This window comes from Lactuca serriola, chromosome 5 (genome assembly GCF_051521515.1).
Source record: "Lactuca serriola cultivar US96UC23 chromosome 5, Lser_US96UC23_V15, whole genome shotgun sequence".
Classification (NCBI taxonomy): domain Eukaryota; kingdom Viridiplantae; phylum Streptophyta; class Magnoliopsida; order Asterales; family Asteraceae; genus Lactuca; species Lactuca serriola.
Genome location: NC_136412.1, coordinates 275,028,862 through 275,100,950, shown reverse-complemented (window position 1 = coordinate 275,100,950; position 72,089 = coordinate 275,028,862). Strand labels below are relative to the sequence as shown.

Here is a 72,089-nt window from a genome sequence, read left to right as displayed (position 1 = left end):
GTTATATACACTAATTATATACATATATGTGTCATTATATGCTTATTAGGATCCGTTTTTGCTCAAGACTTCACTTGGCATACTTAGCATCCTATATCGATCTTTCATTCGAATCACTCACTACAGGTGATTTCATACCCCTAACTTATCTTTTAAATGATTTTAAATGCTTTTAGGGGGGGATACAAGTAGAAAACCATATATTTGTATAATCAATCACATGTGATTTATAACTATTAAAACAAGAGATTGCTTATACTTCAAAACTGTGTTATCAAACAAACTATTTCAAATCATTTTATAAATGGACATCAAGTCATCAATAACCATTCAAATGGTTAAAACTCTTTTATATGCTAAACTCTTTTAAAATTATATATTTTCAAAATCATGTCTATATAGATATAGTTATATAAATAAGGTTGAAAGGGCTTAGGACTGATAACTCACTTTATTTCCTGTTCCTTGTTTCGTTGTGGACTTAGGGTATCGATTGTTTGTCTGAGTGTCGTTTGAATCTTAGTTATATATTATGTATATGTATGTAGATGTAAAAGTTCTTCCAATCAGTTCAAGAACTTTGGGTAGCAAAGGTGTACAAACATGATCAGTAATTCAAAAAACAATACAAGTAAACTATAATAGGTATAATTTAGAGGATTACTACTCACTATTTCTAGAACAATGAAACATACAAGAGTCGGTTCATAAATGAGTCAGTTCAAACATACTATAACGAGAAACAGAAAGAACATACTATAACGAGAAACAGAAAGAAACATACTATACACTAGAACAGAGAGAAACATACTATACACTAGAACAGAGAGAACATATTATACAAATACAAGAACACTATAAGATTAATGTGAGCCACTACTTCATTGCATGGCAATATACTGTTGTGTCACGTTTTGTAACCAGAGTCTCCTGAAGGGAGAGCGTGAATTTGTGTATAGATCTATACGAGATTGGCCATCCTACACCTTGTTGCTAGCTACAGTGGGACCTGCAGGTCTACGGGTGACGAATGTCATACCATTTCGATGTCTTTGATCGTCGTGTTCTACTAGTCAATCAAGTATGGTTATAATCTCATCATATTTTACCTTAATTAAACAATTGGTTTAAGGTAGTTAGTACTTTGGTAGTTACTATATACAATACTACAATACATCTTCATTTTCCCATTACATTCATATAGTGATCTTCTCACATAAACGGTAATGTAAACTATTTTCTGGTAATGATAGTCATAGTTAGGAAAAACACTCACTTTTACAAAAGAACAAACATACATAATAGTCGGGTCTTGGTAGAAGACTACATTTCATTATAAGTAGAAAATATAGGATTTTCTAGGAGATACAAACATTTACATCAAACACTTACAAACATTTACATCAAACACTTATAAACACTTTCATCAAACTTATACAAACATTGACACTAAAATACTTATGAACTCACCAGCTTAAATGTTGATCTACTCTTTCAAAATAACTTGTATTCTCAAGTCACCAGTAGACAGGTACCGATGACTAGGTTTTGAGAAGACGGAGCATGTTCAAGACTTGTCTTTTATTTTGATTCATATTTTGGTGTCTTTCAAACTATACATAGAAAACACTTGTATTAAATTCTATTATTAATGCACTGGATGATGTTGTTGCTTGTTTACTATTGTGCATTGTTATGATACTATAGATGACGTCCTTCACCCCCAAACATTTCCGCCATTCTGGTTTGGGGTTGTGACAGGAGTCCAATACACCTTCAGAGATGAGATTCTTTCGCAACTCAGGAACATGTCTCACATCCAACAAAGTTCTAACCACTCCATCATGCATTTTGATTCTTACAAAACCGAGCCCAACTGTTTTGCAGGAATGGTTATTTCCCATTACCACGGTTCCACCATCTATAATTAGTAAACCACTTCCTATTTGGGAACATATGGTACGATCAACCTGAATCAATAATCCATTTACCAGAGATTTCTTCATCAAAAGTGAAAAAGTAACAATCATTATTGCTTTCATCTCCCGAGGCATAACTAGTTTCTTGCTTCTCTTGTGCATTTCCTTTGTAGTCGTTCTTTTCTTTGTTCCATCCTAATCTCTTGTTCTGACAGTTTGCTTTGAAGTGTCCAAGCTCGCCACACTTAAAACACCACCTTTCTGCAAGAGGTCTAGATTTAGATCTAGACTTTCCTCCCTTTCCTTTTCCTTTCTCATTACTTATACCTCTTGCAGACAATCCTTGTGCCTTGTCTTTGTTACCACTAGCAGCAGCCATGTCACCGGTTGTAATCCTTCGTAGATCATCCTCTAGAATTGACGTTATAGTCTCATCTATTGTAAGACTGTCACCCACAAGCATCAATGTTTGTACAAGAAGTAATAAAAGTGCTTGATCCTCATCTTCCACCTTCACATCAATGTCTTTTAAATATGATATACATCTATCAAATTTACTAGATGTGTTCCCGGATTGATGAACCTTCATCCATTTTGCAAGTAAACAATTTGGACTTCAAATTTATCCTGTTTGTTAGAGTTTTTGTCATGAAATTGCCTCTAACTTTTCCCACACCGCAGCTGCCGATTCCTCATTACCAACCAAGAAAGCAACATCCCTTTCAAGGCATAAAATGATCGATGCTCGTGCTTCAAGATCTAATTCCTCCCAATCCTCATCAGACATATCTTTGTGCTTCTTTGTCTTACCCTCCAAATCCTTGTGTAACTTCTGTGAGATTAATAGATTTTTCTTTTGCATCCTACTATAAGAAAATTATTCTTCCCATTGAACTTCTCTAATTCATACTTCCTAACTTTAATCGTTCCACTCGTAGATGCCATTTACCCGCTTGTTTCAGAATTTGCCTCTCTCAGGACTTTTATAGAACACCTTGTGTACAGAACACAAACTACCACCTAAGTACCTTAAATATGAGCTCTACCACCCAGATTTGATATTAAGCTCTGATACCAATTGTTACTTCAGTGAAACAATGCAGAAAAAATAGAATCCAAATGCAGAAAAATAAAACCGTGACAGCAGTTAACCTTTCTGTTTGTATTCCTCTTTTGCCCTTAGACCCAAGAACAAGAAATGACAATAACCAACATAAAGAAAAGTAAATAGAGAAATGAAGAACAACATATTTAACATGGTTTAGCAATAACCTGCTTACATCCACCAGAAAAGAGAAAGCCTTTTATTATGTTAAGAAGTAATTTACCTCACTTTTATCCCCTGTTTCAAGACATACGTTCTACTCTCTTTACAGTTGAAATTATCATATAAGCAAACATACATGGGCCTACAAACATTTTGGGCTATTAACCCAAAGCGGTTGGGGTGACCCAACTCAACTCAAGTTGAGTTCTTGGGTTGACCACTTACAGTAAGAGCTTAACTTATATATTCAATGGAAACACAACTAGTTGTTCTTTCACAGTTGCAGTGTAATTTAGTTGAGCTTTAAAAAATTTGTTGGTACAGTAAATTGCAATTGGCTTTATTCACATGTTTTCCTAAAACAACTCATGCCTTATATTCACTTGAATCACAAATTATATCAAAGGGTAAAGAATAATCATGTGAATGTTATATAGAGACCTCGATGATTATTTACATTCAAAATCCAAACATAAAGGACTAAATAGCCTTCCTCAAATTTAATTTTAGTATTTGTTATGATGAAGTTACAAGAAATGGTGCTAAAATCTTTAATGAACCTCACTAAAGGCCAATATGTTCGAAAACAACATATGACCACATACAATACATTTTTTTATAATAGATTGACTATTCTCTCACCATAAGACATGTAAACCAACAAGACATAGACCAGTTAGGGTTTTGTATTATTATCAAATGAGAAGTACAAGATATGATGAAAGGAAAATACATAATATATAGACTAGCTAATTAGGGTTTTCTAGCTAATGGGCCAATATAAAACCCAATACAAAATAAAGCCTAAAATCTAATTAAGATAACACCCCCTCAAACTCACAATGTAACAACAATAAACATCGAGAGTTTTTCACATAGAAAATGAAATTGAGGAGTAGTCAAAGGCTTCGTAAGAATATTAGCAATCTGCAAGGTGGAAGAAACATAAGGAAGGGAGATAGTTCCCTTCTAGAGATGATGTTGTGTGAAATGACAATCAATCTCAATGTGTTTTTTGCGCTCATGAAACACTGAATTCTTGGCAATCATTATCACACTCTCGTTGTCACAATACAAAGGGGTAGGCTGAGAGATGTGAACACCCATATCTGCAAGAAGCCATATCAACCAAACAATCTCACAAGTGGCGATAGATATGGCTCGATACTCAGATTATGTAGAAGAACGAGAGACAACATCTTGTTTCTTGCTCTTCCATGATATCAATGAATCTCCATAAAAAACACAATACCCAGTAGTGGACTTACGATCATAAACATCATTATCCCAATTAGCATCACTATAGGCACACAGCTTAAAAAGAGGATGTAGATGGAAACATAAGGGTGCGAAACTGAGTACTACATAGATATCACAAAATACGAAGAACAGCTCCCCAATGAACAATAGAAGGGGCAGTGACGAACTGGCTAACCACATGAACTTCATGAGAAATATTCGGTCTAGTGATAGTTAGGTAAATCAAACTCCATACAATTGTACGATAAAGGCTTGGATCTGATATGGAGGTACCATCGGTTGGAGAATACTTTGCATTACTCTCTTTAGGCATATCAACTGTACGATTATCCGTGAGTCGTGCACATTCAAAAAAGTCTGAAATATAATTCGTTTGAGATAAAAGATAACTCTTTGGAGACTAAGCAACTTCAATCCCCAAGAAGTAATGTAGCAAACCCAATTTTCATATCAAAACGGTGATCCAAATCATGCTCTAAAGACTCTATACCGGCATGATCATCCCCTATAATAATCATGTCATCAACATATAAGGAAAGAATAATCTAACCTATACTCGTACATCAAACTAATAGATTTGAGCCATGGTCACTTGGCTTAAAACCAAGCGAAGTCATCACCGTAGAAAATTTCTCAAAACCAAGACCGAGGGGGTTGTTTGAGGCCATGTAGTGCCTTTAGAAGTCGACAAACTCCATCTGGTTGAGAGTAATACCAGGGGAGGATACATGTATACTTCCTTATGAAGATCACCATTCAAGAAAACATTCTTGACATCCATCTGATTAATCTTCCATTGGCAAAAGGATGAAACTGCAATCATGGTGCAAACTATCGTCATTTTTGCAACAGGAGCAAAAGTCTCCTCATAATCCATACCATAATTGTGTGAGTACCCTTTCGCAACATGTATGGATTTATAACACATAACGGATCCATCAGACTTTGTTTTGATTTTATATACCCAACGACAACCAATTGTGTGCTTTCCGGGCAGAAGCAGAACCAGATCCCACGTATGATTTTGATAAAGCGCTGTAAGTTCCTCAAGCATAGCGGTCTGTCAAAGAGGATTAAAAACAACCACTTTATAGGATGTTGGCTCAAAGAGACGATGTACATTATGGTAAGGACTCGATGGTGGGGGATCCTGATGATCTGCATGCATAGGATCAATGATAGGTGGTGGATCATCAATGTAAATGCTAAACGGATCAATAGTACGAAGCTCCTTTCAGGTTTCATCCTGTGACTGAACAAGAATGCTATAGAACAAAATGTGCTCCAAAAAAGTGACATTATGAGAGACATATAATTTCTGATTTAATGCATCATAACGTCGATAACCTTTTTGACTAATACTGTATCCCATAAATATACAAAGGGTTGATTTTGAAGATACCTTATCTCTCTCTACATGAGGCTTCAAGACAGAACATGTACACCCAAAAACTCGTAATACGGGATAATTTTGAAGTTGTCCAAACAACATTTCATAAGGAGACTTCCTCGAAGTGTGCACAATATGAATACAATTAATAATGTAATTGGTAGTATGAACAACTTCTCCCTAAAATATATTGGGAACTTGAGTAGAAAGTAGCAAGGATCTTGCAACTTTTGGGAGATGCATGTGTTTTCTTTATGCAACACCATTCTGCTGAGGGGTGTCTGTACAAGATGACTGATGTATAGTTCCATCAGATGCCAATAACTGTTTAAAATCATTGGATGTAAATTCCCCTCTTAAATCACACTGAAAACATTTTATGACATCATAGTTTTTGTTGGATTGGGTGTCTAAGCCTATAATTATAATTGGTATAAACTTGAATTGATGGTAGTACAATCATTTTGGGTAGCCCTCAAACTTGGCAATTGAATATGATAACTTTTAGAGAGAGAGAGACTAATTTATTAATTTATTATATGGTTAATAATTTAATTAGAATTCAAAATAAATAATTTGTTGATATATTATGAGAATAATATATTAATTGAAAATAGTATTATTTAATTAATCATTAATCAGAAATTAATCGGAATTAATTTTGGGATTAATTTGATTAATTAAAAGTGCGGGGTCTGTTTGTGTGACAACCCAAGTTGTTCCGTTACATTTCCCCGTTACCGTTAACGGAATATTCCAGTTTATAAAGTTCCGTTAATTAAAGGTCGTCAAATTTAATAAACATTCCATTTGTTTACATTTAATAGGCCGTTAAGTCGTGATAAAAAGGTATAAAAACACACATCACACATTTCCATGTATTTGGAAAGTGTTAAGTTTTATTATTACGACCCCTAAATCGGGTGCGACCAAAAGCCCCGTTTAACGGCAGTATCGGGTAAAATTCCACTGAGCCCCGACTCGGAACCCTATATCAGGGTGATTGGAGTCCATTGGAGACTTTTTACACTCTCTCTCTATACTCTCTCTCTCTAGACTCGTTTTCGCCCCGAAACCGCAACCAAACGCTTCCAAATTGTAAGTCCTCTTACCCTAGCTTAATCTAAACATATTGATTTGTGTTTATAGCTAAAAATCCGGACTTAGAAGCTGTTAGAATGGAGTTTACGGCCTAAGCCCCTCCTTAGGCCGTAAACCCCTTAAACAAGGCCAAAACAACCCAAACTTGTCTATAATGGCTTGGAAATAAATAGAGGAATTAGCCTAGGAGTGTTTGCACATTTAAAACAATCATTTTGGGTCATAAAAGAGAGTTTACGGCCCAAGCACTTGCTTAGGCCGTAAACACCTCTAAACCTTGTCTAAATGTCCCAAATACACTCCAAAATCACCCTAGGGCTTAACACATAAATTGGGGGTTTATCCTCTTGGGTTTAGATCACTTAAACATAAATAATGAGGGTGTAAAATGGAGTTTACGCCCCAGGCTCTTGCCAAGGCCGTAAACACCTCACTAACATGCAAAAGTGCCCCTAACACACTCCTAAAACACCCTTAGACTTCATACATAATTTAGGGACTTAGTATTTGGGGTTTGGACCAATTAAACAAAACAAAATGATGGGTCAAAAGGAGTTTACGGACCAGGCATGTACCAGGGCCGTAAACACCCTTAAACATGCCCAAAACATTAATTTTGTCCCCCAAATGGCCTTAGACTATTACCAAAATGCTTAGGAAATTACCCTCTACCACTTAAGCCTTTAAAAACACCAAAAGAAGGTATGCATAGGAGCTTACGGCCCTAATCTCCCTTGCTTATGGCCGTAAACTCCTCAAAGGGGCCATTCCATGCCTTAAACCCATTTACACAATTGATATTTGAGCCTAGCATAAATCTACAATGGATATGAGACACTTTAGCACACTAGATACCCTCACCATGAGTTTACGGCCGTAAACTCATGGTGAGTAGTCCCTGGGCCGTAAACTAAGTGTTAAAGGTTTACTCTCGGAGAGTAAACTCCATTCCTAGGTCATACATACCCTTAAACGCTACCCGGGACACCCAAACACTTAACCAAAGTGTTTTCCGCTCCTGTGAGCGCGTATATCTGTTTAATTAGTATTAAATATACTAATTGTATGTGAACATATGTTATCATATGTTAAATAGGTCATTGTGTGTGTTCAAGTCCTTGCGTGACACCGAACGCCCAAACGGCACCTTCGTCGGACCTACTTACACCAGGTGAGTTCATACCCCTGAATGAACCTTTTAAATGTTCTTACGTGTTTTATAGGGGGGGAATACAAGTTAAACATGCCAGTTATCATATCAATCACATGTGATTGATAACCCGCATGCACAAGATTTTACCACTATACACTGTTTTACCGAGTAGGACACTATAATGGTTTTCTAAAAAGGTTTTCATTGTTTCAAAACTCTTACTTATACAGTTTTGTCTAAATTCATTCTAAACTGATTTATGAAAGATTTCCAAAGGTTTTCAAACACGTTTTTACAAAAGAATACAAATTGTGATTTTCTCCGAATATAAAGGTTTTTCATTAAAGTTTCTCTTTCACGACGTATACTTTTACTTATTAGATACTGCTACTTCGCTTATACTTATTTTATACTCCTACTTAGTAACGCTTTCACTTATACTTGTAGTCGCTTATACCGATAGACACTCTTACTTCACTTATTGTCGTCTCTACTCCGTGATACGCTTATACTTGATCGACACTCCTACTTCACTTGCGACCGTTTCTACTTCACTTGTTCGACACTCTTACTTCACTTGCGACCGCTCCTACTTCACTTATTAGACACTCCTACTTCACAAGAATCACTTCTACTTGATACACACTCAACGTAGTTAGATGTATGTCTGTGCTTGTATCGATGCATATAAATAATGATTGAAGGACTTAGGAAGGCTTGTCCGCCCTATTTCCTTTTCTTCGTTGAGATGTGGTCTGGTGGGATCGGATGTCCATCCGAAGGTCGTTTGATTCATTAATTATATATTATGTACACAAGCATAGACATATGGGTTTACTTCAATCAGTTCAGTTAAGAGTCTCTACCTCTAGTCTACACTTACATTAGAAACCCACTATTGGGAAGTCTCTACCTCTAGTTCAGCACTTACACACTACCCACTAATTGGAAGTCTCTACCCACTATTTGGGATGCATCTTCAGGACACGACCTTCTCCGTCGTCTAGTTGGTAACCAGAGTCTCCTGTAGGGAGAGCGGACATTGTGTGTATAGATCTATACGTGATTGACAACCCTGCACCCAGACTGCTAGCTACAGTCCCGGCCTACCAAGCCAACGGGTGACAAATGTCACATTTTAGACGCTTGTAGGGCGTCTGGTACTCTAGTCAGTATGGTTACGAGTATCCCGGGTTACCTTATAATTCATTGGCTTTAAGGTAACGGTATTTCGCCAACAATTTACACTGTATGCTGGTAATTCATTTTCATAGTCACACTGTTTTGACCTTACAAGACGTATCTTTCATTTGATACTGTCTGGGGTCTGTCTCCTCTGTTTTGACCTTACAAGACGTATCTCTCATTTGATACTGTATGGGGTCTGTATCACTGTATTCACAGTATCCACTGTATTCACTGTATTCACTGTTTTAGACCTTGCTAGCCGTATCTTTCATTTGATATCGTCTGCGGTCTGTATTCACTGTTTTAGACCTTGCTAGACGTATCTTTTATTTGATATTGCCTGCGGTCTGTATTCACTGTTTTGGACCTTACCAGTTGTACCTTTCATTTGGTACCTTCTGGGGTCTGTGTCTCTATTTGTTAGACTGAACCAGGCGTGTCGTTCGTTCGATACTCTCCTGGAGTCTATGATTCCTTGCCTTAGTCAGCAGTCCTCACTGCTGAGGCATATGTTATTCCCTGATGTGATTTGCTTTCCTCGATAATCAAATTCAGTATTTTGATAATGATAGAAATTTAGGGAAAATAACTTTTTACCACATAACACTGACCAGTCTTGGTAGAAGACTGCTTTTATTAAAGAAAATATAGGATTTTCTGGAAAGAACTCTAATACACAGTAAACACTTAAACTACTACTTTTATTAAAGTTTTTTGAATGAAAACGTCACTAAATGCTTATGAACTCACCAGCATTTGTAAAATGCTGATACTCGCTTTTCAAATAACTTGTATTCTCAGGTTAGCATTAGACAGGTACATCCCGGAGCTGTTGATGAAGATAGCTTAGTACCGCGCAGTATTTATTCTATTACTTGTATTACTTTGATGTATTAATGTAACCATGTAAAACTATTACTATTAATGCAATGTTTTGTTGTACTTTGATTACTATAATGCATGTGTTGTGATACTTGACATGACGTCATCCACCCCAGAACGTTTCCGCCGTTCCGGTTTTGGGGTGTGACAGTTTGGTTGTTTATTGAAAGTTGAGGAAAGGATCCCATGGACCTCATTGGATGAGGTGACGAAAATTATTTGTTCAAGCCATAGGAATTCTGTCCAAGCCCCTTGAAAGAGGGGAATGGGCTGTTTGGTCACCAAACAAAAGGATTAGGGTTTCCTCCTTAAACCCTTGCTCTAGCACCAAGCTACTTCAACTATAAAAAGACCCTTAGCCTTAGAATTTCAGCCATGACATTCCTTTAGAGGCTTAGGGCCGAAATTCCACTCTTCTCCTCTCTCTCTCTCTCTCTCTCTCTCACACACACACACACACTCTTTATCCCTCTTCAAGATCCTTGGTTTCTAGGGTTTAGGTACGAAACATTAGAAGCGCGACACTTGTGGCTCTTGCTTCCAAGAGCCTTTCAAAAAGGAATTCAATATTGTTTGCTATAACAATATTTGAGGTTAGTTTTTCTTATCTTACAAATTAGTTTGTTCGTAGAAAAGTTTTGTAGATTAGCCATTGATAGTATGTTGCTATATTTGAAAAACATAGTTCCAATTAGGTTACATGTGCCCTAATCAATTGAAGTGTTTGATTGTTTTCCTTAAGGCGTTGTAGTTGTAACCCCAATAACCCATTAGTTATATTAGAGCATAGAGTTTTCTTTCATGTATTTGCACATTGGTTAATCAAAAATAAACCTGGTTTTGCATTTGTCGTAGCTCACGATGTGAGCTCAGTCATATCCGATTCTGTTTGCTGAAATCAGGTCTCACGACGTGAGTGTGGTCCAAATCCGAAAATCTGGATATTTTCTGCTTAATATGCTTTTGTTTGATATTTACTTGCTATACTTATCCTTGAAATTCAATTTTGGTGTATCTATGATGATAAAATAAAATCCTAAAAGTTAGGAGATAATTATTTGACTTGATTAATTATTTTGTGTTTAATATGATTGATTTTTTTAACATTTAAATAATAAATCTAAATATTAATTGAACTTAATAATTAATGTCAAATAATATTTGGTATTTTGAAAACTTTAAAATACATCCTTATGGTTCTTATTATTAATTTAATTAAGCAATTAATTAAAATACAATTAATAAATCCATAAAATGGTTTAAACTGAATTAAATTAAAAGCTTAATTTATTAAAAGATTAAACCCTTGCTACTTTAAAATGTCTTAAAATACACCTATACTATGTATATAATTAAAAGTTTATATATATATATATATATATATATATATATATATATATATATATAAGAAAAGTCAGTCAAATCATTAATTGAAATTGAATCCTATTCCAACCCATTGTTTAATTTGACTCCAAGACTCCAAGTAATCTCATAAGAATGAAGCAAATAAGTTGAAATTTTACCAATTTGTTTAGGTTGAAATCGAAATTGCTATGTTTTTATCTTGAATTGTTGAAATTGTTATGTTTTCTATTGATGTTATAGACTTATTGCTTGATTTGGTGAAATAAAAATGCCATGTCTCAATATTATTGTCTTTATTGACTTATCTTGAATGGTTGAAATTGATATGTTTCTAATGATGTTATTGAGCAATTTGGTATGCTTTTATTGAAGGTATTGGATGATTTGGTGAAATTAGTAGTTATTTAGTTTATATTAAATTGTATGTTACCCTTGGTGGTTTTCTTACAAAAAGACCAAGGCCTACTCCTAATAGATTTCATTTTGAGAATGAGATCTTCAACACGGTGGTGGACATGCAACCTATAAAATATCAGGATCGATTTAGTGAAACAACCACCCAACTACTAGAATACATGGGTGCTTTGAGCCCTTGTGATTCATTTGCACAATTTTGACAAATCAAAGTTGTTGAACTTGGGTAAATTGGGTAAGTTGCATAATTTTGACAAATCAAAGTTGTTGACATATTTTATGTGACAACCGTCAATTTTGGTCAAGCAAAGTGAACAAAAATCAACCAGGTCAACTCAACTCGTATTAGTATTTTAGGAGAAATATGACATTCCTTAATGTTATTAATATATTATTGGCAAGTCAAAATTCAAAGTATCTCTCTTTTTACCAATTATTGAATATAAACCCTAATTGGGGTTAGTAATGTAAAAATTCGATAATTCAATTATATATTATTTTGGTATAAATAATATTCATAACACAATCTAGTTGAGTTCATAAACTTTATATTATGTGACAAATTCATAACAAAGGTTAGGTATTCAGATTTTTGGTGAATTTATCACCGAATGCAACAGATTCTATACCCGACTTAAACACACAAACTTTAACAAAAATAATTAGGAATCATACTAACTTTCGTGTAATGTGTTATTATTTTTGAAGATAATGACTTTTATAATAATTTGAATTTAGATGATTCAAATTATGTAATTATACATCAATTTTACCACACTTTTTATAAAAAATCACTTACTCTTATAAAAATTACCCATTCTTTTTATAAAAATAACTAAGGAAACCACCTTTGTTTTATATGATTATTACACTTTTATAAAGTATTATTATAAAATTGAAAGAGACACACTTGAATATTTAATTCAAGAAAACACACCCTACTATCTCCCCCTCATACTCATCCCACCCCACCCTCCCTCCCTCTCTTCCCTTTATTTTCGGCCGAAACCCTCCCTCCCTCATCCCAACTTCTTCATATGTTCGTCTCTTTCCTCAAGAACAAGATCACTCTCTCGAGATTAATTTCCATAAGTTGGTTCTTGATTTTTTGGTAAGTTTTTCCTTACTAATCTAGTGATTATATATATATATATATATATATATATATATATATATATATATATATATATATATATATACTAGTTTTGTTACAATTACACGCATTAATATGTGTTAATATCCATATGATCTTTCAATCTTCAAGTGTTCTTAGCTTGAAATCTTTCATCTTCGCCTCTTTATCCACCAAGAAACACACTCAAGATGAGTTTATACCCATCATTTTCATCTTTATCCAAGTTTTAGGGGAGAATACAAGTAAACTTGTATAATTGTACAAGTTGTTATACATGCTTACTTTCATGTTGTATAAAAATATTATCTACATGAAATAATGTTATTACCTAGTATTATGAACATTTATGTGTGGCATGTTGTTTAAAATACAAATCTATGAAAAATGAGTAGAAACATGTTATATGTTCTTAAGAAAAAGTCATAAAAACATAACTATAAAAACTAGAGTTTTTATGAACAAAATATGACTTTTCTAGCAAAAATGGTTATAACCAAGTTAATAGACCATTTTTATGGGATATAAATCAAAATATGTTATTTTGGACATAGGTTATGTAACTAATTATAAATACCAAAGATTTGGTTTTACAAAAAGAAAACCTAAAAATCTATCATTTTATGTAAAAATTGGAATTTTCTAACAAAAATGGTCGTAACCAGGTTATGATACCATTTTCTTGAGATTTGACCTAAAATATGTTGTTTAAAACATATAAGGTTAGTTTGACCTAAACTTCACAAAAATGTAAAAATAATTTTTACAAAGTTTATAATTCAGTATTTACCATTTGGTGACGTAAAAATGTCAAAAACTAGAAAACTAACTTTATCTTACTAATAGTTCATATACTTGTGTTAGATGTATGATATATATATATATATATATATATATATATATATATATATATATATATATATATATATAAAGGTACAACGAAATATTTATAATAAACTATAATATGTATAGTTTATGGGTCATTAAATACTATTATAACATTTTGGGACAAGACGAACAATTATATAAAAGCATATAATTGTTATACACTATATTAATACTATGGAAAAATGATATTTACACATACAAGGGTTTTCAACACACAAACATAAATTTGTTGAAACAAGTATGTGAGACAAAGTCTTCACCGTACCTACCAGAATACACACGAAAGTCCTGAATTATAACCAGAATTTTGATAAGAGAGTGTGATACTTGTGTATAGATCTATACGGGACTGACAATTTCGCACCTAAGATGCTAGCTACAGCTAGACCGGCAGGTCTAGGGTGACAAATATCTAACTTTCCAACGCCTGAAGAACGTCGCAGCAGGCCACCTTCTTTTTAACATGGTTGTAATAACTCACTTGAGAAATCAACGATACATTTAGTTTACGGGGTGACATGCGTTCAAATGGTTTTATATAAGAATAAAACTATGTAATACTATTTTATGTATATAAATACTTATACATTTTTGGTCTTAGGGTTTTTAAGACTAAAACTCATTTTTAAGAAAATATTGGATTTTTTTGGAACAAACACTATCATTTTACAAGGAAAGAATTACATATTTATAATGGTTGTGTTTGCTTTGATCACTATTGTATATTATGTTTTGATACTGTTCATGAAGTCATCCACCCCCAGATGTTTCCGCCATCCTGGTTTGGGGGTGTGGCATTTTATCACTCTTGTATCAAAGATGAGCATTTTACTAGTTTGAAAGGAATTTCCGACATTTCTCGTTTGATGGTTAGTACGAGGAAACATCGGTCGTATCCTTTGGTTTATAAGCTTTTAAAATTGACTTTGATATTACACATAGCGACCACAAGTGTAGAATGATGTTTTTCGAAGATGAAGCTCTTGAAGACCGGCTTGCACAAGAAAATTGGCGATGACTTTTTGAATGACGCGTTGCTATGCTATTTTGAGACCGAAACACTTGTGAAAGTTGAGAATGAAAAAATAATGAAGTAGTTTCAGAATATGTCGGCATGAAGAGGACATATTTAAATTGTAATAGATCGTTGTTATGTTTTTAACTTTTTATGTAATGGATCGTGTTTTTATTAGACGTAATGAATTATTTTTTGGTTTTTATTATGTTTGTCCGGAAAAAAAATGTTCAGCAACACCTACCATCAATTCATGTGTCTGCCCCTATAGTCATGTATTAGGAATGTTTCATATTTCCAGCTTTTAGAGTTTGTTTAGGACTATTTGTAAGACTATTATATTTAACCCATTAGATGTCATATTTTATTCATTCCAACATCGTCTTTTCTCTCTTTTCTCCTTAGAGATCTAACAACAATGTAACCTTTTAATAAGAGTGTCGTTTTCATAGTGGTTTTTCTTGATTTGGGGTTTCCACTTTATATCGTGGGGTTTGCATGGTTGTTTAATTGAGTTTTCTCACATTAATAGTTGATCTATTTTATAACATTATTCATGATCGTAACAAACAACCAATGATCGATTATATTATTTTTATTCCAATGTTACTTTAACTGAAGACTCAACATCTTTTTGTGTCAAACTTTTTATCATAGTAAAATACCATGCTATTTGTAGATATACAGTGGCATACACCATTCCAAAGAGTTCCTTATTATGTTGATACTGATGGGTTTTAGTCATAAGACATCCTATGTGCTCATACAAACCCTAATGCTTGGATCTAGGTTTCTCTATTATATATGCAAGTTATCCAAGACTATAAACCCTAATTCTAGCATATGGAAATCGATATTAACATATAATTAGGTTTAAGATGTTACCTTGATTGTTATGTAGTAATAACAATCCCAATTCCTCCTTGAATTGACTTTGGAAGGCTTAGAGTCACAAGTGTCACTCATCTAATGGCTCACAAACACCATAAGCAAGAGGATGAAGAGGAGAGAGGATGGAGGATGCCAAAACCGTGTGAAAACCCTAGCAAGAAGCTTAGCCACGTTTTTGGTCCTTAAGGGATCTATATATAGTGAGGCAATTAGGGTTATCAAACATGGAAACCCTAATTTGGTTGCTTAAGCCCTAAGCAACCCATGGAGCCCTTTCCATAAGGCCTTGGACGATTTCATATGGGCTTCCCCCATAGAATTCGTCCACCTTATGATATAAGGCAATCCATGGCCCAAATTGCAATTATCTTATAATTACAATTCCAGTCCCTTAAGTTTAATTAATATCTTTTAGTCACAAAACTAATTACCAATTAATTATTGACTAATATTAATTAAACAATATGATTTCTCCTTTAATATATTATTCTCATAATATATTAATAAATCATATTTAATCCTTTCTCTCCATAATTCATCCTATCAAGTTGCTTTGGTGAAGGCAACCCAAAAGGACCATGCACCATCGGGTCAAGTACATACCAAAATAGTTATGGACTTAGACACTAATCCAACAGTCTCCTACTTGGATAAGTCTAATAACTATTCTGCGTATGACTTCAGATCCTGATCTGCAATCGTAGCTTTCCAAAGCCGCTGTCAACTCTGATCATATCAGATACGCGTGTCCTTAGATAAGGGATCATATATTCCTCCATTCTAGATATCATATGAGATACGATTTCAAATCATTCTCTTTGTACTATTTCTCGATTCCTAATTTATGACGACTGACTAATTGAACAAATCAAATTAGCCCTAGCCCGACCGAGCATTTACATTTGTTATCACAAAATCATCGAGGGGCCCAAAGATATCGCTTTTATCCTACCTTGGATAAAAGGAACGGATAAACTTTGATACAATGCTTGCTTGCACTTACTCACCGAATCACACACAACAATATGTTTTATAACACTAAGTTACTAGTGTGTTTACATATTATCAATGTGTAACTGATTTTCAAGATACAACTCACACATCTCGGTTTCAAGAATATAAGATGTTATCGTCTCACTAATCACTCGTGATACAATTCATGGAGCGATCCAAGTGAGCGTGGGTTTAATCCAATACTCAAATCATATTCATAAGCACTCATGAACGTTGCAGCAAACATTTGCTTATGTCTAATACTCTTTTAGATATTCCACACACCAATTCACGACAATCTTCATTCATACCTACTTCCAACATATGAACGACTGTGGCCCGTTCGAATAATTCGATTATTCTTAATAATTCAATTATTCTGGAAGTCAAAACATGCAAAGTGAAACACAAGAATAATACTAATCCCATATGGCCTCAAACATTTGATTATAAATAAAACTCCTTTTATTTATCACCATACCGATTACTCATTATTTGTCGTTTCGGGTAATCAACTTCTTACTTGAATTATTACACTTGTCCCATGCTCCTAGCATTGACACAATGTTTACCTATGGTTCTTACTTTTGTGAAATAGACAAATTGAACACATTTTCAATCATTCTCATTTCACAACTCCAAATCCTTTTTCATAAGTGAAGGAATATCAAATTCTTACTACTTATAAAATATGTTAGATTCTAACATTCTATGCAACGATCCTTTCGTAATGTCATTGCACCAAAGTCACAAAGACTACTGCCAATGATATTACAAAGTCCTCTAACGGAGATTGTTACAAGACAATTCCTTAGATATGATGTCTCTCACTCAAAGTACATTCCTTTGAACATCCTTTTGAATAGAAGTTTCTAATCTAGTCATAGATTTCTCAATATTCAATTCCCAATATGGACACACTTCCATATGTTCCATATGACAACTCATTCTTAATAGAATATTTTCTATTCATAATAGAGTTGATATGGTCCATCCAATATGGAAACATTTCCATATTTTCTAATACTATACTTCCAACTACTCACAAGCAACCAATCCTCGTCGAACTTTGGATTGTCCTTTGATAGTTGTTTAATTATTTTAGTCAAAACCAATTCTAGTCCCTTTTCCCTCTAAATGCGCTCGACATTTGGAAAATTTTAGAATGGTCAAACATTAAAGCATTTGCAATCGATCCTATAGCCGAAGCGTATGGGACACGACACATAATGTTTTATTTGCTATGTTCTCAAAATTCGAAGTGTGAAGAGGAACGCCGTAATCATAATCGAAATTTTAAGAACACACTATGTACTCTTGACTAAATTTATTAACATTTCTCAACCTAATCCTTTAGATTTGAGATGAAGCATAATATTCTCTCCCTTAATTATAGCAAAACAACTTTACAACCCTTACAACTTTGCAAGGTATAACTCTTGTTTTCTATAATTAATATTGCCAACTTGCAATACGTGCCTTAATAATCATACAATCATAACATTTATGCTCTCACTATCATGATGATTATCATAAAACATAACACTTATGTTCCCACTAGCTTCGACATGTATTCATAAACATCTTAACTTCCAGAAAGACAATACCTATTGAATTTCTTAAGTCCATGTTTCTAATACTTAGTGCTTTGATAATCTTTTATCAAGGCTTCTTGAACTTATACACCTTTGCCTTAGATAGTTCATATGTATGTCTAAACAATTAAGACTAATTGCCAAACCTCACAATTCAAATCATGGAAAGGGATACCGTAACCATAATCGAATTTTGAGAATGCAATTTTACAATCACTATCTTCTTAAAATCTTTCTTAGTGAAAGCATTTCCTCACAATCATTTTCATGAAGGAGGAAATCTTATGACACTTAGATTTGAGCGGTGTATGTGTTCCTATCCATGTGAATTTGTTAAAACCAAAGTTTACGAAAAATTCAAACTCATATGGACCGAACTTTCTTAATCTTGATTTCTTGCCTTATGGTAGAACAGCTGCCCACCACGTCTTCCAAGTAGTTAAGCGGCTCACCTTTTCTTATCAATGTACTTTCCATTGATCAAGGTCCTTGCCTTTTAATGCATTCAAATGAGAACTCATAGGACTCAACTGCATAATTAACTCGATTCGATTGGCATAGAAACAAAATAATGTCAACACAATAGGTTGTAAACCTCAACTCGTGTGCTAGTGATGATCGATAAGGTTTATTTGATTTGTTCTTGAAACCTTTCAAGACCATTAAGACTCCCACTGACTCCTTGACATATAAGATTCTCTTGTCAATAAACATTTCTTGACAAACAAATATTCAAGAGTTAGTGTAGTTTTTATCAAAACACTTCATAAATTGGTCCTAGTTGGTCTTTGTCTTATCCAAGACATCACAACTTTCCACATTTGATGATTGTTATAAACCTTCTTAACACTTATCACTCAATGTCACAATCTTAACTTTAAGACTTGTTTTGGAACGAAGTATGATTGACTTCTTGATTTAACCATTTCTCCAATCCTTGATTCCTCTTCTTAAACATACAATTGTACTAAGACTCACTTAGAGGATCAATTGAGATATGATTCTTAATCATTAAGTCCTATCATAAAGCAAAAGAGCTACTCTCCCTTCTTCTTAGAATGGAGAAACTTTTATCTTTCTGCCTACTTGATTCTTCTTATTCGTTTTGCTATCGATTTAAACCTTTTCAATCAATTCATAATTACACTTAATCTTGTAAGTATAATCATATTTACTAAACCTTTAGTAAATCATGATGAATATCATTGTTACTCTTATGGTGGACTTGATCAACACGCAACTTTGTGTGCTCGATATCCTAGTCCTTCACTTGACACTTTGTCAATGAATTAGTCTAATTTCCAAATATGAGATTTCTTATTCATCGTGCAACCAAGTTGCATGATTCCAAGTTTCTGTCCAATTGAAACTTGGGCGATGAGAAACTCTCCATATTCGGTAAACTCTCGACTTTCCATAAATAACATAATAAGAACCAAATCTATTATTGCTAATAATAGAAACATTCAAACATCAATTTTTTTCATATACGCCATTGCAAGGATAAATAAATAATATAAAAATCAAAATTTATTTTATTGCGGAAAAATTTGTCCTTACAATGCAATTCATTGAAAAACTATGCTAATACATATTTCTAATTCTATTCAATTCTAACTCTAAGTAGTAGCTCAGGAATCTAATCTTCAAGTAATGCGATCGAAATCCATTTCTTCACGGTTAGATTCTGCTCACTACTTCCCTTAAGCTTCCTTTCTTTTCTTCGATCCTACAAAACATCAATTTTAATCTTATCACATTATGTATTAAGAATCTAGAATAGGAGCTTAAAAGAGTTAGCCAATGGATTTTACCTAAAGCAGAGCCATACGTTTTGACTCTCCCATCTCTTAGGTAAATGGGGCAGCTTCGTCTCCAATGCCCTTTCTCTTGGCAATAAAAGCAAATTGACTCTTTTGGAACATGACATGGAACTACTTCAGACATTGCCTTTCTCTTATGATAAAACTTTTCTATCATAGCATGTCTTTCGTTGCCATTGTATATATCCATAGAGGTCTTGAAGGCAGATTCACCAATCAACTTTGCTTTTCTATTGTGCCAAACCATTGCTGATTCAGCAGCAACAAGCATATAGGTGAGATCTATAAGGTTCACGTCGTAGTTCATCATATAGTACTCTCTTACGAACTCACTATATGAGTTAGGAAGTGACTGAAGAACCCAATCAACAGCCATTTCCTCGCAGACAACGGATCCCAACATTCTTAACCTATCAATGTGTGACTTCATCCCTAGGACGTGTGCACACACCGACTTTCCTTCTTTATGTTTACTTGCCAAAAGGGCTTGAGTGATCTTGAAATTTTCAAGCCTTTGAACTTGTGGGTTAGGGAGAATAGTTGGAGGAGGAGAAGGAAGAAGTGAAGTATGATTTCATGTTCCTCGATCGAATCGTGGAATATCATCTTCATGTGGAATGCTTGTTCCACGAAATTTGAGAAGACCATAGTTGTCGAACTCTGACATCTACAAAACGGGAGAAAACAAATTCAAGTTAGTTGATTGATTGAGTCCTTAGTAAATCACCCAAATGAGATACTAAGGCTAGGACCCAACACAATATTCTACAACCTAGAAAAGGGATGCCGTAATCTAGTTGCAGAATATTTGAAGGTAAGTGAATGACGATTCACTAATTTCCACCATGAAAAACGAAAAAGAAATTTAAGTTTTAAATCTATGAAAACTCCTAGATCCTTTGAGATTCATTGAACATTTCAATGGCATGTTTAAATCTCGATATGCCCCTCTTGTTTGTGACTGGGATGCCGAGGATCACAAAGCGGGTGTGAATAACCATGCAAACTTACATGGTGCCCTCACATGTAACAGTCACCTATTCGATGTGCCGGTAAACCACACACGCTCCACCGAACTATGAAAAACATTGAGTCACCCTTTGCTACCTTTGCTTAGAACCATTTAGTGTGCCGGTAAACCACACACGCTCCACTAACGTCTTCGCAAGGGCACAAAGTGTAATTTCATGGAATTGCATCAATTCACTTTTGCCTAAGTAACTAAGATTGGGAATTTGAAAAACATTTAGTTACTTTTGTACTTCATTATACTTATAATGGAAGGTTTCGTCCTATCCTACCCGTTCGGCTAACGACCCTCCACTAGTCAAGAGTGCGGTGGGTAAGAGTGGATACCCATTCAATCGCCATTTTATAGGCAATTTCCTTAAACACCCCTTATAGACCAGCTTCGTGAATGAGGCCTACTAACGGTAAGACTGACTTTTACTCATACATATATATAATGTTAGACTTTTAATGTTATATATAGTATAGGGTGTATTTTACACTTTTAAAATACTAGGTGGTTAAATTTAACAGTTATACTTTTAATTCAATTAAATTGTAAACCAAAACTTTTATGGATTTATTAAATCTCTTTTAATTATACACCTTAATTAATTAATAAAACCATAAGGGTGTGATTTGAACTTTTCAAAACAATACTAGGGTTTTAGAATTTAACATTCCTAATTAAACTTTTAATCAACTTTTAAATTCCAAAACTTAAGGGCAAGTTTTGAAACATTTCAAAACATTAGGGTTTAGAATTTAAATATGCATCAAAATTAAACTATTAATTCAAAATTTAAATTCCAAAACTTGAGGGCAAGTTTTGAAACCTTTTCAAAACAATAGGGTTTTAACTATTTAAATTTCAAAACAACACAACTTTTGGGTTCAAATTTAAACTATAAAACCTAAAGGGAAAAATATGAAACTTTTCATAACAACAAGGATCAAATAACAAATAATTTTAATTAACATTTAATCACATAATTATCCATATTTGATTTATTAATTGATTTCTTGCAAAACAATTTACCAATTTAATCAAAATAATTAATCAATTATCACATAAGGAAACAATTATCTTATTAATTGATAAATATCTTCAATTAGATCAAGAATATAGTCAAATATATCATAAAATTGGATTAATATTGATCTAATGTGATAAGGTAACTATCCATAAGCAAAAACAGCAAGAAATCGCGAAATACCCTCCATCTGACGAGCCGACTCGCCGAGTCAAGCCTAGACTCGTCGAGTCACATGGACTCGGCGAGTTCAGCTATGGACTCGGTGAGTCCAGCCTCCAGAACACCAAAAATCAAAATTTTCAGATATACAATGCATCAACACAATTGAAACCAGGCTAGGCTCTGATACCACTGATGGGTTTTAGTCATAAGACATCCTATGTGCTCATACAAACCATAATGCTTGGATCTAGGTTTCTCTATTGTATATGCAAGTTATCCAAGACTATAAACCCTAATTCTAGCATATGGAAATCGATATTAACATATAATTAGGTTTAAGATGTTACCTTGATTGTTATGTAGTAATAACAATCCCAATTCCTCCTTGAATTGACTTTGGAATGCTTAGAGTCACAAGTGTCACTCCTCTAATGGCTCACAAACACCATAAGCAAGAGGGTGAAGAGGAGAGAGGATGGAGGCTGCCAAAACCGTGTGAAAAGCCTAGCAAGAAGCTTAGCCACGTTTTTGGTCCTTAAGGGATCTATATATAGTGAGACAATTAGGGTTATCAAACATGAAAACCCTAATTTAGTTGCTTAAGCCCTAAGCAACCCATGGAGCCCTTTCCATAAGGCTTTGGACGATTTCATATGGGCTTCCCCCATAGAATTCGTCCACCTTATGATATAAGGCAATCCATGGCCCAAATTGCAATTATCTTATAATTACAATTCCAATCCCTTAAGTTTAATTAATATCTTTTAGTCACAAAACTAATTACCAATTAATTATTGACTAATATTAATTAAACAATATGATTTCTCCTTTAATATATTATTCTCATAATATATTAATAAATCATATTTAATCCTTTCTCTCCATAATTCATCCTATCAAGTTGCTTTGGTGAAGGCAACCCAAAAGGACCATGCACCATCGGGTCAAGTACATACCAAAATAGTTATGGACTTAGACACTAATCCAACAGATACATCCAACCAATTATTCTAGAAGCTAGCTATTTAGTTAGGTGTTTTTGCTTTTTCGAAACAAAAATTTATAAAGTGTGTAGACCATATCTGTAACCCTCTGTAACGAAAGAGGTGGACCAAACGGATGCAGTCAGTAATAAAAAACATGTTTGTTTTTCAACATATGCAAACTACTGCAGTAAACTGAAATTTAAATAAACTAATTTTATAAACTAAAAATAGTTCTGTTATACCGAAATTTTAATAATTCTATTCTTAAAACATTGAAAGAATACTAAAAAGAACATGTAAAAAATATGAAGTTTCTAAAAAAATGTAATATAAGAAATCTGTTTTATTCTAGAAAAAAACTAATTTTGAAAAATATAAAAAAAATAATAAAAATAATAAAATTAAGAAATATTACAAACGATGTCTACAAAGTTTGTAAAAAAATTACATGTTAAAATAGATGCAACCGAAACTGAAAATAATATTAACAAAAACGGTAAAAAAAAATAAAAAAAAATCAAACTGTTTTTTTTTAAGTTATATATAATTGTGGAAACTATAAAATGAAATTGTGTCAAATCCGTAAATCAAAGTTAAAAAAAATCAAGGTTTTAAAAAAAATTATACCAAAATTCGGACAAAAAAACTTGGAAAAAAATTGAAAGTTAAAGAGATAAGTGAAGTGTTGCGCCGCGCTAAACACGCATGGATGTTTTGTAGTCTGAAACTTTTCAAAAAACAAACTTTTGCGAAAGAGTAAGTGTTGTGTCATATAACAAAAAATAATTTGAAAAGTTTTTTAAAAAAAAAACAAAAAACACCTAGACGTAAGACTTAGATGTTGTTGACTCTTTTTGATTTAGTGGAGTTAACATTCTTACCTCCAGACACTTTTTCTTATGGTCATTCATCCTCACACTCAAACAAGAAAAATGTCTGATTTGGAAGTTGTTGGAAAAATGTCCACAATGCTAGCAAGAATCAAACTCATTAGAAGTAAAAAAGAAAAAGTAAAACTAATGAGATGTGTGGATGTGTTTTGGTACTAATGATATTGATTTATAAACATTTTAGATCTTTAAACTAACACACTTGTAGGTTATTTATAGTTAACTAAAAAGTCTCACACTATTATGATTGAAAATATAACAAAATTACGAATTTACCCGTTACTTATTGTAAGATTAAAAAGGATTTCACTATAACTTTATAAAAAGACTAGTTTATAATCTGTGGGAATTATTGTTATAAAATTAATTAAACTTTTATAGTAAAAAATTCAAAATTATTAATCATTTTTTATATAAAATATTAATTAAACGATATTTTTTAATTATATAAAATTATAATCGTTAATTTAAATAAATATGTGACTTTATAATTTGTATTAATTTTATTTTATTTTTTATTGTAATGTTATTAATTTAATGTAAATAAGGTGAAAAATGTAAAATTTGAAATGGAGAATAATAGGTTCATAAGAGCATCTCCAACCCACTCCTATTTTTCATTGTTTCCTCTATTTTCTTCCCCTATTCATCTCCAACTCTATCCCATTTATTCCCCTATTTTAGGAAAATGAAAAGTATAACACCATATTTGGTGTTATACTATTTGATGTTATACTATTCATTTCCTCCAAAATGAGATGAACTTTGAGTTGTCGATTTTAGTCCCTGTTTTTTATATTTATACACTTCTAGTTTATTTTCATCTACTAATTATGATTTAAATGTAATATTTAATACTTATAATATTGTGTTATATATCAAATTATATTAATTAATTATAAATATAAAGTTTGTTTTTTGTTTATCAAATTCGTATTAAAATTTAAATACACATTGAATTTTTAAAACACAATAACTATTTTACAAAAGCTTATAATTAAGTGTTATAAATATAATCTTATTTATTTAATATTATTGTAATGAAAAAAATATAGATTATATATTTGTTAAAACCAAGTTAATAAAAAATGTATGTTTGACAATTTATATAAGTTAGAAAAACGGAATATATTTTTTGGGGTAAAAATTGGATAAAAATAGAATAGGGTTGGAGATGAAACACTATTTACCTCATTTTTATTCCATTTTTTTGTGAAAAAATGAGAGTGGTTTGGAGATGGTCTAAGTGACATGACATTAATTAATAAGCATGATAGAATGACACGTGACAAAAGAAAAATCAACTTATTCTTTTATTAGAATAGCGAGATTGTCTTCCATTTGCCCTTTAGTAATTTTAACCATTAGTTCCCTTAAACCTAAATATAATCACTATAACTTATGCCTAGATTGAGTGTTTTAAAATTGTATATCACTTTTTAAAATCGAAAAGAATACAAAAAACTTAAATGAAAGTGATAGAAGGGAAAAGAAGAGACGAAGAGGGGGAGAAGGGTTTGAATTAGTTTGTGAGGGAGTTCACCACTTTATCCCACATCGCATCCTTAGAGAAAACAAATAACTTTGGAGTGCTTATATAAACCAATCAACTTGTAAGCTGAAAGGCATGCAACCATGTGGTGAGCACAAAGCGAACTATTTTTTCGCCTTTTACTAAAGAATACCGTGTGTTCGCCATTTATAGTGGCATACGCTTATTTTTGGAGAGTCCCTTTTGATTAAAGGGCTCCAACCAATGTTATTAGTTCAAAATTTTCAGTATATCTAACATATATTTTGCATAAGTTGGTTCTTTTTTACATCGAAAATCATCAAAAATCTTCCTATCTAATAAATAAATAGTGTTAACATGCTTTTGTCATGTGTCAAACAGTTAACTCAATATTACGCCACATGTCATTGTTTTGCTTTTCCAATATTAATTTCATAACCAAAATTACCAAATACTAATTACCAATTTACCAAACTCATCGATTTCAAATCCTAAAAATTTGCACATTTTACTTAAATTAATAGTCTGTAATCCATAAAATCTGGTTTTTAAATTTTAAATTTCAATAACATCATCTGTAAATAAGGAATACAATAAATTTGTCCAACTAAAAATCAGGTATCAAAACCTTAATTATCGGTTAACGCTAATATCTCCTGATTTAATAATTTTCTGGACGATTGGCAAATGAAAAGTATACAAATATATACTTTCATATGATAAGAAAGCCTTCACAGTTTTGTCATTTGTCTTATTCCTATTTCTTATTCCTAATTCTATTCCATATTCTGCTACTAAACAAGTTCAACACAACAAATATTCCATCTGTTTCTTCATGTTTCCTGTTTCTTACTGTTTGTTTCTTCACATCTTCAAATCTACCACCGCTGGAAACACGAAGACAATAGAAAACAATGACACATTAGTCCTTATAATAATCTTCCAATTTCGGTTTGCTTTCTCATATTCTATCACACGAAATCACATTGAAAAACAACAAATGAACCTATTATTTCTTATTATTTTCTTATGTTGATTACTTTTTATATGTTGATAACAACAATGTAGTTTTGTAGAATTCTAAAAGTATAATGTTCAAATAAGAAATATATTAAACTGTGTTGTTGTCAGTAGACTAAATTCATGAGTTTCCATCCTCCTTTTTTTATTTTTTGAATCGATAATCATGGATTTGTCTCACTAACTTATTTTTAAGTATTCATCACATGTGTTTCTTGACTAAATGACCATTTTACCCTTTTTATTTTTTCCAATATAATTTGATTTTTTTTCTAATAACAAAAATCACTTTCTGTTTGAGTTGTTCTTGGAAAATAAGTTATATAGTTTATTTTGGTTCCCAGTTGATTTTCATCCGAACTCACATTTGGCACCAACTGATGGTAGCCATTGCAATGGCCTTTCATTTTCAAATCAATTTTTTCATGAATTCAAAAACATGAGGGTAAAATAGGATTCAAAGGTATGAGGATTTATATAAAACTTTGTTCTTCAAAGGACAAAGAAAATTTTCTATAATTTATTATAAAGTATTATCTAAAACTAAATAAGTACAACATTCTTTTGTGTAAATTTAGTCAAGAAAACACAAAATCCCACAAAACCCACTAAATAATAATAATCAAAGACACGAAATTCATCATAGCTTGACAAAGTAGGATCTATTTGAACCGAAATACGAAACTTAAAACGTAAGGAAACATAATCTTAACAGAGGAGAAAATAAGAAAAGTTTAATGTACTCGAACCAAGCGGAAACTTTGAAATGTCAAAATAAAATTAGATACCGGGAATTATAAAATTTTAGAAGATATGAGAGATAAATTTGGGATTTAATTTTGCACCACAATAAAAGGTTAATACTAACATATTAACTCTTCAACCCCAAACCATTTCCGTCTTCTCCAAAAATATAAAGTTAATTTGTTACCTGTTAAAATTGCAGCTTCATACGATCTTCATAGTTGAATATATCTCCAAAGTTCCTCCTTTCATTTTTAATTGGAAATCACAGCAAATCGCACCTCTTGCTGTGCACCGATTTTCTTTCGAACATTTTCAAGGAGTTCGATCTTTTTGGTGTTATTTTTCATTTTATCTTTTAAGAAATCATATGAACAATCCTGGTTAGGGATGAGCATTAGAACCGACGGAACCGGAACCGGAACCGGACCGGAACCGAAATCGGAATTGGTAATAAGGTCGGTTACAGGTTCTTCATTTTTATGAAAACCGGTCCCGGTTCTAAAAACCGGAACTGGTTTAACATTTTTCCGTTTTTTAAAATGAACTCACTCATATGAAGTCGGAATTATTTGATTTTTTTCTAACATGTAATTTGGAGTTTGTAATTCATTTTTGACTATACAAACATATGTTTTTGTTAGATATTGAATCGGATACATGCCCCGAAAGAAAGAATATCGACGCTGTGTTTTTTCTATTTCAATTTTTTTTTGTTTTTTTGAATATATCCCATTTTTTTAAATGAGCATAACTCATTCATATGACGTTGGAATTACTTAATTTTTTTTCTAGCATATAATTTGGTGTTTGTAGTTCATTTTAGACTATAAAAACACTTAATTTGGTTAGATATTGAATCAGTTATAGACCCCGGAAGACATCATATCAATGCTACGTATTTTCTGTTTCAGCATTTTTTTGGAATCTGTGCGGCTTTTAAAATTAGCATAACTCACTCATATGAAGTCGGAATTATTTGATTCTTTTTTCATCGTGTAATTTAGTGTTTGTACTTTAATTTAGAATGTAAAAAGTCTTAATTTTGTTAAGTATTGAATCATTTACAAGCTCCGGAAGATAGCATATTATTTATAATATTTCAACTGGTTCTAATTTGAAAAATAACCGAAAAACCGGGACCGGAACTGGAACCGGCGCTAGATCCGGCGGTCCGGTTCCCGGTTCTTATAATATAAGAAAATCAGTTCCGGTTCCGAACCGGTCCGGTTCTAAAGCTCATCTCTAATCCTGGTATAACCCCACTTATTCATGCCTAATTTAAAGTTATAATATAGCCCCTTTACTTTTAAATAATACAATCTTTGTATTTTGTTTTTAATTTTTTTCCTAATAGGTTTTTGGAACTGTATAATTCCTTTTTTATCTTCAAATTATTTTTTTTAGCTTGAATCATAGATATGTTTATAACTTTTAGTTAGTTAACCCAGATTAATATTATAAAAACTAATTTACAAAAACTATATGATTCATCTTCAAGTTTTTTACAATCCTAATTACACTATAAATTGTTTTGCTTAATTTTCCATTTTCTATTTATAATATAAATACATAAAGGAATGAAATGGACAATTGAATGAATCAAAACATTACCATTTATACAAAAAATGTATACAGATTTTGTTTATAAAGAAGTTTTAGAAATTTAGAAATTGTTTGTAAAATATTAGTTCTCATAACATAACATGTTTTATTATTATTGTTAATAAGACTTTGTTAATTTTTCTTATATAATTCCTTATTTTTTTTATAATATATATGTTTATTTTAAAAAAAAAAAATTCTTAATTTCTGATTAATATATCATTTTCATTTTTTAACCATGGTTCCCACGGGTTATAAACTAATGTCTTATAAGAAAATGGATCTTGAAACTCTAACCAGCTATATAGGCCTTAACGGAACATGATTTATTTATTAGTGTATCTGGAACTCAAAAACAACTAGTTTTTTTTGATAAATTAGGTCACTATGGATCGGAAATGATCATCAAACTTTCGCAATTTACATAAGGGGTTAGCTAAAAAGACACCTCATTTTACCATATAGACACCTTAATTAATTTTTTCAAATACTGTAAACTTGTGTGACAAAGCACGGAGGGGAGGTTCATCTGATGGAGTTTGTCAAGTCAAAATAGAGAAGTTGAATATGAAATCAAAGATAGTTTCATTAACTAGAATAAACAAATGAGAGAAGACTCAAACGATTGATGCCTTCCTGCCCAAGCTAACAATTCTGAGAATGAAAAATGTTCCAGAATGATCCCCACACACTCCGACATCAGCCTATATAAAATATTATCCCCAAGTGCACAATAACAAACTCAATGTCCCTTCACCTTATTTCTCCAGTGGTAAACCATCCACGCAGTGGGCTTGGGCTGATCAACTGTGGGCTGGACATTTAGATTCATGGACTGTTCTTTATCAGAATCTAAATTCGGCTTGGTGTTTTGTTTGTAACTCGATCAAAGCCTCCAACATGGAAAAAAGGTGAAAAAAGAAACTCTTTATGTATAGGAATCATGGCAACAAATTTTGGAAAGAGAAACTATTCATTTATAGGAATCACTGCAACAAATTTAGAAACTTGGAGGCAATTTGGGATCAAATGCAACATCTAAAGCTGCACTCATTATTAAGGTGGCAATTACAGATTTTTCAAAAAAAAACATATTCATTCTTGTTGTTGATTGCATATATGTAAAAGCTATAAGCGAGTCACGACTTTTGTTTGTTTATTAGAAGTAAAAAGTAAAACTCATGAGATGTTTGGATGTGTTTTGGCACTAATGATATTGATTTATAAAAGTTTTAGATATTTGAACTAATACACACCAATTCACGTTATTTATAATCAAATAAAATATTTCACACTATTATGAGTAAAAATAAAACAAAAATACAAATTTACCAGTCACTAGGTGTAATATTAAAAAGAATTTCACTATAATTTTATAAGAATATTGTCTTCCATTTGCCATTTAGTAATTTTAACCATTACTTCCCTAAATAATCATACTTTATGCCTACATGGAATATTTTAAAATTGTATATTTTGTTTGAATTATTTAGTATCTTGTAATCACTTCTTAAAATCCAAAAAAAAATTACAAAACAATTAAATCAAAGTAGTAGAGTGGAAAAGAAAAAGACAAAGAGAGAGGAAGAAAGGTTTGGATTTATTGGGGAGCTTATCCCACATCGCCTTCTCAGAGAAAACAAATGGTTTTGGAGTGATTACATAAACCAATCAACTTGTAACTTCAAAGTCACAAAGCCATGTGGTGAGCACAAAGCGAACTATTCTTTCGCCTTTTACTAAAGAATACCGTATCCTCGTCATTTATAGTGGCATATGTCTATTTTTGGAGAGTCTCTTTTGGCTCCAACCAAATTTTGAAGTTCTAAGTTGTTAGTATATTTAATTGCTCATTTTGTGATAAAGTATTTTTTTGAGTGCCTACAACTTAATCTACTATTGGAATTCATGTTCTAATGAAAAAAAATAATGGTTTCATTTAAAAGCAATCATATCTAACAAATGGTTAATTCTTAACGGGTTAATGACATAGAAAGACAACGTAGTTTAGGGTCTGTATACATTAAGGTAACGATGTTTTTTTTCGTACACATTTGTCAATTGAACTTGTAGGACATGTACATATTAAGGTAATATGATAGATGATCTTAGGTTTTGTTGATTTGGCATATTACGTTGCATTATGTCGTATTACGTGGAATTAAATGAAATTACTTGGCATTTTTTACACATTATATGAATGGTAATTTGAATTAGGGATCATAAACAAAAAAACCCACCGCTTTCGTTCCTTCGTTCCCCTCTCTCTTCGTTCTCAATGTCGAACCTTTGTAATTGAAATCCCTTTCTGTTTCTTCGACTGTAATGACGAAGGCATCATCCCTGATCGTAGATGTACACTATAATGGTGTATTTGCCCCAACCCCCTTGTATATTTCGACCCAGACATCGCATCTGTACGATATGTTGACTTCAATACTATGGTATTTTCAGATTTCATTACATTCCTTGAAAAGCTCACATAGAAGATCAACTGCAAGGATGTTTACTACTGTCTTCCACATGAAAGGTTGAGTGAAGGGTTAGGAGTAATTCAGAATGAAGGAGATTAGAGAGAGTTCCTAGAGGTTGGGAATGGAAGCCAAGAAAAAAGAATTAATGTATTGATCAGTACAATGAACCCATTTTTGATTGGATCGAAGAGGAGAATCCTAATGAATATGATTCGGTTGTAGAGGATGAAGACGAAGTTGATGATTCTACATTTTCGGACGCTATTTTACCTGACCATAAAGAGGATGAGGTGGTGTCAAGTAGGAAACCACTTGATGATTCATTTCTTAATGCCCTTTGTCCTAACAAGAAATCAAAAGATGGTTCCGACACAGATGCAACAGACGAAGAAGTTGATGTGAAACCAATGTATCTTGTCCATGATCCAAACCAAAATTGGAAGAAGATGGTTCCTATACTAGGTATGAAGTTTTCTGACCACGATGAGCTTAAATGTTTACTAAGTAATTATGTTGTGAGACATGGATATAATATATGGTATGAAAAAAGTGATAATAACAGGTTGGATGAAGGATGAACATTCTTTTCAAATTAAGTCACTGAAAGATGATCACAATTGCTCCAGGTCATTCAAACATGGAGCAATTGTGAGTTATAGGTGGATCGGGAAGCATTTTGTTAATGAAATATTACAAAGACCAATAATGAGCTTAAGGAAAATGAAAGCTAAAATTTCCAAAAAATTTAATATTATTGTTAGTTTGTGGCAGTGTAGGAATGCAAAAAGGTTTGCATTGAGTAAGATTGAAGGTACTTTGGTTGAGCATTATGAAAGGTTGTGGGATTATGGTGAGGAGATTATGAGGTCTAACCCAGGGTTTACAGTAAGAATGGATGTGGACATCATGCATGACTCAACTACATATTTTTCAAAGTACTATGTCTGCTTCAAAGGTGTCAGGGATGGTTGGATAGAGGGATGTAGAAAGGTGATTTGTGTAAATGGCTGCTTCCTGAAAGGCTTGTGTAAGGGTGAGCTTCTTGCAGCAGTGGGTAGAGATGCGAATAACAACATCTACCCTATCGCGTTGGATGTGGTAAATGTTTTGAATAAAGTTAATTGGAAGTGGTTTCTTGACATTCTCATGGATGACATTGGAGGGGGAAATGGTAATGGACTTACCATCATTTCAGATGGACATAAGGTATTAGATTGCTTTCTTTTTGCTTTTTGTTTTTTACTTTTAATTTGTTTAACATTAAGTTTTACATTCACCAACATGTTTTAATTTTGACAGGGATTGTTAGAAGCTGTGAAAGAAAGGATTCCAGAAGTTGAGCATAGGCAATGTGCTAGGCACATCTATGCTAATTTTAAGAAGAAGTTTGATGGTGAACATTATAGGAAATTGTTTTGGGCTGCTGTAAATAGTACCATTGTACCAAAGTTTGAAGAAGCTATGGATGGAATTAAGAAATTAGACCCCAATGCCTATGATCATCTTATTGACAGGGAACCAAAATCTTGGTCAAAGGCTTTCTTTGTAGAAGGGAGGAATTGTGATGCTATGGAAAATGGTGTCTCGGAAAGTTTTAATAATGCAATCAGGGATGCTAGAAGAAAGTCGATCATCACAATATTGGAAGAAATAAGGATTTGGGCCATGGAAAGGATTTATAATCAAAGGATCATGGGTGAAGAGTGGGATTTGGATATTTTCCCAACAGTTAGAAAGGAGTTATGTGACAACTGGAAAATTTCATGTTAAGCAAGGTTTGAAATGTGTTTATGTATAAGTACAACCACAATGTATCCTTGTTGCAATAAAACTTTGAAAGCCAAAAGGGCATTGTTTGTATAAGTATATATATATATATATATATATATATATATATATATATATATATATATACATACTTTGAAAATCATATTCGTAATAAACACTTAAAAGTGAAGCCAGGTCAAATAGTTAGGATTTGATGCATGATTTATGCAATGCCTTTGATATTTCGGATTTGGGGACCCAAGAATATGAGATTTCAGTTATACTAGGCCAAGATCATATGCTTAGGCTGAAATCACCCTTAGGCCGAAAACACCCAAGATCCAAACCACTAGGACCAAAAACACCATTTGTGGAGGGATTAGGACCGAAATCACGTGGGGTATAAGGTGATTTCGGTCATGCCTTGGCCGAAATCACCAATTTGATCTTTCCTAAGGTGATTTCGGTGGGAATATAGAGATAAGAAGTTGACTTTATGACTTGATGCTTTACCCTTTACCCATGCAAAACAATACCCAACATATATCAACGCAATTAACCAACGGTTAACCAAGCAAATATCCCATCAACTTCTACTCCTTATCTTTGGATGAGATCACCTCCACAAACCCCACCATTTCCCGTTTACTTCCTAATACTTCATATTATCTCAAGAACTAAGCCGAAATAATCTTCCAAGTTCAAATCCTCCAAGCTTGTTCTTAGAATTTGGTAAGTGTTTCTTCAAAAGCTAGTGTATTTATACACTTTCATGTTAGTTTCATAATATTTACACATATTATTATGTGTTAAAACTCTTAGGATAATATCACCTTCAAAGAGTTCATCAACCACATTCAAGTGTTTAGGCCTAGAAATCTTCACACCATATCTTCAAAACAACTCACAAATCCACTCAAGGTGAGTTCATACCCCCATATTTTTGAGTTTTTCATGTTTTAGGGGGGGGGGGAATACAAGTCAAAAAAAATTTTATCATACAAATATTTGCATGTTTCATCTTTATGTTAAAGTATAAGCCATTATTTGCATAAGATGTGATTATTACTAACTTTTGTACAAATATTTGTGATATATTAGTTTTCAAATGCAAAACTAACAAAAACAAAACATGATCTATGTTATAAAAATCATGAAAAAAAATTATGATTTGTAAAACTATAAGGTTTTTGGAAGCTTTTTACCAAAATATAGTTTTTCTAACAAAAAGGAGTACATTCTAGTTATTTCACTATTTTGTGGGTTACAACCCAAAAATATGAAGTTTGGCCTTACATTTTGAAACTAAACAAGATGATTACTATGTATTTATATAAATGATTATACAAATGTTCTTGACAGACAAACATAATAAACTATAATTCGTATAGTTTGGGAGTCACAAAACTACACTATCATTTCAGAAGAAACATATAATTATTTAAAGGTATAATTATTCCATTTACAAGAAAAAGGAGTTTTCAGTTCACGTAAATTGATTGATACTAGTTGTGAGACATTTGGCTTCACCGTACCCACCAGAGTACACATACTAAGACCTGCATTATAATCAAAGTCTCTTGTAGGGAGAGCGTGACACGTGTGTATATATCTATACGGGATTGACAGCCCCGCACCTCAGCTGTTAGCTACAGTTAGACCGACCAGTCGAGCATGACAAATGTCGTAATAGTTCCGACGTCCGAAGCACGTCGTTCATGCAACTAGTCGCATTAGCATGGTTATAATAACTCACATAGGGTATCGACAACACATTTGATTTACGGGCTAACATACATTCAAGTAGTTTTATATAAAGATAAAACTTCATAACTCCATTTCTCAGTACAGTTTTACTTACATTTTTAGTCTTGGGATCTAAGACTTACAGCTCAGTTATAAAGAAAATATCGGATTTTCTAGAAGTATACAGTATCATTTTACTCAAAACAGTTACAAATTTGTCTCATACAAAACACTTATGAACTCACCAACTTAATTATTGACATTTTTCAAATTCACTTGTATTCTCATAAAATTAGTAAACAGGTAACCACAAGAGTTTTTGGTAGATGAGACGTCGTCGCATCACGTTATTTACTTTTGTCATATGCATTTGATCTCATGTAAACAATGTTTTTTTAGTATAATGTAAACTTATTAAATATTCAATACAATGGTTGTAATGCTTTGATCGCTACTATTTGAATGTTATGATACTATACATGAAAGTCATCCACCCCCACATGTTTCCGTCGTTCTGGTTTGGAGGTGTGACAAGTTAAAAGATAATAATATAACTCAAAGGTGAGTAAGATTTGTTTTAAATTTACATTAGCTAATGATTGATTTGATTTGGAGTGTTAACTTGCTTTTTTTTTTACATATTTTGGGGAGTTTATCCAAGTGGCTATCAACAATTTGAAGTAAGATTTGGTAATGATGCATTTGTTGTGGATATAATCAGAAGGGTATGTGAATGTAGGAGTTGGCAGTTTAGAGGTATCCCATGCTTGCATGGCTTGGCTGCAATTGCATACTTGAATCATAATGCAGATTCGTATGTGGCACCTTGTTTTAGCAAACAAAGTTTCCTTTCAAGCTACACTTACAATGTCCACCCTTTAAATGGTAGTCCAATGCGGCTGAAAACAACTTATCAGAAGCCTTTACCTCCAAAAAAAAAAGACTACCAGGCAGACCAAAGGTTAAACAAACAAAGGATAAGTCATAATTATAAGGTACTGGTAAAAAGAGGCATACAATATCGCGTGCAAAAGGGTTGCAAAAGTGTAGTACTTACAGTGGCATTATACACAAGAAATCAAGTTGTCCACGAAAAGGTAAAAATGAATTTATTTAGTGTAGTTCTATGTAATTGGAAACTAATATTAGTTTGTTTTCTCAGGAAGGGGAAGTACAAGTGGAAGTGGAAGTGGACATGTACCCATACAAGAACCTATACAAGAACGTGTACAAGAACGTGTACAAGAACTTGTTCAAGCTCCTGTTCAAGCTTCAGAGCTTCAAGAATTGGAAAGATGCATGTGCAAAAGAGGAAATTTTCAGAACATATAACCGAGATTGGTCTAAGAAAGAAAGTTGTCCCCAAAGGAGGGATTGGTTGTAGTCAAAACATGCCGGTAACTTTAGAATGATGTGCTTGTTTACTACTAGTATCTTTTGTCTGACACAAACTTTTCATCTTTTGCATGGAATTAGTAACAAACCTTAAGTCTTTTGTAATGTAACTATGCTACCTTACTACTATAATGATGTAATGTTACTATGATACTAGTAAGGGGTATTTTGGTCATAACCTGCTGCAAGGTTATGTTGATTAATGTGTTAAGGGTATTTTGTAGTGGAACTGTTTCTATTAATGTGCATCCTACTTTGTAAATATTTTGGAAAAATTAATGAAATAAACGTGTTAAGGGTAAGTCAGTAAACTAAATCAATAAACTTCAAAAAGTTAATCATTATTATTAGTTAAGGGTATTTTGTAGTGCAACTATTTCTATTAATGTGCATCCTACTCTGTTTCTATGAAATTTGTTTTACCAAAACTGCAAATCCAAGGGTAAATTTGTCAAAACAAATTCTATTTTATCATCCTACTTTGATTCTAATTTATCATCCTACTTTGATTCTACTTTAGCATCTTACTTTGAAATCCAAGGGTAAATTGGTCAAAACAAATTTGTTTTACCAAAACTAAAACCTGTTTCATATCAAAATAATATAACAAATCAGATCTCATTCATATCAAAATAAGTGTTACAAAGTACAATACATCTTAATACAACTTCAAAAGATTAGAAATACCATTTCACAATCTAAAAGATTACAACCAACACAACCTTAGCATTAATCTACTTCTTGATGATTACAATTACTACTTCAAAAGATTAAATAAACACATCACAATGAAAACAACCAACAAACACTTAACAGTAAATTGTTTATTCTTTACTTCTTCCAACTCTTTTCTAAGGCTCAAAATGTCACGTTGCAGAACTTCAAGTGTTTCATCAGGTTCTACCCATTCCCAAAAACCACACCTTTCTTCTGCTTTCTACATAAAATACAGGATCAAGGAGTGAAATAACCAATACAACAACAAATATGAACCAAAATCTAAAAATCGAAAAAATGGCATACCCGGCATATCATAAACTTTCTTCCAGGATTGTTTTCCGTCCTTGATGTGCGGATTCGAGATGGAAGGCCACAGTAGCAAGGAGTGAATCCATGACTTAGAGGTGAGGGAGAGAATGTTGAAGAAGCCGTCAACATTCTAGGGCACCAATCTTTTTCTAAGGTAAAAATCATAAAAATGTATCGTTTGGTTTAAATAAAGGATGAGCAGAGGGTGATATGTCACGTAATATGTCAAATCAGCAGAAACCTAAGATCATCAGTCATATTACCTTAATGTGTACAGGTCAAACAAGTTCAATTAGAAAGTGTGTACGAAAAAAACATAGTTACCTTAATGTGTACAAACCCTAAACTACGTTACTTTTCTATGTCATTAACCCATTCTTAACAAGTATTAGGGAAGGAGCTAATGTTGTACTTTGATTAAAGTCCAAAATCTTGCCTGTTTGCTTTTGCTTTTTGGTGTCAAAGTTGAAATTAACATTAAAGTGTCAAATATTATTTAGACCGTTGGAAAGTGAGATGAATAAATTTAATGAAATGTTTCTAATTATCCGTTTTATCCTTATAAATTGGTGAATATTTAGAATTTGTAAGTGTAACTATCTATTTAAAGTATATTGCAATAGGAGCTCAAAATCAAAAAAAAAGCCCAACCAATGTTTTTATTTTTTTTTCACACCTCCATATGGATTGTCGGAAACAAACAAACCCAACATTATTCAGGATTTATAAGAAGATAGGAGAATTAAATTCGATTAAAGTGAACTATTATTTTGAATTTATCTTTGGTCAGGATTATCTTTTACCAACCGTCTTATTTAAAGTCGAATATCTAAGCTTATTGTGAATATCCAATATTCTCTTTAATAATACATGGGGGAAAGGTCTTGAAGAAGAATATTCGGTAGGGAGTTCATCCAACATCTTCTTCTTAGATAAAGCAGAAAACCTTGAAGTGACTACATAAACCAAGCAACTAGGAAGAAAAATTCAATTGTATAATACCTTGTTTTGCCTTAAGACTAAATTAGCTAAGTATTAGTGTATTTGGAACATAAAAATACTTCTTTGTACTTGAACTTGATTACTAGAGTTTAAATCAGTGATTCAAACCTTTTTAATTTATAAAACGGAACTGGACATCTTACAAATGACTATCAAGTCGTTTATTCATGTTAAAAAAAGTTAGGGATCATGTGCTTATTATTAGCAGTGAAGGTTGAAAACCAAAAGCATGCATTAACATTAAGATTCACTGTGCAAAACCCATTGAATCATTTAGACTTATTTGGCAAATGAAATGAATGAACGTTTGCAATAATACTTTAGACTTATTTGGCAAAAGAAATGAATGAACATTTGCAATAATACGTACTACCGATATAGATTGTAAAACTACTTTTTATTTATTTTATGTATCTTTTCCCATATAACTATCTAACTAAGTTACAATACAAAATTAATAAGAGGTTTTCACCTATTCTTTGAAGTCTAGGTGAGTATTTTATTTGTAACGCGATCAAAACCTCAAAGAGTCAAAGTTGATAGTTAATCATATGTTCATACATGTCATTGATCTCGTAATAATACAACATAAACTAGTCATAAAGAAAGTGATAGGCAAAAAAGAAATGACTCAAACTCAAATCAATATTTGTACTAATTAATAGATAACAATAGAAAATGGTGCATCATCTCATGAGACTATGAGAACACACTCTGGATGGAATTCAGCTATAACATGTAAGTAATATAAAGTATATCATATCATAAACACAAAATGGCTAGAAAAATAAGTCATCATAGGTGATAAGTTGGCCAATAAATTAGTTGGTTAAACTAACAAAACCCAATTAATAAACTTATTACATAAATCAAGAGTCCTATATTCATAGTTCATAATACCGGTTTATCATTGAGAATAAGTTTTTCACTAATAACCAGGTACGTGTTAGTGATTTTAGTGTCACCAGGACATTTTGTGTAATTAGAACTTACATGTGAGCTAAGGAGCTTCGTAATTTATACTCTAATACATGTTTGGGTATGTGTGGAGAGCACATATGTATAAGTTCAAATTAGAAGCCGGTTCGACGGCAACTCGGGGGTCCGGGGGTAGCGCTCATTTGGCGGGGTCTAGGGACAACGCCCCTAGCGTGGTCCAAGGGGTAGAGCCCCTGGCTGGGGCCCCGCTGCCAGGTCGGTTTTGGAAACCATTGATTTCTTTATTAATTTCGGAATCCCTTGACTTGTTTCTAAAGGATCCCATGACGACCAACCCTAAAACAAAACCCTACATATCGTTTTCTATATAAATGATTATTTTTTAGGCAACGTTTGGTGCATGGGACTAGAATGGACAGAACATAACAAGATTCTTTCGGACGGCGTTTGACATGGATGGAACAAGAACAAAAGTAGTTGTTGACCAAGTCAAATATGACAATTTTATTAGATTTTAGTCCCACCAAAAAAGGTGGAACAAAGTGGAACAAGAACAATTTGACACAAAATATCCTTAAATATTTTTCTTCTCTTCCTCGTTTATTATTCTACCATCGCCTTTTATTTATGTTCATCTCTTACATTTTTAATTGTTTCTTCAAATAGACTTCAAATTGCAGAAGAGAATAATTCATTAATAGCAGCGAATACAACATCAATTTCTTTGATGCTTCCTATGTTTTTTTTATACTTCATTATTTTAATCTTATTTCTTATTTGTGATTATAGATTATTATATTTGACGTCCCATTTTAATATATATTCATTTTTCCTTTATAAGATTAATGATGTATAGCTATTCCCCATAGCAACCGCTAGAGGGAATTCCAATATGCTACAAAGGTGTGTGTAAAATGTTATATATAATAATATTACTAGAACGTCACTTACAAGTATTATATCCGAAAGCAAATTGGAAATGGTTTATAATTTTTTTTGATAGATACAAGGATAATTTAGTAATTTTACAATCTTGTTCCATCGATTCATAGTCTTACCAAACACTATATAGATAGATCATTTTAGTCAAGTCAAGTCCAGTCCTGTCATGTTCAGTTTAATCCCGAAACCAAACACTACCTTAAGGAGAAAATAACACCTATTAGCTCTTGTTTTTCTTCATATGAACTCAAAATTCTCTATCAATTTGACTTATGTTTTTTGTGCCTAGATTTGTAAGGGTCCCCTTGGGATTATCCTAGACCGAATTCCTTATAATCTGGGCATAATGTAGAAATATCAGTTCAGAAAGTGTTTACACGATCCAAAAGGGTATCCAAATCTCCACTATAAACCTTACCAAACTTTCTAACAGTGCATGCATAGTTAAATCTATAATTTAATACATATACACAGGGGTGGACGCAAGAATACATACTAGGTGTTATCGAGGTTGAAGTAGGTGTTGCCGATGCAAGAAAATAGGTACAAAAATAGAAATGTTTTCCACGACGTACAGAAAAAGTAGGTGTTGTCGCCCATGCATATACAAGTTTCAAAGATGTTGAACTTATACTGTGTGTGTGTGTGTGTATATATATATATATATATATATATATATATATATATATATATATATATATAATGAAATCTTTAAGGTGTTGTTTGTTTTTTCAGAGACGAAATTTTGCGATCTACGGACCACATCTGTAGTAGAAGAGGTGGACCAAATGCTTGCAGTCTGCAAAAAAAAAATTGTTTGTTTTTTAAAGTCTGCAGACCGCTAAAAATAATTGATTTTTTAAAACTTAAAAGACTTTGAAAAAAAGATTAATAAACAAATTATAATAATTTACATACAATGTACAAAATCTAACAATTTCTGTTGCATTATCCGGGTCATGGGCGGAGATGTCATACCCCAATCTGTTGGGGTGAGTTTGGACATCGGGTCATGGGTCAGACCTAGGTGGTTCTGCATACTACAAAGATAATCTAGTAGATCAGGCAACGATTGCAGACCACTCAGAGTCGGAAGAAGTGTAACACCCAAAGTTTTGAAGGCCAAGAAAGGAAAGAAAACCTTAATTTTAAGGGGCGACTCGGCGAGTCCAAGGAGGAACTCGGCGAGTCCGAGCGGGATCCAGGTCGAGGAGTAAGTGACCGACTCGGCGAGTCGGCCAAGGTGACTCGGCGAGTCTGGTCTGTGCGTGGAAAACCCTAAATTCGGGACTTGGAGCCTATATAAACGTCTTAATCTTCTTCCTAGGGTTCCTTACTGCCTCTTTAGCCCTGGATACCAAACCCTAGCCGTCATATCCTTTGATTGAGCCATTTGTTGCCTTGGAAGGTGCATTAAAGCTTGGAGAAGGAAGAAGGAACTTGGAGGAGCAAGAAGGGACTATAGATCTGGGATTGTGAGTTCATTTTGAGCATTTGGAGGTAATAAATTAGTTCCTGGACCCTTTTTGCACCTAGATCTATGTGTGGTTGTTGGGGCTTTTTAGCCATAATGTTATTATTTTGAGTTAGAAGCCAGATCTGAAGTTGCTACTTCAGATCTAAGCATATTATGGTCTTGAGAAGCATAAAGTAGCAGCCCTTGAGTTGATTATGGAGCCTCTTTGCCTTAAACCCTAGTTTGTGGTGTATTTTGCCTAGATCTCCTTCTCTATACGTAAAGTTTGCAACTTTACGTGAGGAATAGGCTTGGGAAGGGTAGATCTACAGTTTGGAGTCCCTGCATGACTCAAAAGTCCTCTGCATGTACGAAGGACCGGATGGACTCGGCGAGTCCTTTGAGTGGACTCGGCGAGTAGCTTGAAGATGAGGAGGAACTCGACGAGTGGGATGAACAGCTCGTCGAGTCGGATGAAGTTGGGCATGAACTCGACGAGTTGGAAGAAAAACTCGGCGAGTTGGATGAAGATTGTCTTGGACTCGGCGAGTCTGTTCTTGGACTCGGCGAGTCAGGTCGTGAAACCCCAAACCCTTCGAGTTGAGACTCAAATCAGTGAGTCGAATGGAGACTCGGTGAGTTGGACAGGTCAGGACTCGGTAATCGGTAGACTCGGCGAGTCATGGACTGACTCGGCGAGTCGAGTCGCGAATAGAAGGACTCTGAACATATGAACTCGGCGAGTCAATAGGGTGACTCGGCGAGTAGGGTTGACCTGGGAGGTTGACTTTGACCAGGACTTTGACTTTGGCAAGAGTGACTTAGTTGACCTTTGAAGGTCAGTTAGACTAAGTGTTATGTTGATATTGGTAGCTCGGGGAGCTAGTGGAGCAGCAGTTCGGAGTCAGTGGTCAAGTAGCGGTCAAAGGGATTAGCAGCAACAGTTTAGCAGTATCAGGTGAGTTTCCCTTTGTATGAGTGGGTCTACAGCCACAATGCCGGCCCATGTAGTTATGAGTAGAAGACCCGGGGGTTAGCCCTAGGCACAGTATGCTAGTATGATATTCAGAACAAGGTCCAATGATAGCGGGTGGGTGCCCGAGGAATGGTTTATGTGATAGTTATACTTGCTGTCTGCGTGATACTTGTATGTGCCTGGTAGGGTGGTGAGTGTGGGCGAGGTCCCGTACCTCACCAATAGCAGAGTGTGGATGGCGTTCCACATCTCATTAGCAACAGATCAGGGGCGAGGCCCAAGATAGGGAAAGAGTGAGGGAGGGCTGGGCCCGTATCTCACTATCAGTAGGAGCATGGACGAGGCTCCCTGGCTCATCAGTAGAGTTCGGTTGTTAGGACCGGAGGGTAGTCTGACACCCCAGATACGTCTGACAGTATGTGATGTTATGTTTATGTGCTAGCATGATATGATGTTATGTGATAGTGGTAGTAGGGGTGAAATAATCCCCACTTACCGGTCGACAGGACCGAAGGGGTAGGCCAGCACCCAGATATGCTAGGCAATATATGGCTTATGTGTTTATGCTATGCTTTTATGTGGTAGTGTTAGGGGGTGAAATAGTCACAGGTTACCGGTTGAAAGATACCGAAGGGGAGGCCAGCACCCATATATGCTAGGCAGTATCCGGTCGAGAGGACCGAAGGGGAGCCAGCACCCAGATATGCTAGGCAGTATCCGGTCGAGAGGACCGAAGGGGAGCCAGCACCCAGATATGCTAGGTAGTATCCGGTCGAGAGGACCGAAGGGGAGGCTAGCACCCAGATATGCTAGGCAGTATCCGGTCGAGAGGACCGAAGGGGTAGGTCGGGCACCAAGATATGCCTGACAGTGTATGTATGTTATATGATTGTATGGTATTATGGGGGAACTCACTAAGCTTCGTGCTTACGGTTTTCAGTTTTGGTTTCAGGTACTTCCGGTAGCGGATATGGAGCTCGGGATGATCGCATGGCACACACCATAGATTTGCCAGCCTGGGAATGTTTACTCTGATAATGAACATGTGTTTTGAAAACTTATACTCAGATTATGTTTTGGAATGATGTCTTTGCTTAAAGTAATGTTTTATTAAAAGAAATTTTTGGTCTTAAATTTTGGGTCGTTACAAGAAGAGTTATGCCGACCGACGCTGATCCGAGTTGGAATTTCATGTCGGTGATATGGTGTTGCTGAAGGTCTCACCCTGGAAGGGTGTGACCCGCTTCGGGAAGAGGGGAAAGTTGGGTCCCTGATATATCGAGCCATTCCAGATTATTTCTAGGGTAGGCAAGGTTGCTTACAGGTTGGACCTCCCGGAAGTGCTCATTTAGATCCATAGCACTTTCCACATATCATAGCTACGGAAGTGCGTGTTGGACGAGGTCACGATTGTGTCGCTAGATGACATTCAGGTTGATGAGTGGCTGAACTACATAGAGAGACCCGTGGCTATATTGGATAGAAAGGTGAAGGGTTTGAGAAGTAAGGAAGTACCTTTGGTGAAAGTATGATGGCAACATCGAAGGGGTTCCAAGTGGACTTGGGAGCCAGGGGCAAAGATGTGGGAGCATTATCCAAAGTTATTTGCCGCAACAGACTTCGAGGACGAAGTCAAGGTCGAGTGGGGGAGAGTTGTAACATCCTGGAATTTGTAGGCATTTTCGAATCCTCCCTTTTATTATTATCCTCGTCATTTGTAGTCCTTGGGGATGGAAGGGTGGAGCCATGAGATGCCCTAATGGCTAAAGTTGCAAATTTGGATCAGGAGGAGTACATAAAGCATACATAAGGGTACGCTAGGCGTACACTTGTGTACGTTGGGCGTACTCACGTCATGAGAAAACCCTAATATTTAGGGTTTGGGTGGTATATAAGTATCCTTATGAGCTCATAACCCTCTACCATTTCAGCCTCCATAGTTTTGAGCTGTTTTCCCCAAACCCTAACCTCTCATTTGAGTGTATGAGCTAAAAGTGTGGGTTTTGAGTGGTTGAAGAATAAGAAGTTGCATCAAGCTGTTGGAGAAGTGAGGCAAGCTTGAAGATCTGAGATTATCTTGTCCATTAGAAGCTTCGGGAGGTAAAAAGCTTATACCTTTATGTTTATATGATGTAGATCTTGCCTTGATAGCTTTATGACACCCTTCTTGTCCTAAAAAGTCCCAATATTGAGCATGTTATTGTAACATCCCGACTCCCATGTATAAATTTTAAAGCTTTATATTCATATTACTGAAGGAACTCGACAGGTTAGAGACCCCAACTCGTTGTGTCGAATCTGATTAGCCCGCATGGTTTATGGTATCTACTCGACGAGTTGGAGGACCCCAACTTGACTAGTAGAGGCTGTATATGAAAACCCTACTTTTTAGGGTTTACACCCTATTTAAAGGACCTTAAGCCCTTTCCTCTAGCCTCCTTACCACCTTTTGACGCCCAAAAGCAACCATGATCGATCTAAACCCTATTCTTGAGTGTGTGAGAGGCTAAAGTGTGTTTTTGGTGCATTTGTTGATGAAGTTTGAAGATTAAGAAGCTTGGAACGAGGGGAAGTTTGTAGATCTGGTATCTACATTGTGTTGGCATCCAGTAGAAGGTAAAAAGTCTTTACCTTGGCTTTCCATTTCTTAGATCTCTTATTTTGTTGGAATATGGGCATTTTGGTGCAAAATGGAGTCACTTTCAAATTTGAGCTTGTCACAAGGGCATGGTTTCAGATCTGGACTCCTATAGGCCCTTATGGACATAAAGCCTCAAGCTTTATGAAGCTTTGGACCTCCTCCATGTCCAAAACCTTAATCTAAGGCTAGTTATGAGTGTTTTAGCCTCATGGAGCCTTTCATGCATGTAAAGTTTGCAACTTACGTGATAACAACACCCTAGGATTCTAGATTTACAATTTGGAGCGTTGGTTTCACTTGAAAGCATCTGAATGAGAAATGGACTGAAGGAACTCGACGAGTTGCATAGTCAACTCAACGAGTTGAATGAGGGTTTCCCGCTTTCTGGATTCTGCATGAACTCAACGAGTTAGAGAGGTAACTTGACGAGTTGGTTAGGGTTTTCCCGACATTCTGGATACTGCATGGACTCGACGAGTTGTCTGGAAACGCGGCGAGTCGACTAGGGTTTTCATGACTTCTTGAGTTCTGAAGGAACTCGACGAGTCAGTAAGCTACAATCAACGAGTTGGGTCAACATTGACTGTTGACGTTGGCTGTTGACTTTGACTTTAACCAAGGGTTGACCACTTTGACTTCTAGGGGTATTTTAGTAATTTGGAAATTTATGGAAGTGTATCATTGGTGGATGTAGGTGTTTGTTTGGAGCTGTATTTGGGGAGTTTTACATTATCATCCCGAGCTACTTGTGAGGTGAGTTGTCCTCACTATACTAACGGGGTCGAAGGCACCAATGCCGATCCTTCTTTTTGGATTGTTATCCTGGTTATTTCTTGATGATATGCTTAGTGACCTGGTAGGTCGGTATCCTGGTATATAGGATGATGCTATGTTAGTGATCGGTTAGGTCGGTATCCTGGTATAGAGGATGATGCTATGATTAGTGATTTGGTAGATCGCCTTGGCTATCTGTACATGCTAACCAACGTATGATATTTATGTGCACATGAGTGTTTGATTGGGAGTTGGATTAAGGCGGTCATGATTTGTGCTTGTGTTAACATACTCAGGGTGGATCGGATAGATTGTAGACCCGGTTAGGGCATACTAGTCAGACCGAAGGCCCTACGAGCGGTCTGGATAGGCTGAAGGCCCTGAGAGGCGGTCCAGACATGCCGATAGCTCGGAAAGCGGTCCAGATAAACTGATGGCCCTGCGAGGCGGTCTAGTCAGGCTGATGGCTCATTATGCATGTTTGTTTTTATGATATTGATATGGTTTGTATGGCATTGGTATTTTGGGGGAGGGGGAACTTACTAAGCTTCGGGCTTACAATTGTTGATTTTGTTTCAGGTACTACTGATGATCGCGGGATGGAAGAGGCGTGATCGTGCACCTCCTTATGTTTTATGATTTGATTATGGGATACTCTGACATGAAACCATTTTGAAAACAAATTTGTAATAATTATCGGTTTTTGAATGATTTAAAAAGTTTTTAAATTGGCATGATTTTTATGGGTGTTACAAGTTGGTATCAGAGCCTTGGTTTGAGTGAATAGGAGGAACACTCGTGTGAATCCAATCTCAAACCAAGGAAAAGATTTTCAAAATGATTTTCAAATGGTTTTCAAATACTAAAGGAGCATGCAGAGTGTACGATCAGTGGGAGCCAGTAAGTATACCCCAAAATACCATACGGGTATTTGATATTATGATATGTTAGAACAACATGCTTGTTCTAGGCTAGGGATCTTCAGGAATTGCATGATAGAATTGTTTGATTATATGATGCCTGATAGCCTAGGGTTTTCCTTATATGAAATTGACATCATTAATGTAGTTGCTTAGTGTATGCATCATAGTTGTACATAATTAGGATCTTATAGCCTGAGAATGTTTGGTTTGACCTTATTTCTTGTGCTTGTTTGATGAAGGACTTAGGGTAGGATCAGATATAATAATATCTATAGGGTCCAACGTTATGTATGACTAGCATACACGAGTGTTGCGGGGTTGGTGGAAGTTTCATGGGTGAGTTGTGCGGGGTCAGTCAGCCAGTTATGAGATATTTAGCCTTCCTCTAGGAGTGAGGATTGAGCGCACGCCATGCTTACGTATATTGCTAGGGCGTTGTGATGACACTTGAAACAAATATGGGTAGGTGTGGAAGGTAGTATGGGCCCGTACTACTGAAAGCACAGGACCCACACACTTGGAAAGGAAGTCACAACCCCTAGGGTTTTGTTGGGAGTTGGTTCCCGGATTATTATATGGAATGTCTAATATCTTCCTGGTATATTTTCAGCATGGTGGTTACCAGACTATTTATAACTGGATCCAGATCAGGATCAGGAGATGGAGGTTAGGAAGGACCAACAGTGCTCGAGTTCATTGGTCAGATGAGGTCGGATGAGTTCGACGCAAGGATTCGAGAGATCCTGTATGATGAGGTTGCTACTCTGTTTCGGGCACAGTTGACGGAGATGTTTGGGTCTATCAAGACTGCTATGGTGGAGTACTTTGTGGCTCTTGTTGAGACAACTGTCGTTGCAGCCTCTGCAGCGGTAGCTGTCTCTGGTGGTGGGACCAGTCGGGCTTTCCAGTACCGGGACTTCGATAACATGAAGCCCTCGACTTTTGATGGGATTCATGACCCAATTGTAGCTATGAGGTGGCTGTCTGACGTGGAGGGATGTTTCTTCACTTGACCATGTCCTACTAACCAGAAGGTCAAATATGCCTTGAACCTGCTGAGGTTCGGGGCAAAGGACTGGTGGAGGTTGATGACAGGGTCGTATACAGATGATCAGAGAACTGCAGTTACTTGGGAACAGTTTAGGGATATGTTTCGCGCTCACTACATTCTGCGGGTCGAGCGGGAGCGGTTAGCTCAAGAGTTCTTGGAGTTAAGACAGGATGTTGAGATGGTGACAGAGATCAACCTTATGTTCACCGAGAGGGCGATATTTTTCCCAGAGTTTGCTTCCGGTCAGGCTCATATGACACGTTATCTGAGCATACTCAAGACTGACATCTGTTAGTTTGTTGCTACCTAGCGTTGCGATACACTGCTGGAGTTAAATGAGGCCGCTATGCGGTGTGAGCTGGAAATCGAGTTACAATTACAAGAGCAGAGGCAGGCCTCGGTGTAGTTACAGCCGACGCCAAAGCGATCTAAGATTGTTGATTCTAGGTCGGGAGGCTAGCATGGCCGCACTTGTGGCAAGTGCGGGAAGGGTCACTTTAGGGTTTGTAGATCTAGTAGTGTGTGTCGCAAATGCGGCTAGGAGGGGCAATTTGTGATGGATTGCCGCAAGCCAGCCCCGGTTCAGGATATGAGGATATGCTACCCCTGCCATCAGGTTGGTCATGTGAAGACCAACTGTCCACAGCTCGCTGCCAGGCCGACGTAGGCTCCAGCGCCGGCTATGTTGGGTTTTGAGCATTCTAACACTCCTAAGTGTACATGCAACCCTAAATACCTTGGATCTATGTTTTCTCTATTATACATGCAAATATGAAATTTCCAAGGTATTCATCCTAACTAGCATAATAACATTGATTCATATGAATATATCAAGTTAGAATTATGTACCTCTTTGATGTAGAATGTCTTCATGAAGCTTGAGTGCCTAGTGCCCCAAGTAGGACACCTCAAATGGTTCACACAACATCATATGCACTTGGAAAGACTTGAGAGAATATACACACTTCATGTAAATCGGCTAGCCCTTTCTCTCACACATTGTGGCCGATTTTCTCCAAGAATAAGATCATTATATAGTTCGGGTTACACCATGTAAACCCTAATTGTCATGGCCTTTCATTTCCATGATCCATGGATACAAATACACCATGGAGCATCCATGGAGCATATTATGGGTTTTAGCCCAACTTGACAATCCATGGAGCATTAGCCCACTATATAAGTATGGATGATTACACAATCAACCCATATATTTAATTAGTCTTCTTTTGAACACTTAATTAATACAAGATTAACTCTTGATCAATACTAATTAAATAATCTTATTAATATATTAGAACTTATAATATATTAACCAACCTTAAGTGTTATTTCTCTCATTATAGTCTATCCAAATGCATGATGCCATGCAACCAAAATGGACCATGTCGGGTCGGGTCAAGTCTTATCAATTACAGTTATGGACTTAGACATTAATCCAATAGGCTACACTGAGGATTACTGACGGGAGTCAGAGTAGAGCAGGGCTCCCGAGGGCTCAGGGACGCACCTTCTAGCTTACAGCTGAGGAGTCCAGGGCAGCACCAGATGTGGTTACTGGTATGTTTCTATCCTTTATCTTACTGATTATATTTGTTTTATGCTTATATTTTTTGTACCTTGTTAGGTACATTCTTAGTGAACTCCTTACCTTCTTTGGTATTATTTGACTCCGGGGCGAGTCGGTCTTTTGTCTCTCAGTCGTTCAGGAGGGAGTTCGACTTGCCTGTAGGAGAGCTAGAGTGTCCGTTGCGAGTCTCCATCGCCAACGAACATGGTATTTCTGCTTCTTCAGTCTATCGGGGTCATGTTTTGGAGATCTTTGGGGTATCTTTCCCGATAGACTTGATTCTGATTCCCATGGGGGATGTATGTGTGATTGTGGGTACGGACTGACTTAGTCGCTTCCGTGCCACGATCGACTACGAGGGTTAGCGGGTGATAGTTAGAACCCCAAGTAGGGGAGAACTAATTATCTACGGCGAGGGCACCAGATTGGGATCAAGTTTTTGCTCAGTTGCCAGGGCTCGGCAGTACATTCAACACGGGTGTGCGGGTTATTTAGCGTATGTGGTAGATACATGGGTCACGGATCAGGTTTTGGTTTCAGATGTTCCGTTTTTCAGAGAGTCCGCTGATGTGTTTCCGGAGGAGTTGCCTGGAGTGCCTCCAGAGAGGCAGGTCGAGTTTAGGATCGACCTTGTGCCAGGTGTGACCCTTATCGCCAAGGCGTCGTACCGAATGGCACCACCAGAGATGCAGGAGCTGTCGACATAGCTACATGAACTAATGGGCAAGCAATTCATTAATCCAAGTAGTTCTCCATGGGAAGCGCTGATTCTCTTCATTAGGGAAAAGGATGGTTCACACCGGATGTGCATTGACTACCGCGAGTTGAACAAGTTGACGGTGAAGAACTGTTATCCACTCCTGAGGATAAATGATTTTTTCGATCAGTTGTAGGGAGCATCTTGATTCTCCAAGATAGACCTGAGGTCCGGGTACCATCAGGTCAGGGTTAGGGAGGAGGACGTGGAGAAGATCACGTTCTGGACTCGTTATGGACATTACGAGTTCTTGGTGATACCATTTGGGCTCACTAACACGCCTGCAATGTTTATGGACCTGATGAATTGGGTCTGCAGACCGATGCTTGATCGCTTGGTCACCGTGTTTATAGATGATATATTAGTGTACTCTAAGACCAGGGAGCAACACGAGGAGCACCTTCGGGAGCTATTGGGAGTCTTAAGACGAGAACGACTTTATGCCAAGTTCTCGAAATGTGCGTTTTGGTTGCAAGAGGTTCAGTTCCTTGGACGTTTCGTTAACCAGGACGGCATTTTGGTCTACCCGGCCAAAATCGAGACGGTGTTGCAGTGGGAGGTTCTGAAATATCCCACACCTATCAGGAGTTTTCTGGGTTTGGCAGGGTATTACCGGATATTTATTCATAATTTCTCTAAAATTGTAGTACCCCTCACTCTTCTGACGAGGAAGGGGGTAGATTTCTGGTGGGGCCCTAAGTAGCAGACAATGTTTAAGACCCTTCGGAAGCGACTGTGCAAGCCTCCAGTCTTGACCCTCTCGGAGGGAGTGGAGGATTTTGTGGTTTTCTGTGATGCATCCATCACTGGACTGGGAGCGGTCCTCATGCAAAGAGAATGAGTGATAGCCTATGCTTCATGGCAGTTGAAGCCGCATGAGATGAGATATCCCACGCATGATCTTGAGTTGGGATCAGTGGTGTTCGCCCTCAAGATCTGGAGGCATTACCTCTACAGGGTCTGATGTACCCTCTATACGGACCACAAGAGCTTGAGACACATTATGGATCAGCCGAACTTGAATATAAGCAACGCAGGTGGCTGAACGTGGTTAGGGATTATGACTGCAAGAACCTTTACCATCCGGGTAAAACGAACATGGTGGCGGATGACCTGAGCCACAAGACAATTGGATCTTCTGTTCGGATATCATGTACGAGGATTACCGTGGACTCTCCACTCGTGGGATTGATTAGAGAGGCTCAAGCCAAGGGGTGCGAGAGGAAAATTAGAAGTTTGGGAGGATCAGGGGCGAGATCGCCAGATTCGTTCAGGATAGTTGTGGATTGTTGACCCGTTGTGGTCGGGTGTGGGTTTCGATGGCTGGTGGGGTTAGGCAGATCGTGTTGGAGGAGGCTCATAAGTCTTGATTCTCTATTCACCCAGAGGCCACCAAGATGTACCGGGATCTGAGACTGAGTTACTGGTGGCTATGCATGAAGAGAGAGATCGCTTGGTACGTCGAGAGGTGCTTCACCTGCATGATGGTCAAGGTCGAGCATCAGAGGCCGCATGGCAAGCTGCAGCCTCTGGAGGTCCCCATGTGGAAATGGGAGCAGATCATGATGAATTTTATCACCAATTTGCTGAGAACGACAAAGGGTTACGATGCTGTATGGGTCATCGTGGATCGATTGACCGAGAGCGCCCATTTCTGGCCATTCGGGAAAGTCCTTCGGCCGAGAAGTTGGCCGATGTGTATATCCACGAGATTGTTGCTCTCCATGGGGTGCTGGTCTCTATTGTTCCAGACCGTGATGTTTGGTTCACCTCCCGTTTTTGGCAGAAGTTCCACGAGGAAGTTGGCACGCGGCTGTATTTCAACATCGCTTATCATTCGCAAACCGACAAATAGAGTGAGCGAACCATTCTGAACCTCGTGGATATGTTGAGGGCATGCGTCATCGATTTTAGTGAGAGCTGGGAATCCTACCTACCCATGGCAGAGTTCTCCTACAATAACAACTTTCATTCCAGTATTGGTGCTCCACCTTTCGAGCTGTTGTATGGGCGGAAGATGTCGTACCCCAGTCTGTTGGGGTGAGGTTGGACACTGGGTCATGGTTCGGACCGAGGTGGTTCTTCATACTGCCGAGATGATCCAACAGATCAGGCAGTGATTGCAGACCGCTCAGAGTCGGCAGAAGAGTTATGTCGACCGACGTCGATCCGAGTTGGAGTTTCCAGTCGGCGATATGGTGTTGTTGAAGGTCTCACTCTGGAATGGTGTGATCCGCTTCAAGAAGAGGGGAAAATTGGATCCCTGATATATCGGGCCATTCCATATTATTGCTAGGGTGGGCAAGGTTGTGTATAGGCTGGACCTCTCGGAAGAGCTCAGTATGATCCATAGCACTTTCCACATATCGCAACTACAAAAGTGCGTGTTGGACGAGGTCATTATTGTGTTGCTAGATGACATTCAGGTTGATGAGCAATTGAACTACGTAGAGAGACCCGTGGCTATATTGGATAGAAAGGTGAAGGGTTTGAGAAGTAAAGAAGTACCTTTGGTGAAGGTACGATGCCAACATCGAAGGGGTTCCAAGTGGACCTGGGAGCCGGAGGCAAAGATGCGGGAGCATTATCCAAAGTTATTTGCCGCAGCAGACTTTGAGGACGACGTCAAGGTCGAGTGGGGAAGAGTTGCAACATCCAGGAATTTGTAGGCATTTTCGAATCCTCCCTTTTATTATTATCCTTGTCATTTGTAGTCCTTGGGGATGGAAGGGTGGAGCCATGAGATGCCCTAATGGCTAATGTTGCAAATTTGGATCAGGAGGAGTACGCAAAGCGTACATAAGGGTACGCTGGGCGTACTCACGTCATGAGAAAACCCTAATATTTAGGGTTTGGGTGGTATATAAGTATCCTTATGAGCTAATAACCCTCTACCATTTCAGCCTCCATAGTTTTGAGCTGTTTTCCCCAAACCCTAACATCTCTCTTGAGTGCATGAGGTAAAAGTGTGTGTTTTGAGTAGTTGAAGAAGAAGAAGTTGCATCAAGGTGTTGGAGAAGTGAGGCAAGCTTGAAGATCTGATATTATCTTGTCCATTAAAAGCTCCAGGAGGTAAAAAGCTTCTGCCTTTATGCTTATATGATGTAGATATTGCCTTGATAGCTTTATCACACCCTTCTTGTCCTAAAAAGTCCCAATATTGTGCATGTTATGTTTTGGATGTGTTAAGTTGTCCTTTCAGACCCTAGGAAGGGTTCTAAGCGATAAAAATGAGGTCCCAATGGCTAGAAGTGTCTCATGCAAGTGGTAGAAAAGTCTTGATGGATTAAGACCTTGCATCAAGGACTTACTGGATGTCCAAAGCCTTAAAGTTTGAGACTTTATGGTTCTAAGACACATTTGGTCGACGCATCTGGAATTTGGGCTTAAGTGCTTAAGCCATTGAGCACTTATTACGGTTTTGGACTCAGCGAGGGTACACCCTACTTAGAGAGAAGTACGCCCCACGTACGAAGTCAACGTCTCCTTTTTCAAGTCAATGCAAGGTGTTTATACGCTCTGCTTAGCTTCGGGGTACGCCCAACATACACCCTATGATGGGTTTTTGCGAGTTGGGCTTCAAATTTAGGCCACCTTTGGGTTAGTTTGGTGTAATGACCCAACAATTAAGGGTAAAAATTTTATTTTTAAATATAGCTAAAGCATTGATACCATTTATTTCAAACATTTCAAGTTATCATTAAGTAAAATGTTTATTAGAGTTTATCCCAAAATCATACATTGTGGAAATCATAAGTGTGTGCACTGCGATTAACCCGAGCCCTTCTTTTCCAAATCGATGACACCTGAAACCACAAACAATACTGTAAGCACGAAGCTTAGTGAGCTCCCCAGATCATACCCCACACAATCCACATAACCACATAATCCATATCAGCTATAACAACTACATAACCCATAACAATCGCATAAGCATGCATATACACATATAAAGATGCCATGGAAACCCTCCAAGGTCTTATTGGCATACTCACGTAAATCATATCAACTACACCAACCATGTATATAAACATATAGGGAAGCCATGGAAACCCTCCAAGATCTTACACCGGGTGCCCTGGAAACCCTCCAGGGTCTTAGCCCATTGCCATGGGAACCCCCACATGATCTTCACTAACTACCAATCAAACCATACATACAAACATATAAGTTAAACATGCAAACACATAAGGATGTCCTGGAAACCCTTCGGGGTCTTACACCGGGTGCCATGGGAACCCCCACATGGTCTTAGCCCAATGCAATGGGAACCCCACATGGTCTTAACTAAGGATTCCATGGAAACCCTCCAAGTTCTTACACCCTAGTGCCTCGGGAACCCCCCGAGGTCTTTACCTAGGATGTCGTGGAAACCCTCCAAGGTCTTACACCTAAGTGCCCCAGGACCCCCCCCCCCCCCCCCGAGGTATTCCATGCAAGTATCACAAACACAACTAGCTTATCATATACCACATAGTCAACTAGCATACCGCATAATCACTATCATACTCCCATTGGTATGGTGAGAAAACTCACTTGGCACTGCTGAAGTCTTGCGGTTGCAACTCCAGCTGTTGGTTGACAGATTCACGAGCTGCCAACATCAAACAACACCCAGTTAATAATTGGGTTCCAACACATAACCACAACTCCATACTTGGGATAAAAGACTACTTTACCCTAACTTAGCTTTATTCAGTCCAAGGCCCAATCCAAAGGCCCAGAAGTCAAACCATGGACCAAAGCCCAACATATGACTCAATTTTCCAAATTGGGCCCAAGACTCTTACATGGGCCTTGTCCTAAAACCCATACAATTATTTAGTCCATTTACTTATTCTTGGAAAGCCCATTAATAGTCTAATCACCAAAGCCCAATAGAAAGGCCCAACTCAAGGCCTAAGTGACATTTGGGTTCCCACATGAAATGACGATTAGGGTTAAGTGTTTCTTACTTAACCCATTAAGGACTTAATCCATTAAGTCCAATATTGCTTTAGGTTAATTTGCCGATGATTATTAATTATTATTTTAGGTTTAATAATAAGTTCTCGTGCGGTCCCGATCAATCCCAAAGATAGGGTTTCAAGGCATTAGGGTTTTCCAAACCCTAATTAGGGTTTCCAACTCAAATACTAGCCCATTAATCAAATGGTTGGGCTTTTAGGTCAATTAGGGATTTATTGGGCCCATTAGAGTTTCTTTGGGCCCATTAGGGTTTCATTGGGTCCACTTTGCTCAAGCATCCCCAAACGAGTCAAAACGCAAACGAGGGACACCGCCACCCAACGCGACGGTTTGTGGCGGCAGGAGGCGGCAGCCACCACCTCACGGTGGTGGTTATGGATTTTTCTATTGATTATTCCGGCACGATTACAAACAATATTATAATTAACACACACACACACTCAAAATAACATAATAATACACACCCACGACCACCTTTGTGGTGGCAGGTGGTGGTGGTGGTGGCCTTTTCTTGGTTTCCGGCTAGACAAACACCCACAACAGATATTAGAAGCAGAATCACACACTACATTACACATAGTCTTACTCACAAAAGGAATCCAACAGGTGGCGTAATGTAGCAGACGACGACTATCATTCGGAGGACGTCATCGGAATGGATCAGTCGCTGGAGTTATGGTGGTGACGCAGCAACGGAAGAAGGTGGAGAAGGAGAATGGGTCGGGAATAGCTATCCTAGCTGTCGTAACGTCCGATGACAGTTTCTTCTTCAACGGAAGCGAGCAACGACGGCAGCAGCTCCGGTCTTCGACTCTGATGGTTGTAGGAGCGACGACGGCTGGGTTTGGCGGTCACAACAGCTTCTAACGGTGGTTCATGACCCACCTTCGCTCTGCGCTCCGCCGCTGGCCTCCGTTGGACTTCCCAGATGTATGCTGCATTTCCGACAACGGTGGTGTTGCTACCATGGTGAGATATCGGTGACGGAGGTGGGTTTCCATGGTGGCGACGACCAGAAGTTAAGAAGGAGGCGGCGGCTGTTAGAAGAGGAAGGCATAAGGGTGGTGCAGCTGAGTGTTCTAAGGTTAGGGTTACCGGGAGTCCAGGACTATATACCCGCCTCCTATATAACTTCCTTCCATAATGACAAGATCAGTCCTTCCCTTCTCTTATTTTTCAAACTAAGTTCATAATTTACCTTTTCAACCCTGAATTCAAAAATTTCTTTAAACTCCAATCCCAAAATTTACCCAACAACCCCCAGCTTTCAAAATCCTTTCACACTAAGTCCAACACTTACCAAACACCCCCCCCCCCCCCCCCGTCTTCTAAAAATATTTACAAAATAAATCCCAAAAATACACTTTAGCCCCCGAATAATCCAAATTATAACGTTTGGCTCCCCAAAACCAACAATCCGCTAAATAATATGAATTTAGGGCGACTATTCGTTCATCAGTTTTTATCTATTTATTTATTTAATAACCAGGATGTTACGTTTGGCGTGGGCCCTTGCTGGACTTTCTGAATAAAAGTGTATATTTGGGCCATTTTTGGAAGTGGATCTTAGGATGAGGCCCATATAGAGAGTTGGGCCCAATTTGGAAAATTTGGGCTTTTGGATTAAGGTTTTGGAGTTGGGCCTTGGCCCAACTTAAGGAAAGGATAAAGTGGACTATTACCCTATGTTTGGACCCTTGGTCAAGGTTGATATTCCAATTGTTGACTTAGTATTCGTTATTTTGATAGTTCGAGATTTTCGGTGAGACAACGGTCAGAGACTTTCAGTCCAATTAAGTAGTACTTGTGAGGTGAGTTTTCATCACTGTAATTAGGGGTCGAAGACACCAAGTTCGACCCATTGGATTGATATCCTAGTAGTTATTGATATGCTGAGTATGAGTCGATATGCATGCTAGTTTGATATGCTAGTCTGGTAGATCTGTAGGACTACCTGTGATACTGCCTGATTATATGTATGTATATTTATTTGTTACATGTAGACATGTCGTGTGGGTTGGGTTGAGGTTGTACCGCTTCGTGCTGTAGCCGACAAACCCTAAAGTATGCCAAATATGAGCTTAGGGTCAGGGAGGGCATACCAGACTCATACTGAGGACTCATGAACATTCCAGATACAAGTTGAGGGCCGGGCAGGGCATGCCAGACTCATACTGTGGGCTAATCTTTGTATTCCAGTCCAAGGACTGAGGGAGCAAGCCATACATAAATTATGAGTCTAAGGGGCAAGCCAGACTTATGTTGTGGGCTCGGGAGCATTCCAGACATGAATTGTGGGCCCGATAGGCAAGCTAGACTCATGTTGTGGGCTCAGGGGTAATCCGATTTGTAAAGTTGTGGACTCATTACCTGATGTTATTATGTGTGCTATTTGTTATGTATCGGTATTTTGGGGGAACTTACTAAGCCTCGGGCTTACAATTTTGGATTTTGTTTCAGGTACTTCGGATGATCGCGGGAAGGCGAATGCTTGATCGTGCACCTCGTCACATTTTATGATTTTGATTTCTGGGATTCTCTGATATGAAACTACTTTGAAAACATTTTGTAATAAATAATAGTTTTTGAATGCTTGAAAAAGTTTTAAATTTTTATGAGTTTTATAGAGGTTACAACTTGATGTCAGGATCATATTTTAAGATCATAATTAGTATCCTAAAGATCTCAATATAGATCTTGCTTCAAATAGATCATAGTATGACCGACAATATTTTTCGTTTGTAAAAACTTTAAATCATAAGATTTTAAGATGAAGATTGAGATTTAACAACTATGGATGAAACACACACGGTCTCATACTTTTATTTTCCAAAAACAATTTAATTTCCATTTCATATTTTTTTAGTGTCCTAAAATTAGTTTTCCAAAGTTATCAATGTAAAAAACATAATTATAGAATCAATGATCTCTATGAGAATCCAAAATACTTATAGCCTATAGTAGTCTATTTGGAAAATATGATTGGAAGTAATTAGATTGTTGGTTTCTATAAAAAAATTAATAATGATTTTAAAAAATATTAAAAATAATTTTATGTTACTTTAGTTTATTATTTTTGTGTGTGTGTAGTTTAGCATTTTTATAATTTTATTTTACCATTCTTTTTCCAATCCGAAATCGAAGGAGCCCCAAATTCATCAAAACGGTCAGCGGGTTTCATTTCCCAGATTCAAATTTTCAAATTGAATCATCCCTCCTTTCTCTCTCTGGTCATCTCCTCTATCTGCAATGGCGACCTCCGACAACTTCTTGAAAACACCTAGTAAAACACCAATGAACGATAAAGTTTCTTCGTCTGCTAGAAAACACAACCACCAAACCACCTTCTCATCGTCTTCGTCTTCCACTAAGTCCCGGTTCGACGCTTATAACCGCCTTCAGTCTGCCGCCGTCGCATTTGGCGAAAAACTCCCGATTCCCGAGATTGTAGCGCTCGGAGGTCAGTCAGATGGCAAGAGCTCTCTTCTGGAAGCGCTACTTGGATTCCGATTCAATGTACGCGAGGTCGAAATGGGTACACGCAGGCCTCTCATACTCCAGATGGTTCATGATCCTACTGCTCTTGATCCTAGGTGCCGGTTTCAGGTCAATTCCTGTTTTACCTAATCATACACTCTTATTATATGATGGAATTGAATTTATTAATGCTTAATTAGGGTTTATAGTTTCTAAAAAAGTGACGACAATGAAGTGAATACGTAGTTAGGGTTTAGCAAGACCAAACTATTGGATCAGAACCAGCTCTTATTTCTCTCAAAATCGGACCATGGTATTAGGGAATAGGGGGTGTTTGGATGTGCATTGAAATTGACAATCAGTTTAGAGTCTATGTATGAATTATGATACTGATTGTTTATAGTAATGACAGGAGGAGGATTCAGAGGAATACGGAAGTCCAATTGTTCTAGCATCAGCAATTGCAGATACCATTAAATCACGAACAGAAGCTCTGTTGAAGAAGACTCAAACTGCTGTCTCACCTAAACCGATTGTCATGAGAGCTGAATATGCCCATTGCCCCAATCTCACCATCATTGATACTCCAGGGTTTGTTCTCAAGGTACTTTATATCATCAGACTCTAGTGTACTCATGCATATTTATACTTTATAGTAATCCGAACTACATTTTGCAGGCTAAAAAGGGTGAACCTGAGACCACACCAGAAGAAATTCTGTCAATGGTGAAATCTCTAGCTAGTCCACCTCACAGAATCCTTGTATTCCTTCAACAAAGTAGTGTGGAGTGGTGCTCATCTTTATGGTTGGATGCCATTCGTGACATTGATCCAACTTTCAGAAGAACATTAATTGTTGTCTCCAAATTTGATAATCGCCTTAAGGAATTTACTGATAAATGGGAAGTGGACAGGTACTTAAGTGCAAGTGGGTACCTTGGAGACAACATACACCCATTTTTTGTAGCCCTACCAAAAGAAAGAACCACAGTTTCAAATGAAGAATTTCGCAGACAAATCTCACAAGTGGATGCAGATGTTATACGCCATTTACAACAAAATGTCAAAGGTGGATACGATGAAGAAAAGTATAAATCCCACATTGGTTTCGGTTGTCTCAGAGATTATTTAGAATCCGAGCTTCAAAAAAGATACAAAGAAGCCACACCTGCAACATTAGCTTTACTCGAACAACGTTGCAGTGAAGTCACAGCTCAATTAACCTCCATGGATTCCAAAATCCAAGCAACTTCTGATGTCGCTCACCTCAGAAGATCATCAATGATGTTTGCATCTTCAATCTGCAACCAAGTAGGGGCATTGATAGATGGAGCAGCAGACCCTGATCCTGAACAATGGGGAAGAACAACAGAGGAGGAGAAATCAGAAAGCGGAATGGGAAACTGGCCAGGGGTAGTATCGGAAATAAAACCACCTAATGCTACCCTTCGTTTATACGGAGGTGCTGCTTTTGAAAGAGTGATGCATGAGTTTCGATGTGCTGCTTATTCCGTTGAATGCCCTCCTGTTTCAAGGGAGAAAGTTGCAAATATAATACTTGCACATGCGGGAAGAGGGGGTGGAAAGGGAATTTCAGAAGCAGCTGCTGAGATTGCACGTGCTGCTGCCAGGTCATGGCTTGCCCCTCTTCTCGACACAGCTTGTGAACGCCTTGCTTTTGTGTTGAAAAATCTGTTTGATCTTGCCATGGAGAAAAACCAACGTCAACATTTTGATTGTGATTGTAAGTATTTATTTATTTATTTATTTCTATTTCTTGGGTTTCATTTTGATTTTATTTATAATTTTAGATGGGAAGAAAAGTGGTGACATGGATGGGTACGTGGGTTTCCACGCTGCATTAAGGCGATCCTACAATTGTTTTATAAAAGATCTTGCAAAACAATGCAAACAGCTCGTTAGGCATCATTTGGATTCTGTTACAAGTTCTTATTCACAAGTGTGCTATGAGAGTGATTTATTGTTTAGTGCAAACTCCAGTTACAGAAACCAGACATCTGTCACTTCAATGTCGCTTGATTTGTCAGATCAAGAAAACATTCCGCCGGAAAATAACGATCGGGAGACAACACCGGGAAAGCTTGTGAAAGCGGCGGGAGAAGGAGAGGCTTCTGCTATGACTGTGCCGGAGACGCCGTCACCTGACCAACCACGTGATGGGAATTACGTTGTGAAAAAGGAAAATGGTAACTTTTTGGAAGGCGGCGGGAGGAAACGGCATCCTAGGATTCAGATGAATCAAGGTAACGGTGGTAAAGTGTTGGGGAACTTGTTAGGGCAAAACGGCGGCACGACGACGTATAACGAGATATGTTGTTCGGCTGCACAACATTTTGCGAGGATACGTCAAGTGTTGGTGGAGCGGAGTGTGACGTCAGCTTTGAATTCAGGGTTTTTAACCCCATGGTATGTTATTCTTTTTTTTTTTTTATAATTAAAATAATACATAAAATATAATGATTTTTTTTTGTGTGTGTGTGTAGTCGTGAGCGGCTTATGGTGGCGTTAGGAGTGGATTTATTTGGGGTGAATGATGAGAAGTTTATGGATATGTTTGTGGCACCGGGTGCGATTGATATACTTGAGAATGAAAGAGAGTCTCTTAAGAAACGTCAGAAGATATTAGACTCTTGTTTGACTGAATTTAAGGCTGTCGCAAGATCGCTTTAGTGATGGACTTTTTTTTTTCCTTGCTTTCATCTCGTGAGCAAATGTTGGTTTACTATGATTTTCAACACGTGTTTTTATTAAGAGATTTTTCTGTTTTGAATTGACATACACCGGTTGAAATTGCCACTTATATTGTTAGGACTTGTTTATCAATGTGTTTTTATTTTATGTTGACAAAAGATCTGAGATGTTGCAAATGATGCAAAAACTGTGCAATGAATGAAAAGTGTTGTTTGAATACCAATTAAAAATGCGGATAAATAAAAAGATACAACAAGTTTATGTGGTTTATTGATTTCATAGGAAGGTTTTCAATTACATTGAGATCTACTTACAGAGCTAAGTAAGCATTTGAGTTCAAGCTATTAGACTCCACAATAGTCTGGATGATTTAACTGTTAAATGTGTGCAACATGACAATTTTTTAACACAATAAAATATTTGAGCATTATATACGACTTTGGTCTTCAACAACCACATTCAAGTTGACGGACAATAAATGGGCAAATATCTCAAAATATTGATAAATAAGATAAAATAGACTTTTTTTTTTTTTTTTTTTTTTTTTTAATGTTTTTGAGTTTCTTTATTAACCATATATATTCGTAGTCTAATCATCGTTTTTCTTAATTTCTTCATTCAATACAAAGATGACAAAAATTGTATCTTTGTTTTGTACAGATGTACTTTGAACCCCACCCCAACGGGTCAAAATCAAATGCTCCTGTTGGACTGAAAGTTGCTAAAATACATTTAAACATTTACCATCACCTAAATTAATTTATCGAAACTATTATTATCTTAATAACTAATTTTCACATTCGTATTGTTTATTTATAAACTTCAAAAAAAAAAAAAAATTGCTGGATCAGCTTCCAGGTCATTACTTTATCCTTTACACTGAAAACAAATTTGACTTTATGCAAAAGCGCCTCATGAAAACTCTAAAAAGTAAACAGGGGAAACCTCGTTTACATTACATAAGCAGTTTTATTTAGTAATTGTTAATTTAAGCTAAATAACTTTTTATCCATAGGAATATAGGTAAAATTGCCATAAAAACATATATATTTTTTCGAGGAATAATACTTTTTAATCTGATTATTAAAAAATGTTATCCCAAATTCCCAATCTACTACACGTTCATACAAGAAATTGAACAAAAGATGTTTTTTGCAAAAAAAAATTACGTTTTTTTTTTTAATAAATGAACTCTCGCTTAGCACGTTACCCAACCCATAATACACCTCTTAACAAATAAGAAAACAGCATTACAAAAAGCCATTCCAATTAGTAGCAAAATACAACTAAATAATAACCCTGATGAGTCATGAAATTCCCGAAACTAATCAATCATGATTCATGAACACAAGATCTTGATCATAATCTGGAAGACTGGAACACATGACAAAATCATGAAAACTCATAACCTGGAATACAAACAGAGATCATCATTCATGACATCTATCTATCTAGTAAACACACTTCATCTAGGACCCAGCTACTTTAAACAAGATCCTACCCCAATTAACACATTCAAATTTAATCTACCCACCACACCAAGATGAAGATGATGCAACAATTATTTAATCTTATACTACTATTATAACATACATACCCATATCACATTTCAACAAAATGCACTTCACTTCACTCTGTCTTCTTTTCATCCTTGCTTTCTTTCTCAACAGGTTTACTCTCTTTCTCCTTGGGTTTACTTTCCTTCACTTGTTTCTCTTTAGGTTTCCCCTTTTTAGGCTTCACAAAACAAAAGCAAGAACAACATGGACACTGAAACAAAAACTTCATCTTTACCTCTATTCTCTATCTCTACCCAATCCCCAAAATTTTCAGATTTAGATCTATTTTTATCACTACAATTATATGATTGGATTCCATTTCTGTCACTTTCAGTCTCAAAAGTGGGGACTACCACCCATTAACTCACAGCCTGTTTTTCACCTTGTGGGGTACAGGTACACTCTCGAAACAAAAGCCTTTCATTCCGGAATTGAAAACTTTATTGCTTACAATAGTCTTAACACTATTACTACTAGAGTGTTACATAAAAGGATATTCCTGTAAATAGATTAAATCCTGGAGGGCTGTTTAGGAAATTTAGTATAGTCATAAACACCAACACCTCGTTTTTTACCTAAGCGACCTGCATCAACATATTGTACAAGAAGAGGGCAAGGTGTGTATTTAGTGTCACCTAGTCCTGCATGTAGAACTTTGAGAACTGATAAGCATACATCTAGACCAATAAAGTCTGCCAGCTGTAGAGGCCCCATTGGTTGATTGGTTCCTAGTTTCATTCCTGCATCTATGTCTTCTTTTGTTGCAACACCAGTGTAAAGTGTGTAAAAGGCTTCATTAATCATTGGCATTAAGATTCGATTCACTATGAAACCCGAATAATCCTTTGAGCAAACAACAGTCTTTCCGAATCTGTCATTGTTAAACATTAAAAGGTTAAAATCAGAACCCAAAAACCTTTAAAAAAGGTTTAACCACTATATGTAAACAGTAAACACCTCTCAGCCAAAGTTTTTGTCTTGTTGTAAGTCTCGTCTGATGTTTGTGCACCTCGGATGATCTCAACAAGTTTCATGATGGGAGGAGGGTTCATGAAATGCATGCCAATCACCTGAAAGTACAAAAATGCCCTTCCCAATATCAATATTTACATAGAGAATGATGCACAAAATCATCATAGGCTAATATGAAACCTGGTGTGGTCGTTTTGTTGCAGATGCCAAACGAGTAATGGAGATGGAGCTTGTATTTGATGCTAAAATGGCAGACCCTTTAACAATCTTATCTAATTCTGCAAATAGTTTCTTCTTCACATCCTCAGATTCAACGATGGCTTCGATTACAATATCTGCAGATTGAAGATCTTCTAGATTCGAAGTATATTTCACACGAGCTACAGCATCAGCCCCTACCTCCTGCCAAGTAGATTTTGCATAAATTTTAATGGTTACTGCATGCGAGATCATATTTTAATTTGAAATATTATCCATTTGATTATCCCGAGGAATTGCTATCAAATTTAGAGAGTTATTGAGCCGATATGTGCAATCGTAACACAAAAACCCCAATTACAGTGATTGAGAAGTCCAAGGCATAATTTTGAAGATTAAACGGAAGGAGTGCTACCATACGTAGATAATCATTGAATCAACAAATTCGAAACCCTATTACTATATTATTATCAACTAAATCGCAGAGCAGAATTCTGAACAAATTTTGGGGCTTAGGATGATATATGGCTATAAATATGACGAAGCTTAGGATCACAGAGACAGCGTAGAGATAGGACAGGAGACCTTGGAAAGTTGACCTTTGGAGACAAAACGTTGAACTGAGTCGGAGATAGACCTCTTGGCAGTGAGGAGAGCTTCAGCGTCTTTGTCGAGTAGTCGTACATCGGCACCGGCAACCGCCGCCAACTGAGCTATCCCGGAGCCCATTTGGCCAGCGCCGATCACTCCGATGACCTTGAATTCTGCCATGTAATCACTAATTCAACAGCTAACGCCACCGATTTAACTGGTTAATAGTCGCTGGTAGTTGGTTGGATCCCCAAGATGATAACAAAATATGGCAAGAATATTTATATTAAAAAAAATTATATGATATTTAATGTAACAAATTTACTATTCCATTATTATTTGATTGATTGTAAAAGTTATTTTAATGTTTCTATAACCCGTGGTTATCACATATTAGAAAGGTAAAAATAATTTTAATTAAATTATATGGTGATTATTGAGCAATGATAAAAAAAAATTAATAATTTAATAAATTAGGCAATAGATATTACAAATAAATTTTTTGTTGAGGTGTTTGATATGTGTAAAATGGAGGAGTGAATTAGTGAAAATTTAATTAATGAGGAAAAACCTTAGAATGACAAGTGGCAAATAATTAATGTGAAACTCTAATTGATTGACACGTGACAAATGTGCTACTCTTTTATTAGGTAGAGAGATTTAATATATATATTTTACTCTATTTTACTTAAGATTTTCATAATAGTAAAAAATACAAGTTTTTATTAATTAAACTTTCTAATTTTCATAATTGATTATATGATGATAATTATGTTATATACTTTTTAATTTAACCCTATATGTTATATGATTATATCCTTGCCATCCAACTACTTACTTATCGAAGTCAAAACGAGACAACAACAGTTAATAGATATAAATTAAGTAGTAATAGTAGTATTTATTTTACGAAACATGACTAAATGATTTTTTATTTTTTATTTTTATAAATTTTAAAACAGAGTTTTTTGGATTCTTTTTGTTTACAATTTAAAGTAGCAAGATATTTTAAAACACAAGTATTTTGATAAGTGAAATACTAAAAATAGTAGAGACCAAAATGTCGCCCATTTTTAGATACGTATGGTATGTATGACAATATGAGATTGATTTCAATAGCAATAAAGACTAAAGAGAGATTTATATAATAAAAGCATAGCATGTTATGTGTTACATCTTTATATATGTTTGAGCATGATAATTGACAGTCATCAAAGTGGTAAAGTTTTGGTAATTTATTTTGTTATTATTATTAGTGTTTATTTATTAAATAACCAAAAACTCGTCTACAAAATAAACTTGGTGAAATCTGGTTTAGAAAACCAGACTTGTACAAATTTGGAGTCTCTTTGAGTTAATTTTAAATCATCGGCTACTTCGGTTGTTAAAACTAGGGGTGCAAGTGAGTCAAGCTACTCGTGAGCTACTCAGGATCGACTCGTTAAAAGATCGACTCGAGATCGAATTAAACGAGCCTGAGCCGAGCTCGAGCCTAAATATGAGGCTCATTTGTTAAACGAGCTCGAGCCGAGCTTCAATTCATGGGCTCGCGAGCCTAAACGAGCATATATATATATATATATATATATATATATATATATATATATATATATACACACACACACACACACATACATACATACATACATACACACACAAACATATATATATATATATATATATATATATATATATATATATATATATATATATAAAGTTAGGTAAATGCTTTCACTATCTATTGTGTGGCTGTATGATTGATTCTGGACCAATCATTTTAGTTATTTTAAGAAAATAATTAATGCTTATTAAATGCTGAAGATGTAATTAATATCTATTATATCTTCAACATGTAATATGCATTAATTATTTTCTTAAAATAACTAAAATGATTGGTCCAGAATCAGTCATACATGCAAACAATAGATAGTGAAAACAAAATAATCTAACCCTACATATATATATATATATATATATATATATACACACACACACACACACACACACATAGAGGCTCGATTAGGCTCGCGAGCCCACTAAATTGTTCACGAGCCGAGCTCGAGCTTCATTTTAAGGCTCGAATCGAGCTCGAGCTTCCTCAAAATTAAACGTGCCGAGCTCGAGCTTGGTCAAGCTCGGGCCCGGCTCGGCTCGTTTACACCCTAGTTAAAACTTTGCACACGGCAACATTCATGCATGGAATCAAAGCCGTCTCACATGTAAAAACTTTAGAAAATTCTCTATTATGTTAATTTCACTCGTGATTGAAGTCACCATTCACCATGGCTTAACATTTCATATTTGTTTATAGGGTTATTATCATTATAGCCCAACAAACTTTAGTATATTGGTTTAAATGGTCACTCGTGACTTTTTTTTTTTTTTTTGCCTTTTAGAGGTATGTACTTGTGTTTTACCGTTTTAAAAGGTCATTATAAAAAATATGAAGGGGTCACCCAGTGAACCCCTTCCTAATCATCAGTTTTGATATGCCACGTGGCATTTGGTCAACTGAAATAGTCCACGTGGCGCCCATCTTCCTAATATCCTCATTCTTCCCTAAATTCAACAAATTGAGCACCAAATTCACCCGAAACAAAACTAGATTTGCAACCCTAGCTCTCGATAGGCTTATGATTCTACTTGAGGTGGAGGCTATGCCACCGATAATCGTCGACACAACAGCAACGACAACCACCAATAGTTGGTATGCCGACAAATCAAGGGAGGAAGCGACGCAATCAGGATTCAAACCGCCTACATCGCTGCCCTAAAAAATATTGGTGTCGCCTTCAGTGATTACGCCCTATGGGAGCTCCAATTTCCTGATCATCTCCACATAACGCCCTAAGGGACTTCTTTTTTTACGTAAATGGAGGGTGTCATTGGGTCTGAATTGGCTGAAGTTGATGAAAGGGTAGCAAAATCGGGAAACCTGAGATTCAGGGGAGGACGATGGTGGATGCTAAGAGTGGAAATGACGGTGGTGGCGGCTGCTGTCACCGGGCAGTGGTGGAGAGTGAGAAAGAACCACCCCTATCATCCATGAAAGAAGATGTGCATAGTATAAACTTGTTGCCGGCAATTATAGAGATCAAATATGGTTTTGTGAAAGCTTTTGAGAGTGCTCATGAGGTTTCAAAGATTCTTGAGGCCAATATGTTGTAATACCACACTCATTATATAGATAACATTGGTATGTATCCGAGCCATATGGTTCCCTATTGCAATACCACACCATATTTGTTTAGGTATATGTTTTGAGGTTCAACACGTCTATTTAAGAGTTGTTGAATTGGTTGTAGCCACATTAGATGGACCTTTACCCACAGCCACATTAGATGGACCTTTACCCACAACCACATTAGATGGACCTGCAACTCCCGTTGGAGCTCTGAGTAGCACTTTAGCTAAACTCCAAGCAAGTCCCAAATTGCGTAAGCTTCGTGAAGCTGCAAAGGTGATTGATGGGCTGATTGATTAAATTTCACCATTTTATCGATCGATTGATTCTGCAATTTAGTAAGAATACTTGAATATAAAATTCTTAATATGTGAACAGAGCATCACTAAGCACATCGGACCTCAAGCCCATGAAGTTGCAGCGAAGGTGGATGAGTATGTGAGGGGAATGATTAGTGCTAGTGGGTCGACATTGTTTAAGGAGCACGGGTTATAAAGGACACAATGTTGAAGATCTAGTCACCATTTTTGAAAAAGTCAAGTCAATGCATGCACTCAATTCTTATAAGTTGTGAAAAAGGCCATGTCATCAAGAATACCGGTAATAACAAGTCTTGGGCCTTTTTTAGCAGGTAAAAATAGACTTTATGCCCCTAAACTACCAAAAAAAGTCACGAGGGACCATTTAAACCAATATACTAAAGTTTGTTGGGCTACAGTGACAATAACCCTTGTTTATATTAAGGAAATAGTAATTAATTGCACTATCTCTCTAAGTGACTCACGTTTATTTGTACTAAAGCTCATATGGAAAGTCAATCGCAGAATACTAAGACTGTGTTTGGCGTGCCACAACTAGCTGATAAGTTAGCTTATTTTTTTGAGCTTTTTTATCTTGTCGTGTTTGGTAAGCCAAATACTAGGTTATAAGCTAGCTTTTTGAAAAACTACTTAGACTAGCTTTTTAGGAGTTTTTTAAAAAAATTTCAAATATACCCCTTAATTAATTATAAAAACACATACTATTACATGTCCTTTTATGTAATTTTATATATTTTAGCTTGTTTTACCAAACATTATTTTTTATTAACTAGTTTTTTATTTAACAGCTAGCTTTTCAGATAATACGCCAAACATAGCCTAACTAACAACATTTTGGACATGTCAATGTTTGAACAAAATAATTAGATATATATGAGTAAGTACTAAACAACTAAGGCCGGACGGAATGGGGTGAGGGAAGCTTCCCTCCCCTCTTGAACACCACTCCGTGGGTGAGGGAAAGGAGTGCGGGAAAAGAGGTGGGGGGAGGGGGTGCCGCACTCTCTCTTCTCTTCTCATTGGCCAGTTTTTTTTTTTTTTTTTTTTTAAAATTTTTTTTAAATATTTATAAAATTATATATCTACTATAAAAATATAAAAAATATATCAAAATTCATGGTTTTTAATTCCCTACAAAATGGATATAATATATGTATGAAATATATTTTAAAAAAAAAGTGAGGGAAGGGCTTCCCACCCATTCCTTGACTTTTAGGTGAGGGAAAAGAAAGTGAAGGAAAGAGAGATATGGCCCACCAAAAATGAGGAAAGAGTCCCTCCCACACCCTCCGGTCTAAAAGTATAATAAATAGGATACTTGTGTTGGCTTTTTTTTGGAAAGTTAACAAAGTCTAGTGCAATGTGCAAAAAAGAAAAAGAAAGATGCGACTTTAGTTGGTGATTAACTTTTGATTATACTTTATGGACCATATTGTATTTTTTGTAACTAAATGACAGATATGTGATCAAGTTAAGTTGACATCTTTTGTAAAGCCACAAATGTATCGTACCATGAGAATTAAACGTTGTACTTGGGTTGTATATAGTGACACGTTTTTAGTAATTGTGAAAACATGGTAAAGGCTAAAAGCAACACACGTTTTCAGCTATGTAAAACATGGTAAAAGCGGTAAACTGTTAGATTAGAATGTTAGTTTCAAAAATTCGAATGCTATAAAATCCAGGGAAATAACATACACAACTTGGCATGTATACAATATTATAGAAGACTCTGAAATGCAAGACAATTAAAAGATAAATATGATACACAAACTGAAAACGAAATGTTGAGGAACATAGAAAGACTCAAAAACAAACATGAAACAGCTTAATTTATATATATTATTCTTCTCAATGGCTGCATCTGCATAAGGATATATCATCAGAACCTTACAACAATGCACGAAATATCATCGGTGCTCTTCCTTGTAAGTGCCTCTTCGGTCAATTGCTTTGCAGCTGCCCTTGCATCCTTCACATTCATGATGCAATCCACAGCCTCCTGATTCGTCATAACCTGCCATCAACACAACATCAGGACACATGTTCTCATGACATAACAGACTGTGTTTGATATTCATTGGACTGAGACTGATGTCAGTAACACAAACCTTCCACACACCATCGCTTGCCAAGATTATGAATTCCGTATCATCATCTATCATTTCCATGAATACATCCGGTTCAGAACTCAAGTGTTCTTTCAAGCTCTTGTCACCAAATGCTCTGGCCACAGCCAACCGCCCATCGACACGTGGCACATCACCTGTCATCCATCTAATACCCTGTCATACCTTCCTTGTTGTAGTAGGTAATAAAGATAAAAGATATATATATATAATTTACCTGGAAAGGTGGACACAAAGCCTCCTCTATCCTCAATAACCTCGCGTTCCTTGCTAGGCTCATGGTCAATTGATAACTGTTTGGCCACACCTTTCTTGCATATCACAGCACGTGAGTCACCTACATTAGCTACTACAAGCTTTTTACAGTTTATCAGGATTGCAGTAACTGCTGTTGAACCTCCTTTACCCAAATCAACTGCTTTTTCAAGTATAGTTTCATCAGTTATACGGTACGCCCTTCTAATTGCACACTCGGTCTCTGTCCAGAAATCAGGCTGAAAAGAAGGAAACAGGAGGTGTAAGGAATCTATAAAATAAAGTTTAATGGAGTGAAGAAAAAGGGTGTTTCTTGCCTCATTCAAAATGTTTTCAAACAAATGTGAGCGGAGATAATCAGGAACTTCATGGCTTAAGTGACCATCGAATATGGCAAACAGTCCGAGTTCATTATCATCAACCTTTTTGAACTGTGCGAATACATAATCTTCCATGTCATGATATGATTTTCCTTTAACTAAATGATACCCATGTGTAACGTGTTTAGACATCTTGCTCTTTCCTTTTCCAGTTTCAGCTGAACATGACGATAGCCCAACCTTTTCCTGTCAGACAAGGAAAGGAGATAAGATTTTAATGGCGGAAAGGTTATATATGCACATTTGCTGTTTATTAGCTATATATTGATGCAACCTCCTGATTTAACGTTTGCCTAAATTGTTAATCAGATATGAAGAAACTTGAAATAAGAACAATCCAGCACTATAAACCCTAACTTCTCAGATTCAATAATCAAGTATTATGTACATAATAATAATAATAACATACAGCCTAGCGTTATTAAGCTGGAATCCAGAACTAGAACTAGAACTGGAAGCCTGATTATACTTATACACAAGAGAAAGAAACTAGAACAGAATATATACAGAGTGATAAGTCTTAGCACCTAATTGCAACTGCTAACAAATCATGAATGCATTGAAAACAGAGTAGAGAAAGAGACTTAACAAGTGATGAGAAAATTGCTTGATATACGAATGATTATTGTGAGTTACCTTCATCTTGTGCAGGATTTCTTTG

The 72,089-nt window shown here is 36.1% G+C and overlaps 4 protein-coding genes, 1 non-coding gene and 1 pseudogene across 6 annotated transcripts in view; 3 read left to right on the top strand and 3 right to left on the bottom strand.

The window, feature by feature from the left end:
• Positions 1 to 25,990: 25,990 nt before the first annotated feature.
• LOC145055800 (U5 spliceosomal RNA) lies at positions 25,991 to 26,108 on the top strand. The gene has a single exon (XR_013685354.1). It is a non-coding gene; the product is annotated as a U5 spliceosomal RNA (small nuclear RNA).
• Positions 26,109 to 30,937: 4,829 nt separating this feature from the next.
• On the top strand, positions 30,938 to 31,049 carry LOC145055805 (U5 spliceosomal RNA; annotated as a pseudogene).
• A 27,773-nt stretch (positions 31,050 to 58,822) lies between these two features.
• LOC145054361 (dynamin-related protein 5A-like) lies at positions 58,823 to 61,998 on the top strand. Its single transcript, XM_079002525.1, has 5 exons — positions 58,823 to 59,257; positions 59,541 to 59,732; positions 59,807 to 60,872; positions 60,940 to 61,555; positions 61,633 to 61,998. The coding sequence occupies exons 1-5, from the start codon at positions 58,901 to 58,903 to the stop codon at positions 61,817 to 61,819; spliced, it is 2,418 nt and encodes an 805-aa protein (XP_078858651.1). The 5' UTR covers positions 58,823 to 58,900; the 3' UTR covers positions 61,820 to 61,998.
• Positions 61,999 to 63,090: 1,092 nt separating this feature from the next.
• On the bottom strand, positions 63,091 to 63,809 carry LOC145054363 (uncharacterized). Its single transcript, XM_079002527.1, has one exon. The coding sequence runs from the start codon at positions 63,626 to 63,628 to the stop codon at positions 63,470 to 63,472; it is 159 nt and encodes a 52-aa protein (XP_078858653.1). The 5' UTR covers positions 63,629 to 63,809; the 3' UTR covers positions 63,091 to 63,469.
• On the bottom strand, positions 63,091 to 65,422 carry LOC145054362 (3-hydroxyacyl-CoA dehydrogenase family protein). The gene is made up of 4 exons (XM_079002526.1): positions 65,155 to 65,422; positions 64,552 to 64,773; positions 64,357 to 64,469; positions 63,091 to 64,270 (listed from the first exon to the last, which is right to left on the bottom strand). The coding sequence occupies exons 1-4, from the start codon at positions 65,338 to 65,340 to the stop codon at positions 63,910 to 63,912; spliced, it is 882 nt and encodes a 293-aa protein (XP_078858652.1). The 5' UTR covers positions 65,341 to 65,422; the 3' UTR covers positions 63,091 to 63,909.
• Positions 65,423 to 70,319: 4,897 nt separating this feature from the next.
• LOC145054360 (putative protein phosphatase 2C 39) overlaps positions 70,320 to 72,089 on the bottom strand; it is a 1,903-nt gene continuing 133 nt past the window's right edge. Inside the window, exons 1-5 of one of the 2 annotated variants that reach the window (XM_079002523.1) lie at positions 72,065 to 72,089; positions 71,366 to 71,614; positions 71,011 to 71,287; positions 70,776 to 70,930; positions 70,320 to 70,681 (exon numbers count right to left, since the gene is read on the bottom strand). The exon at positions 72,065 to 72,089 is cut by the window's right edge and continues 133 nt beyond it. In XM_079002523.1, coding sequence (XP_078858649.1) covers positions 70,547 to 70,681; positions 70,776 to 70,930; positions 71,011 to 71,287; positions 71,366 to 71,614; positions 72,065 to 72,089 — 841 coding nt within the window. In that variant the 3' untranslated portion in view covers positions 70,320 to 70,546. Of the gene's footprint in view, positions 70,682 to 70,775; positions 70,931 to 71,010; positions 71,288 to 71,365; positions 71,615 to 72,017; positions 72,038 to 72,064 lie in introns of those variants that run through there. The other variant, XM_079002524.1, reaches the window with a different exon arrangement.

Bases quoted from the DNA above. Each gene is read 5' to 3' on its own strand.
- LOC145054361 (XM_079002525.1), top strand. From the start codon at position 58,901: ATGGCGACCTCCGACAACTTCTTGAAAACACCTAGTAAAACACCAATG. The intron at 59,733-59,806 runs GTACTTTATATC...TACATTTTGCAG, and splicing joins CTCCAGGGTTTGTTCTCAAG to GCTAAAAAGGGTGAACCTGA. The intron at 61,556-61,632 runs GTATGTTATTCT...GTGTGTGTGTAG, and splicing joins TCAGGGTTTTTAACCCCATG to TCGTGAGCGGCTTATGGTGG.
- LOC145054363 (XM_079002527.1), bottom strand. From the start codon at position 63,628: ATGAAGTTTTTGTTTCAGTGTCCATGTTGTTCTTGCTTTTGTTTTGTG.
- LOC145054362 (XM_079002526.1), bottom strand. From the start codon at position 65,340: ATGGCAGAATTCAAGGTCATCGGAGTGATCGGCGCTGGCCAAATGGGC. The intron at 64,470-64,551 runs GTTTCATATTAG...TTGTACTTTCAG, and splicing joins CAACAAAACGACCACACCAG to GTGATTGGCATGCATTTCAT. The intron at 64,271-64,356 runs GTGTTTACTGTT...TAACAATGACAG, and splicing joins ACAAAAACTTTGGCTGAGAG to ATTCGGAAAGACTGTTGTTT.